The sequence below is a fragment of the Grammomys surdaster genome, unplaced genomic scaffold (assembly GCF_004785775.1).
Source record: "Grammomys surdaster isolate TR1022 unplaced genomic scaffold, NIH_TR_1.0 343, whole genome shotgun sequence".
In the NCBI taxonomy this organism is placed as follows: domain Eukaryota; kingdom Metazoa; phylum Chordata; class Mammalia; order Rodentia; family Muridae; genus Grammomys; species Grammomys surdaster.
This window is the reverse complement of record NW_021604762.1, coordinates 2,312,956-2,381,632: the sequence shown is the minus strand read 5'-3', so window position 1 is coordinate 2,381,632 and position 68,677 is coordinate 2,312,956. Positions and strand designations below refer to the sequence as shown.

The following is a 68,677-nucleotide window of genomic DNA, read 5'->3' as shown; positions in this document are numbered from 1 at the left end:
CACAGGTGACAATCCCCCACCCCATCACAGGTGACAAAACCCCCACCCATCACAGGTGACAAACCCCACCCATCACAGGTGACAAAACCCCCACCCATCACAGGTGACAAACCCCACCCATTACAGGTGACAAAACCCCCACCCATCACAGGTGACAAAACCCCCACCCATCACAGGTGACAAACCCCACCCATCACAGGTGACAAAACCCCCACCCATCACAGGTGACAAAACCCCACCCCATCACAGGTTACAAAACCCCCACCCATCACAGGTGACAAAACCCCCACCCATCACAGGTGACAAAACCCCCACCCCATCACAGGTGACAATTCATGAAGGCTGCACAACTTTCAGGCATCTCTACAGGTCTGGGAATCTGCTCTTCACAATTCCACAGCCCAGCTGGTCAGCACCCCCTTTCCCAGCAGTCAACAGCTCCTTCTATAAGGCTGGGGAGGAGCTCAAATCTTGCATGTTTTATTTGCCTCCTGAGTCTTATGGGTCCCTCTCTCTCCTGACCTCAGTTCTAGAGATCACCTGCTATACATCAGGTGCATGCCTAGGAAGGTACTGCTCCATCCGGAGCTTCCTCTGGTTTGGTAGATGGACTCTACAATCTTGATTAGAAGTGGACCAGACAATCAGAGAAAGAAATAAGGCGGCAGCTACCAGTTCCTCATCACCCCAGGTCCTCTGAGCTCTCCCAGGCTTCTCTAGCCATGCTTCCTGTGCAACACCCCCTCCCCTTGTATTTCCTCCAGGTTACTGTGCAGTTGTTTATTTGCTTGTATTTCCTTGGGTCGTACAGTCCTTGGATAGGGGTATATTCTCCTTGCCTTTGTACACAGCTATAGCTCTGCACAGGACCACAGTACCACCAGTTTCTAGGCAGGGAGGGAGGGATTCTTTTGCATCGTGAATCATTTCAGAAACTTGAGGGAGTTTTGATTCTCCTTTCAGAATAATGCTTTAAATATCATAAGATGCAGGAAGTTGCAAAGAACATCAATTCTGCTAAGACGCAGCTCTTGAAAGATATTTTAAAAAAACGCATAGATTCATGAAAAAGTCCTAAGTCTCCTTCTTTCTTAAAGCACTGCACAGAGCGATCCAGCAGCAGGTGTGTTTTGAGGTTGCCATGACGACAAGTGTTATTTCACGATATCTGCAACAAGTGTGGTGTGAAAACAACGAAAACACTCGTGACTTCTGCTGATGAAAAGTGGGTCCAGCTGACATCACTCCGGCTTGTCCCCTACACCCTGGTGGCAGAAAATGCTAAACTTCACTTGTGTAGGACAACATACATGTCATTTTGTTCTTTCTCCCAAACTCCTGAGTTGTGTGGATGCCTGTCCGAGAAACGTCCAGAAACTAATGAAAAGTAGGAAAAGGCACCTTGCAAACTCACAGTGTCCCCTTGAGTGCTGTTAGTCACTGAGGGATCTGGTGGTTTCTAAGACAGGCAAGAGAGGTTGAAATCAAGGCTGAAACCGGATCAATCACGAGCCATGGTGCTCTGAGAACAGACCGAAGTGAAAACTAACTCTTTGTTTTCTGAGCTGAGAGCACAGTCTTCTAGGTAAGCTGTTTACTAACACAGTGAGCCTTGGGGTTAAAATGTGAGCAGTCATTAACTAAGGAGTGGGCTTCTCACTGTTCCCAGAGTACCCTCTGGAGGGGCGATCCTTTGAGAAAAAACTGCTAGGCTCTGCTTGCCCACAGAGAATAAAGATGCATCACAACCATAAGGTCTTAAAATGAGTGATTTTTAAAATATTATTCCTTTTTTTTCCCCTTGGTTTTTTGAGACAGGGTTTCTCTGTGTAGCCCTGGCTGTCCTGGAACTCACTCTGTAGACCACGCTGGCCTCGAACTCAGAAATCTGCCTGTCTCTGCCTCCCAAGTGCTGGGATTAAAGGCGTGTGCCACCACTGCCTGGCTTAAAATATTATTCTTATTTTGTGTGTGTGTGTATGCATCTCTCTCTCTCTCTCTCTCTCTCTCTCTCTCTCTCTCTCTCTCTCTCTCTGCGTGTGTGTGTGTGTGTGTGTGTGTGTGTGTGTGTGTGTAAGCCATAGGTTGCTACTGAGTGGTTGTTTCTTCAGTTGCCTTTCCTCTGTAGTTTTTGCATCAGTCTCTCACTGAGCCTGGAGGTCATCAGTTCACCTAGACTAGCTGGCCAGGGAGCCTCAGGAAACCTCCTGTCTCCACCTCCCTGGCACTGGGAATCCAAACTCAAGTCCTCCTTTTGAGACAAACACTTTACCATCTGAACCATTTGCTCAGTCCACAGCATGAGTCATAAAAAAATATCATCCTTTGCAACGGAACAGGGGAGCAGAGAGTCTAGACTTGGAAGATCCCATTCGTGGCCCCTGGTCCTGATGACCTTGGCCAGGAAAACTGACCTTTAATTGTAAAACTGGAAACTGTGGTCCCACATGGTGTCAACTGCATGATCCCAACCCCAGCCCTTGACATTAAAGCCCCTTACATAGCATGCTCTTCCTTGCTCCTGCACAGCAGCGCTGAGACCCTGGGGTTATTTTTATCTTGTGGTGCTGTTGTCTGGTAAAGGTTGTGGTGGGCTCCAGAGGCAGCTAGCTTGCAACAAGTTTCCGGTGTAGCTTTCTCCTTCCTCATGCATGCTGTCTCTCTTCTCCAGGCTCTGGTGGCACTTGCTTCCTGTAGCTTACCCTTGGCCTTGGAGGAGAACCGGGGCACAGAGGTCTTCAGAGCCTTTCACCTGTACCCTGCCTTGGGTGCCCCAGATCCATTTCCTGTGTAGAGAGAGTTCTCAAGGTACTTATCCTCAGTTCCCCTCCCACTCCTGACTCTGTTATGTAAAAAGTACAACTTTTTAGAAAGCCAAATTCACCAGGTTGGTCTTAAACATTTGACTGTGAGACACAACAAGAAAAATATTTTGTTTGTGACTCAGCACAGATATCTACCCATATCTATGGAGAAAACAAACATTACACCAAAAACAAAATATAGTTGTTGTTCCTTCTCCTGTTGCCCTCTGACCCCTTTTCTTCTAGACATTTTTTTCTTTCTTGAAAAAAAATTTGGTTGCAACCCACAAACAAGCAAGTTGATTTTACAACTATTTTGAGTCATAATTCAGTTTTAAAATGCTATACCAGATACTTGCTTTGCAGTAGTTTTTCTTTCTGACCTGGGGATGACTCTCGCTTTTGAGATAGACTCACTCCTCAGAAAAGGAATCGAGTTCTGTGTTCTTATGACTTAGAAGGTGAATATTTGAGATTCCACAGATGTGCTCAGTGGAATCAAATTCGGTCCCACACCAGTCTTATGAAGTTGGCCACAGAGAAAACATTTACACTATGGTAATGGGGGCATTAAACCAGAGTGGCTGCTTTTCTTACTTGATTTTTCTCTCAGCTAGCTGGCTGTTAACATATTTACTAGTATATAATTGATTCTAGTATGACTTGTTTTTTTGGTTGCAAACACAGTGTATTATGAAGCTCTCTGGCGTCAGCTTCCTCGTTGATTGAAAATGCCCTCTTTATGGGAGAAAAATAACAAAATGCCAGTAATCTATTTGCTGCCCAATGGGATTTGAAAGATGAAGTCCACTGCTGTTTATAATCTCCACCATAGCTAGTTATGTGAAACAAGATTATGTCTTATATGAAAAGCCACAATTTTCAGAAGTGTGGTCAGAGACAGGAGGAATGGAGGGAGGCCAGAGCTCTGTAAATGGGAGCCAGACAGAGAGAAGCGTAAGTTTGTTTTGTTTAGTTGGTTTTTCTTTGGCAGCAAATGGCAAGGAAACATTGCAAATCAATGGCTGTTCAATGTAAGCCTTCCATGCAGGTACCAAGAGAGAAGGAGAGTCAATTGAATGAGTGTTGTGAGGCACTGATCGGAAGTGTCTAGTGCAAAGGCTTTATGGTCTCCACAGCAATCCAATCCTAGGTCCTGATGGCCTATCCACAGGACAGATGTCTCTGCTTAGAGACAGAGACATTGAGCCTGTCAAAGTTGGGGCGTCCGTCCATTTGTTGCTGTCGGAGATCACAGACACGGTCCCTAACATTGTTACCCCACTCTGAGGATGAATGGGGATGTGTTACTTTACAGTTGCGACTGTGACAGGGTTATAGCATCAGTACCTTAAACAAGATAAACTTACTCTCCTCTTACAGTTCTAGAGGTCAAAGGATCTGCCTGCATCTGCCTCTCAGTCACTGGAATAACGAATGTACAAGTATACCCACCTTAAAATATAGATTTCATTACTTTGAGAATTTCATACATGCATATAAACCATTTTGATTGTATTTACTTCCAATTATCCCCTAACTCCTCCAGATCTACTCATTTCTACCCACTATCTTCCAACTTCATCTTCATCTCCTTCTCATCTTCCTCCTCTTTTTTCTTCTTTCTTCTTTTCCTCCAGAAATCATCAACTGTCAATAGCTTCTAAGCTAAGGGTTGGGGTTCACGATCCACTCCCTGGCCAGTGCTAGAGTACTGGCCAGCTGGAGCTCATGCAGACAGCCACAGCCATTGTGAGTTCACTAGTACAGAAGTCATGTCTAGAAGATACAGGTTGGCTCAGGTCCTTCTCTACATCTGTCTCTTACAGTGTTTCTGCCCCTTTTTCTGAAGTGGTCCCTGAGCCTTGTGGGAGGGGTATGATCAATTTTTATTCCCAGCTTTTTCGTAAATGGATCCTAGAGATCAAAGTCGAGCCCTTGTGCATAGAAAGCAAGCACTTCACTGATTGAGCCATCTTCCCAGCCCTCCTCTCTCTCTTTCAGTGCAAGGACCCTTATACTTAAGAGTGGACTTACTTAGATAAACCAGGATCATCAGATGTAGGTCAGCTGATTAACAACCTTTCTTCCATCTACAACCTTAACCCACCCCCCCCCCCCGCCATATAATATAACATATTCACAAGCCCTGAGATCAGGACGTAGGTATGTGTGGAGTTTGGAACATTGTTTGATAGCTAACATCTCTTGAGCATTTATTTAGGGTCTGCTGCAGTGCTAAGCAAGCTACTCTTAGTAACACGTTTAAGCTCCTCACAGCCATCATCCACAATGGTTTAGAAATGGAGAAAATGAAGCAAAGAGAAGCAATGGGAATTAGATTAAGGTCACAGAGCTTGAAAGAGGAAAGGGCTGAGCTAAAAATCCAGCAGTCTTAGCATAGAGCTTCCTTTCTTGCCGTAGTCAGAGTTACTTAGGGATGGATGAACAACTGGATTCCATTTGGTTGCATTCTGCTTGGAAGATCTTTTAGGATGGGAAGTTTCTCGGGTCTACCCATATTGCCAGCATATGTAACTGGTCTGGACAGTTTTGGATGGGCAGACCTGTAGATGTCTACAGTTGCCTGTTGCTGCTGTTCCTTTCCATGAGCACTGTTCACAGAGGGTCATACAACTCTAAATGAACCGGTCCATAGCCTCTAGGACCCACAGGTACTACATGTGGTGTTTGACCTGAGCCACTTGTCTTCTTCTTCTGCCATGTCTCTGTACTTACAGACATGTCTCAAAAATGCCAAGGCAAACTACTACAGGGCCTTTCTACTTGCTATATCCCTCCCCTCCATTTTTCTCTTCTGATCAGACCAGATTCAGCCAACAGTAGTTGCATAGCCTAAGGCTGACCTTGAATGTCTGATTCTCTTGATTCTGTAACTACAGGCATGCACTGCCTTGAGTTGTTCATGCAATGTGACATCTGCCAAGATACTGGATAATAAAGCATGACATTTCCCTGCTTCTCTTTACTTTTTCCAATCTCAGGATGATGAAAGAAAGGTGCCAGAGTGGGAGCTGCCCTTGAAGGGAGAGGAACATTGTGCTGTGAGGTTACTTTTAAACCCTGTGCACAAAGGAGCCAGAGTAATAAAGCAGGGCCCAGAAGACAGGAGCTACTCATTAGCCTCAGGATCTTTAAAAAGAGGATAGAGAAACTCCCGACTGTGGAGGCCAGCTAAGTATTTTAGTCTTCACACTCCCATGCAAGAGCTGCCTGTCTTATCTCCGGTCCTCAGACAAGAATACTGAGGAGTCTAGACAGTAAGAAATTGGCCCGAAGTACAAATGAAGGAGCCAAATTATATCAGCCCGTGTAACACAGCCAAGCTCACCAGTCACCACTCCATGCGCCTCCATTAGGAGGTTTGAAAAGTCGGACAGTGTTGATAGGCCAGCCACGGGAAAAGATGAAGGAGCTATTTGCAAACAAAGAATCCTTCTGTCAGAAGGTCACATGAGGTGGAAGAGAAGAGTTGGGGTTCTGTGACTAGAAGCTAGTGGCCTTTGGAAGGCCACTGGCAGCATAGTTGCTGAGGAGACTATTATGCTCCACTGAGTCACCTTAGAACTTTTGTGAAAAAAAAAATCAATTGGCCTATGTCTGGTTATTTCTGGACTCCGTTCTGTCTTATTAATCCATCTGTTTATCTCAATGCAAACACTGCTGTTTTGGTGGCTGTTGCTCTGTGGTAAGTTTTGAAACGAAGAACTACAAGTTCTAGTTTCTCTTCCAATATTGCTTTGGCCCTTCTGGGTCTTTTGCAATGTTGTAGAAATTTTAGCATCGGATAATCAGTTGTTCCTAAAACAGTTTTCTTGAGGTTTTTGATTGCTTTGAATCTATAAACGAATCAAGAAAGCACAGACTTAATGACATCAAGTCTTCAAGTCCATGAACATGGTATAGCTCTCATTTTTGTATGTCTTCTCTAGTTTCTCTGGTTTGTAGACTTTGTTGCCCATGTTTTTATATACCTAACATTTATCTCTAAGTGATATATTTTATATGCTAGTATGTTATGTTATTTACGTTTCAATTTCCAGTTGCTTATTACTTCATGAAAATCCAGTACGTTTGTATATGTTGGGTTTAGGTGCTGCAGCCATGCAAAAATCACATCAATTCTCTCTCATTTTTTGTACTTTCACATATATTTTCCATATAAATGTCCTATACAAGTAAAGAGAAAGTTTTCAGAGTTTGTGTTCAGGAAGTCCGCATTATACGAACTCTTCAAAATATTGGGGAGAAATAGAAGGACAGACTACCACGGAGACAGATGAATTTCTCAAGTTACTCTCAGGCTAACAGATGCATGGGTCTGGTAACTTCATTATGGCTAACACTTGTATGGATTGATACTCCAATGGATGTTGGACATCAGCACAGGTCACGTGATTATCTCTACTTGCCATTGTTTGGAGTCTAAATGAGGGCTTAGTGAAGCCTAGGGGTGGAAAACACTCAAAGATTCCTTCTCCAGAGCACTACCTTCTTTCCCTCTGACATCCACAAAGCCTTTGCTGGTCTCTGAGAGTCTTACCTTGCCTCCTCCCTCTGAGTCAAAATGTATGTCAAAATGTGGCTCCTCCACTAGGAATGAAATCCAAACTTCCCCATCCCTGAGTACTCCTTGGCACATTATTTATTTCCATCTATCCTGGTCAAATTCTTTCCAAGCCTCTCTGTGCAGCTTTCTTCCACACATTAAGTCTTTCCTCTCTTGGGTACTCATATGCCAACCAACTCCTCATCAGGTCTCCTGAGGCCCTTCCTAATGTTCCCACTGAACTGATAATCAATCAGTCTCAGAGCACCCCGCCCCTTCCTCACCTTGAATTTGGGCTTATCACTTGACACTAACATGGTGACTATTGTAAGAACCTGGGTCACTGCTTCCCCTTCTGTCTCACAAGCAGTGGGCACTCATGGATGGCTGGGACCACAGAGTTCTGATATACATCAGGAATTGAGAACCACTAACACTGAAGAAAGGCTGTTTCCATTCAACCATTTGTTAGACAGACTCTCGTGGAATAAGAAAGCCAAGTTCTGGAATGGTATCTGCTAAGTGTAGCGCCACCCACACCTTCACCAGAGCAGTTGTGGTCACACACAGAGACCCTCAAGGTCAGGCTTTTTGATGTTCCTCACAGAGGGAGAGACCAAGGAGGGCCATTATACCCTTACCAGCCACTCTCCCACTCCTGTGGATCCTTCCCAGTTTTCTGTAATTCTATCCCAGCTGTGTGTGGTCTCTGGAGGTATTAGAGTATACACAGGGTGGAAAGCTAAACAAGGAGGGCACTAAATTTATTCAACTGTGGGGAAGTTGTCATTCAGGCTAAGGTGAGGCTTTTCAGTGATATGTCTACTTTAGAGTTACCATGTTTCTATTTTTAAAAACAATAAATTCATCAGTTCACCATGTTGGACTTGGATGAATGGGTTTTTCTTCATGTCTCCCCATGAACAGTTAGTGTAAGGGGCCAGCAACAGAGACGTGTGGGATACCTCTCCTGCCTGAGTCCGCTTATTTGTGAGCTGAATCCATCCCATCCATCCAACGTAATTCGGGGGAAAAAAAGGAACTCAAACCAAAATGGAAAGCATTTTCAAACTTTATTTACAACTGTCACAGTGACAAAAAGTAGTTTGGAAAAAAAAATGCTAGTTTCTCCCTGAGCCTCAATACAGAACAGACAGAAGTCACAGGAGGTTCATCTCACGACAGGCATGTCACTGAAATACTAGGATTTTTTTTTCAATACGATCAGTTAGAAATACACACAAATTACTTAAAGAAAGAGGTGGAAGAGGAGAAGAAGGAGAGGAGGCCAGGCAGGAGCTCAGCCACTTGTCCAAGAGCAGCTGTGTTCCCCCAACAGCCTCAACCGCTGAGGGTCCTGACGTTAGCTGTCAGCCCCTGACCTGCTCAGACAGCACACGGTTGTACAACGTGGTCTAGTGACCAGCAAAAGGAAGAAGCCACCCCATAGACACACATATACACAAAGCTGATTTGATACTGGATTTACAAGCACATCCCATCACACGGCAAGACCAAGACAGATAACTGGGGCAGGGGTGAGAAGACACCAAAACACAGGAATTTAAAAGCCCAGACACCTGTCCATAAAGGGAGGCGAGGGATGAGAAATGCTGCGGGAGGGGGGGAGTGGAGGGGGGGATGAACAGATCTCTGTAGCCAAAACAGAGCAGAGTGGAAGCAAGAGAGAGAAACTCCCCCATTGTGGGGTTGGCCGCAGCCCTCTCCCACTTCTGCAAGGAGCCAGAAAAAAGTTATTGCCATCGGTGTGTATCACAGGCAGACGACAGAGGGAAGAGGCAGGGGGAGGAGGGTGACCATCGGCATCCCAGAACCAAACCTTGCTGAATGCCGTGTCAACAGCACACCCCCACGCTCTTGCCCCAACGTGCCCCAGAGCCACACTGACTTTGAGGTATTAAATAGAGCCAGACACACTAGTCCAAAGATGGGGGTCAACCTGGACTAACAGAGACGTGAGGGGACATTGTGAGTGCCTCAGCGGGCTACGCGAAGTCCAAGGAAGGCTTTAAGTCCACCTCTTGACCAAACAGCGCTGCTCTAAAAATTCTGTCCGCTAACCCGCTATTCCAGAAGGTTCTGAGCTACGATCAGAGGCTAAGTCCAGATGTTAATTTCCTCATGCAACTGCTGCCCTTTCCAGAGACAGGGGAAGTGGTAAAGGAATAAAGGCTGCTATTCTACAGGATACCCCAGTGCACCCCATTTCTTCTCCCAACCTGTGCTCAGGAGCACCATGAGGAGAAGCAGTGATCTCACAGCTACTGTCTCAAACTGGATCCCACAGCTGCTCCACTGGAGGCCTGGTACCCACACGGGAGCCTCAGCAGATCAATGCAGCACCACCCAGGGTCCTACATGGTAGCCCACTAGCCAACTTCCCAACCAGGAAGCACCTTCTGCTTTTAGTGTCCGTGGAACCCAGACTGGGAACCCCATTGGAATGGTCCTGCTGCGGGTCAGATGGATGATGTCGGGCCACAGCAGAGCTAGGGACCGTCCACCTGACTGCTGTGGCCAAAAAAGAAGGAAGGGCAGGCCTGGGAGATCTGACTCTTCCACCCTTCTGCTCCTTGGAGACTACATAAGAATTCTTGGGAGACCCACAGTGGGAGGAGGCGCTCCCTGTTCAGCCTGCAGCCTTGGAATGCCCCACAAGGGCAGGAAGTGCTCTGGCTGTTCCCCCTATATACCAGGAGGCAAAAAGGGGTAAATAGGGGGGAAAACTCAAAAGCACTATGCCTTAAAGCCTTCCGGGCCCCTGGGGGCGCTGAGAACCTGAAGCAACTGCGGCAAAATCTGCAGAAGGACAGGTGGGATCTTCCTTTCCTGTGCATCCCTCTAGCTGATGGCTTTCTAGGCCGGGTCTCCTGGCCCTGTATCTCTGTGGGTGACCAAACACACTTGAAATGAAAGCAAAGGCTGATGGCTGTGAGCAACAGAGCAGGAGATGAAAGACTTGGTTGTCAGAAGCCTGTTAGCCAGAGCAAATGCTGGCGAGCAGCACTTCCTGGCTATAGTTCTCTTTAAAAGTGTGGGGTTTGTTTTGTTTTGTTGTTGTTGTTTTAATCTAAAATATTTCTTGCTCATTTGCTCACCCCTTCAGCCAGAACCGCCCCGCCTCCCATACACACATGCGCACTGCCTCTGGCAGGAGAGTTCAGATAAGGGATCTTAGAAGCAGCACCCCTTCCCTCCCCACCCCCACCCGTTCTCAGCAGCTTCCTTTCTCAGCCTTGCAAGTTGTCAGAGGGCTCCATTGCTCAACGAATTAAAAAAAAAAAAGAAAGAAAGAAAGAAAAGAAAACCGACTCGGTGATTTTCAGGTGCAAAACGGAAGCCTCATTTGACATTTTCAGAATGACTGTGGCTCACTCTCTTCTTCCATCACCATGGGAAAAACAGTTCAGATATGCTGGCTAGCATGACCCAGGCGAGCCTGCAGGGACTCTACTGGTCCTTCTTTTCTTTTGTTGTCTCTTCACAGTTGTCTTGCTCATCCTCCTGGACCAGGAATTCCTCAGGGGGCCACCGGAGCTCCCCGCTCTCCACCTCCCCTTCTGTGGGTTCCACCACTATGGAGGGCAGGCGGTCCTTCAGTTTGCAGCAACGGTCAAAATCTGATGGGTCGGGAAAGATCTGAAATTTTAAAGAGCAAAGCAGACATCTGGTCATATGTATATCTGAAAGAGAAACTTGTGTTTCCTTACACACATACACACACACACACACACACACACAGAGAGAGAGAGAGAGAGAGAGAGAGAGAGAGAGAGAGAGAGAGAGAGAGAGAGAGAGGGAGAGAGAGAGAGAGAGAGAGAGAGAGTACTGGCTGTCTTCCAAGGATTATGTTCTGCCTTCTCGACACTGTGGGTGTAAGACAGAATCCAGGGGAGTACATTCTAGGGAAAACTATCTCTCAGCCAGATTTTTTTTTTAATCTTGAAGCTAAAAATTTGTGAACCATACCACTGAACAAAAGGGTGGGTGTAACTCTGCTTCTAGTGTCTTACTTCTAGGTAAAAGAATAATAATAAAAACAAGTATGCCAGTCTTTGCTTTGGAATAAGCAAGCACTCAATGCCTGTGATCCACATCATCCAGAAGACACTAAAACATGACGTTCCTGCCAGAGTAATTATTGGTGTCTAGAAGAAATAAACAACCAGATCGTTCACCATTTTAAACCAACACAATCAAAAACAAGTATTGCTCGTGTTATGTTAAAAGTCCCAGGCTTGGGCGAAGTCGCTGTCTAGGCCCATTAGCCTGAACAGAGCGACTAAGGCTCACACTCAGGTGCGCTGGCTCCCATGCTCCCATGTCACCTACCCTTTTGGATCTCACTACAACTGCCAAGTCTAAGCCAAATCCAGATCAAGGCAAGGCCTCCAGTCACAAGCTAGCTGGGAAAAGCATCCACAGTGCCTTCCCTTTTCACCTGTGAGAAACCTCCGGCTTCCTGCCATCCGTACACCTGGAAGACTTGAATCTCCTCCCAGAGGCCCATGGAAGAGTCTCCAGTCTACTTAGGTGCGTTCTTCCCGGTGCTGACCACAACACCGTGCCAGGCTATAAAACTAGGGGCCAAGTCTGGCTTCCCTTTGCACATACTGCCCTGGGACTACAGCTGACCCAATTCTTTGCCCAGTAGCTAAGCACTTAATCCACTGAGCTGCTGGTCCCTTGCCATTCATAGCTTTCAGTGACACACCCAAGAGGGGAGAGGAGCTTTGGTCTGGGAAATCTGGGGCTCACCAGATCACTGACACTTGGCACCTTCAAGGCCATCTCTTCCCACTTCTCTATCTGACAGACAGGCAACCCAGGCCCCAGAGGGGAAAGGAGACTTCACTGAAGGTCACACAGTCTGTTCAAATTCAAGTGGATGGAAACAGGCATTGGGAGAAATCCTGGGAAGATGCCTGTTTTGCTGTACTCAGAGGGTGAAGAAATGCTTATCCCACCCAGCGAGGTACTCCTAGGGTGTCTGATCTCCTGTATACACTCAGAATCCCACATGGGGCTTCTGAGAATCATGGACCTCACAAATCGTCCCAATCCCTCCAGACCAGTGATTATTAACCATTTATCCAATAAAGGCCTATTGCTTGGGATTAAGCTTTAAGCCAGCTGCAGGAGTACGCATCATTAAAGACTTAAAAGGGCTCATAAAAAGTATCATAATAGCTGCCAGAAGGAAAACAAACCAGGGAGGGGCTGGACCCAGGCGGGTCAGGGAGGCCCGGAGAAACTGGCCACCATGTCCTGTCATGCCACGAGCTCAGATGTTTGCCCTTGGACTTGGTGGCTGGTTCACATTAACAAGAGTGAGCAGGAAGTGATCAGCTAGGTTTGGGGGCCTTTACTCACTTCTATTGGAGCTGAATCCCTTCCTGAAGGTGAGGTCATGAGGCATCTTCCTCCAAGCATGAGCTCTGAGGTATGATGCAGGTGCTCCCCAAAGAGGAGAAAGCACCTTTCAGTTTACAAAGCTCTATCAGATATGACTTCACTGAGACATCACTACCACCCCAGGGTTAGCAAGCGTCTGGGACTCTGAAGGTCAAAAGGCAGAGCTAGTCTGAACTAGGTAGGATACACCTAGAGTACACATGATCTCTCAAGCCACAGAATATCACAAAGGATTCAGGCAGCCCAGGCCAGCAGAAGCAGAACAACTGACTTTACCATGAGCTAGAAAAGCGATTCTGATGATGTATCGAAGACAATGCTGATGATGAATGAGGCCGCAACTGAGCAGGGCTGCTGTCTCCATGATAACAGTATAAAGTAGGTAGTGGTACATTCCTAAGAGCAAAACAATGAAGGCTACATTCCTAGAAATCAGCTGCTCCTGGACCCACATGTCTAAAAGACCCAGGTGTCCATTCATGTGAGGACACAGGGCTGTGGCACCGAATCTGGATTCTTATTATCCCCTTGACATCTATTGTGTGATCCCTGTCAAGGCCTCTCAAGCTCCACCGCACCCCACCCCACCCCCAGTTTCTCTTCTAGAGAAATGAAGTGGCCTTCTTATCACACAAGATGGGTCCAAGTTCTTGGCCAACACAGAAGTGATACAATGCTTTGAGGACTGAAGCAAAATTCAAATAGCAATGTCTTCTTTGCAGTGACCCCCCCCACCTCCACTTAGGCATAGAGTTAGTTTCCACTCTCCAAGGGTGAAGCCATCCTTCTAACACAGTCATGAAAACAATATCCGTCAATGGCTTTCATACCAAGAGCTCCACACAGTCAAATCTTTTAAGTCCACAGGCGCAATCTGAGCATTAGACGTCTGATACTGTGGTAGTTGCCAGAGACCTTTCGCACTATGACCTACTCAAAGAAGGAACCATTAAAGAGAAAATGTTATTTTATGAGTTATGGTATTTGTAAAAATAACTATAATAATTGCTATACTCCTTCCATCGGAGAGTTTCTTTTATTATCAGATCACACAGATTTGTGCCACTGAGAACTGTAGCTCTCTCCAAAAATAAACAACAACAGAACACACCCTGCACCAAAACAGCCTCCTTTGTTTCTCCGGGAAAAGACAGAAAGCCTTGCAAAAGTGTTTCTGAGTCTTTTCCAGCGCAATCTTATCTCCGGCAGCTGCTTAAGAGGCTGACCCAGAGGAGGTCAGCATTTTTCCACTAAGTCATGGTTTTTAATCATCTAGGCAGCAGAAAAATGAGAGGCTGCAACTACAATTTGATGGGGTGGGGAAGGCAGTGGAAAAAAAAAAAGAAAGAAAGAATGAAAAAGAACTCTCTTGCTCGACTTGCCAAGCACATGACAGGTACGGCTGGGGTGGCAGGCAGACAGTGCTGCACGCTGGGCTGCCCAGCAGAACCTGGCAAAGAACAAAGAAATGCCCTGTTCAGAAACACTGCTTCTGGTTAAACCTTCAAGTTCAATGAGCCCCATCTTCTCTCAGAGCTGCAAACAAACAAACAAACAAACAAACGAACAAACAGGAAAATCCCTCTACAGTAAAGGCTCTTCAGGAGGTAGCCTACTACCTTGGGTATCTCCTACCCTCATCCTAAGCAGGGCAAGTTCAGAAACATCCAGCAGCCAACTGTGTTTTCTTCAGCCCTATCCCTTCCCTGTCTCTGCCATCACTACCTTCCACAACAAGCTGTCACACGGGGGACGCCCAGGATGATGACATGGACAGAACTAATGAACACCAAGTCCCCACCTCCACAAATGGAATAGAATCTTGTCAATCACACATGCCCAAGAACATCTTGGATTCTACATGAGCAGCATGTGTCCAGCCTTTGTGACTGAATTTCACAGGAGGACACCTTGGTAGTGGTGCCCGTTGCCAAGTAGGCTCTCATCACCATGGATCCTGACAATTTGGGAACTTGAGATGATTCCATGGAAAGGTAGAGGGAGCTTCAGAATGGTCTAGGTCTGTATAGTGTGATTTAGATGCCAACATACTGGAGTTTCTGGGTGTGAGGGCTAGCTCTGCTGTAATGAAAATGTTTCCTGTGCTGTCCGGTACCGTGGCCACTTGTCATGGTAGCTAACCGAGCCCTTGAAAGATGGTCAAATTTTACATGTGATTTAAATAAACATAAATTTAATAAAAACTGAAACAGCTACTGTACTCAAGCTACATAATTAATTATGAGAACAATGAAAACAGGATTTTCAGGGAGACTGAAGCTATTGGACTGGCTGACCAATATGAGCAACCTCAGAACAGAGAGTTATGGGCCGGAGGCCAGGTTTCTAGAGACCATAAACTCATCAGCAGCCTTTGTGCTCAGGCTAGGGAGTTGCTAGTGAGCCAGCTCCCATATCATGAACAGATAGGAACCAAAAGACAAAACTAGGCCTCCAAAGGCCTGAAATTTGGAGGCTTAGCTATCAGCTGTCTGCCTTTGAGCCAGGTGATCTGAACCTAGCTGCCTCTGGGGTGGGGATAAGAAAGAGTCACCTGGCATCCACTACGGAAAATGTGAGCAAGTCAAGTCTTTGTGGCCCTTCCCTGTCTGTGCACTGCCCAGCCATCATCTCTGACAAACAAGATGATCTGGCCGCAGAGAGGGTGGAGGGCTCAGCAAGGAGCTGGGAGATGCTAATGGGGAAAGCAGACACCAGCAGGTGGGGCAGATGAAAGGTGCTTAGCTGGACACAAAGGGCTAATTACCAGCTGTGCAAGCTGAGACTCCGGCAGGCCTGGATACCCTGCTCCTCTTTGCTGGGGAGGAGCAGAGGGCAGGAGAAGCTGGGGTGGGAAGGGGGACAGAAGGCCTGGGAGAAAGAGTCAGGCTAGCTCCCTAAGGCGCTGTGCACACAAAACTACACAGTAAGCTTTTACCCTCTCCAGTTGCAGAGAGCAACAAAGAACCAACTCCAAGCTAGCTATGGAAAAATAGCACACTGTGCCTACAGGTGGACCAGGCCTTTACCTGGCCACTAACTCTTGCTGTCTCTGTGGCCTTGGTTGGATCACTTCAGTTTTTCTGGGCCCTTTGAGTGAAAGGAGGAAGTGGTTTGGACACTGCAGGGTTGCTGGGGAGGGAGGTGGGGTTCTGATGCTGAGCCAGCCCTCCCCTCCCTCCCCCTCTATAAATTTGGATTTATACTAATGCTGATCTTACAGGGCTTGGGAGAGAGTCAGATTCAGGTGTGTGTGGACATGCTCTGGAAACTCTTAAATTGCTAATGTTGGACCTTATTAAGTAAAGCAAGGGCCCCGGAGGAGTATTCACAGTGAGCCTGGGAAGTCAACAACTGTATCTTAAGACTGTAGCAAATGAACTGGGTTTGTACTCACAAATCCCAGACCAAGTTCTTTGGAGAAAAGCCTGTGGTGTCACTGCCTTCTTCCCAGAGCCCCCGGTGGGGGGGCGGGCGCCCCCAGGACATGGATTAGGCCAGCTGGAATGGATCAGACTCTGGTCTCACCATGGAAGGCCTGACTCTCCTCCCTGGGTCTACTCCAGGGGCTTTTACCCAGAGAAGTCGATTCCCTCCTGAAGCCTAGCTTCCCAAAGCCTGGAATTCTTAGATTTCCTTAAGAACAAGAATGGATTTGCCTTGTGTGTTTATTCCTTCCTAGGAGGGGCTGGTCCGTAACCATGAGCAGATCTCTCCCAGCATCCTGCTCTGAGGAGGGTGGAATGAATGAGCAGCTGCCAATCCAGCTAATACCCTGCACTTTGGTCCTTAACTCTACACGATGGCAAGAACCACAGTCTTTGAAATCTGACCTCCGGCTATCTAATCTCATCATGTTAGTGCTATTAGCATCTTACTGAGTTTTCAATGTGGCAAGTGGCTGGGAAAAGCACAAGGATTCTTAAGGGCAGAGAGTTCTAGAGGGGATTCAGAGAAGCCTACTGCTATCCATTTTGTACTGTCTCAGGTCCCAACTTTTCTCTGAACAGAAGCTATGGGACATCCAATGCACCCCTGTCCTGCCCTTCCGACGCTTCTAATCTTTCAGGGCACTTGAGCAGAGATTTGAGCTTTAGATCAACTCTGAACCTCCTTCCTTTGGATCAAAGATACTTTAAGTGCCTAAGCCTTGAAACTGGACGGAAAAGGAAATCCTCGGGATAAACACCATCTTTCATAAACATTTCTCAAACACACACCCATCCTGCAAGTCAGGGGTTCCAAATTCCAATCAATTAGTTAGTACTAATGGCTCCTGATAATGCTGGACCCAGAAATAGATGAACCTTCTGGGATATTAGAGGATTTCCCTAAAGTTCTCTGGGGGCATAAATGATTTCAAATACCCATATCTTGTCAAACATGTGTATCATCATTACTTCTTTGAAAGGAGACAACCTCCTGCCCAATCTTCCCAATTCCTCTCTCCATCTTCCTTCATCAGCACTACCCACCTATCCCATGACTACATATTCTCTGTCAGAAAACTCAGCCTGACCCAGCTGCCATATCAACCATCTCTTTCGTCTTCATTTTAGAGACAAAAAGTCTTGAGTCTTTAGCCCTGGCATCCTGTCTAGATCCTGCTTCTAAAGTCTACCCTATAACTTCAAAATCCACCACCACTGGGTCTCCCCCTCACCCCACCCCACCCATTTTCAAATTTCCCAGGAAAACTCTGCTGTTCTGTCTCAAGGCCTTTGCCAGGGTTCACTCACCACTACTTTTGCCTCATATTACCAGGTCAACATGTCTTGCTCCCAGAGTTAAGTCATTTGCTAATGATCCATCTTTAACTGTATCCCCCAACAAAACCCACCTAACAGTAACACATATCTCACTAGCTGATAGCCCCACTGCTGTCCTCAGCCACATTCTGTTCAGTCTAGAGAAGCCACTTTCAAGATCCTTTCAGGGAGAAAGCACAGATGGAAATGAAAATATTTTTGGCAATATTCAGTTTCCACTTGCTTTTTATACCGCGTTGACACTTACACTGTGGTATAAAAAGCCACAGTCAGTGAAACCACTGGCACGTCACAGTAGCCTGGAATGTGTACCTGTCATCACTTATCATTTCTCACCTCACATGATTAAAGAAAGACAAACAACAACCCAGTAACAACCCTCCACATACTTAATATTTGTCAAATACTGACTCTTAAATAATACTCTCATATTTGGAATGGTGAAATGCCAAGTTAAAGTAAAGCATTCCTGCTGCTTACCAAGGTACCAGGCTATCCCCAATAAAAGCACTCACATGGTTGAGTTGCCAGCTAAACTATCCACCTTTTCAATGGACCATCACTGTACCTGAAAAATTACTAAAAAAACAAACTATGGCCGGGCGGTGGTGGCACACATCTTTAATCCCAGCACTTGGGAGGCAGAGGCAGGCGGATTTCTGAGTTCGAGGCCAGCCTGGTCTACAGAGTGAGTTCCAGGACAGCCAGGGCTACACAGAGAAACAACAACAAAAAAATATGGTTATTCCAACGTGGCTAATTTTTCAAAAATGACAAAGTATATTGTCATTTTAAAGGGAACGGCTGATGTTATCTGTAACCAATGATAAAAAATAGAGCTCTCAAGAGAAAATTAGAATTTTGGGAAATTTGTATCAGCTATCACGAGCTTGATAACTTACTAATTCTTGCTAGCTTTCTGATGAGACCAACAGTAATATTAACAAATATTCCTTTTGTTTACATTGCATAATGAAATGTATCACCATTTGAAAGATCTTATTTCTCAAATGATCAGTATAGTACATTATAAAACTGAACTTGGAGAAAAGATCCCAAAAAAAAGTATAAGCCAGACTAATACATTTTAATGTAAAAATACAAAAAGTTCATGCATAAGGTTTTGTCTGAAAGCGCATGACATTTAAGAAACTACCACTTGCTGAATGTGTAATACTAACCCTCAGGAGTCGGGGGCAAGGAGAATTTGAAATTCAAGGTTATCTTCTGCTATATAACAAGTTGGAGGGCAGCCTAGGCCACATGAGGTCTTGTCTCAAAAGAATGTCAGGGGAGAAGGGAGGAGGGAATGTGACGATGGAAGAGAGGAGGGAGGAGGGGATGGGGAAAGGAAAGAAAAAGAAACAGAAGAAAAGAAAAGACCCATCTACTACATGTTACATTTTGGTGATGTACCAAAACAATCTGGAAAAGATGTGAAACTATTTCTCCTATTCCTAAGTGCATAACCTGTATAAGCCAGATTTTATTCATTTAGTTCAACTAACATAATGTAACAAACTTACTCATGAGAAGCACATCTGAGAATCTCACCATTTTCCATTAGACCAGACATAAAATTTAAAAATGTAAAAACAATGCTTTTCCTCTTGCTAGGATTTTCCATTTTGGAAAATATAGTTATTTTATGAAAAACTATTATTTATATCAACATAGAATTGCTTCATTGTTATTCTAAATAAGCTAATAAGTGAAAATTGAAAAAATCTGTTTTAATTCCTAAAACAATAAATTTTAAGACATAGCACACACAAACAAAAGCTCATAAATTTTTTTTAAGTATAAACTGAAACTTTTTTTTTTAAGTATAAACTGAAACCCAAAATTTAGAACCACTAGCCTGAGAGAAAAAGCATATCCTCAGAAAGATGGCTGGGAAAGTCAATGCTGAAGACAACATACATTTTAACATTGCAAAAGAGTCGAGTAGAACATCAAAGGTGCCTTCAGATGTGTCAAAGGCTCATATGTGAAGACCTAGTAACAGGAGGATTTCATGTCATCATTAATCTGTCCAACAAAATTAATAGAGATTAATTCTTACTATGGACGAGGAAATCGAGGCCCACAGTGGTGATGAACCACCTTGGTGTTCTTAGTGGTGCCCAGAGGATCCCTGGGTAATTCGAAACCATGCTACTTTAGAGGAGGACTCATGTCAAGATGACTGGTCCAATCTCAAACTTGCCTCCTACTCAGACCCTGATTCTAGGAGGGTGGGGTCAGAGGGCCTGTGGGTTTCTATGCATCTTTGCTGACATCACCACTAGAAAAATTTTGCACAACTATGACTCCTTTTGAATGTCCAAACACTTCTGTTATCTCACAATGTTAACACCTTAAACAAGGATGTCTATACTGCTCTTTTAACTATACCCAGTGTTAGGCTCAGCACAGTCACGTGTACTTACAAATCCAGCACTCAGGAAGCTGAGGCAGGGAGGATCACTGAGAGATCAAGGCCAGTCTGAGTTACATACTGAGTTACAGGCCAGTCTACGCTACACAGCAAGACCTTGCCAAAAAGGAAAGAAGGAAGGAAGGAAAGAAGGGAGGGAGGGAGGAAAGAAAAACAATAAAAAGCTCCAATACACTAACAACAAACTACTGTGAGAATTACAGCAATTATACCCACCATTTTCTACTAAAACACTCATAAATATTCTCCTAAGTCAACTTCATAGTATCCCTTTCTCTATTTTAAGCCATACTTCTACTCTATTTCTAAATGATATTTATATTTACTTTGTTTTAAAATTTAGATAGTGTTCCACTATGTAACCCAGGCTAGCCCAGAACTCACCAAGTATCTTAGGCTTGCTTCTCAAACTCAAGATCTTTCTACCACAGTCTTGTGAGAGCTGAGATGACAGACATGTACCACCACACCTGACTGGATATTTTCTTAATATGTTTTTATATTTTAAGGTTTTAGCCATTGGTTTTGCATACTTTCCTACAACAAAAGATCTATTATGTATATAAATTGACATTTTTAAAAGTCCAGTGACCTTAAGGTTTTACAAATTCAAATTTTCTGTATTGGCTCAATGTGGCTATTAGTACTAAACGATCAATAAATATCACAATTAATTAAGTACAGAGGTTAATTTTTATTGGATAAGCGTCTCACTGTGAAGGGAGGGGGGTTGCCTGGACATGTGCTTTGAATAGTCCATTTCTCTGATGGCCCTGAAGTTTCTACTCCATGGCCAACTGATCTCCTTTGTAAAGAGACAGAAAGACAACCTGGACAGAAAGTGGAGAAAGAGCGTTAGTGAGGTATTCTTCAGAATGATAATTTATACAGAGCCACAGAAGGAACCTGAGGGTGAGAGCATGGATTTCCTTAGAACCTTCCCTGTTTTTATGTCCCCTGGAGAGTTTCTGCGACCTCTGGGGCAGCTGCCTTCCCACCTTAACACTGCAATATGTGAAGTAGTATCTACACAGGGTATCACTGAGAAGCAATTTGGCATGAACCTTTAATACTAAAGTGCTGAGGAAAACAACCAGGAAGCATCTGGAGACGGTGAATATGTTTTGGTGGGTAAATTACAAAGAAATCATAATGGAATACTAACTCCATTTTGTTTCTACCAAAGAGGCTACTCAACTTTTGAAGAAAACAAATCCCTTCCTGGCCAGTCCCCGTGTTAGCCACCTAAAGAACCATGCTGCAAAATGTCCCACTCATGGGGACAGGTGTCTGCCAGCCTTACAATGCCACCTTCATTTCCTGTCATTTCTACTTTGGTGTCAGGCTCCTTCTTTTCTTGCTTGGTTAAAGCGTACTTGCTTAAATATCAAACTCTATCACCACAGAAATAGAAAACTAGCCTGTGCCATGGGAAGCACTGGCATTTTCATCAGCCAATAGGAGGGCTGGACCCCAGCCTATGCTACTTACATGCACTGGGAGCCTTGCCAACTCATTGGGTAGATGGCCAGATGGCCATTAAATTTAGATCTACTTCTAAGTATCCAGTCTATTCTGACATCCAGAGAAGCAAACCCAAGGACCCCAAAATGGTTCCTAACACTAAACCGCTATTGGCCAAATAGGACAATGACTGGCTTATATACTTTTGTAATCTAGAGAGTGTGTCTTTATTAGCTATGGGTCAAGGATATGATTACTAGCTATTTTTTCAGTGCTGGCTAAATGTTGCTTAAGCACCATTAGTTTGTTATCATCATACACATAATAAACAACAGGAGGATGCACAACATCTGACATACTAAAATAACAAAATGCCTTTCTGATCCTGTCCACAGCTTCCATCATTACCCATCTCTATAGATGCTGGCAGATTACATTTTAATAAACTCATGCATTCCATTTTTAAAGTACTATATAACCAAGAGGCTTAACATTGTTCGATCTCTTTGAATCGGTCGTTCTATTTCCAGGAATTTATTTCAAAGAAACAAGCCAGGGCTGTGCAAAGATTTATGTAAAATGATGTTCCGAGCACTGTGTGTCTCACGAACAAAAGAGGCCACAACCTAGACATCCAGCAATCAGAAATGGTACACACAGAGTAAAATACCGCTTTCCAAAGAAAACCAAATGACAAGAACATAGTCACAGTGTTATATTAAATAATAAAAGAAAGATTTGCTACACATTGAAAAATATGCACAAAAAACAGTCAAAAGGAAACACACCAAAATACTCCAGTGATAAGAATGTGAATAGCTTGTTCCTCTTTGTTCCGGTCTGCTTTGCTACATTCTACGAAGAATAAATATTACCTTTATACTGATAACACATATACATCCAGCCACACTTTTGCCCTTTGACTCAAAAATCCTACTTGTAAAACTATTCTCAAGATATAATATAAATTATTCACTAAGGTTTATATTAAGATTTTAATGTAAACTATCACAGTATAAGGGAAAAAATAACATTTCCAACAATAAGACAACGGTGATGCAAATTATTATCTGACCTCCTGATATATGGTGAGCTTTTCCAGGTTATAGTGGTGGATGTCTTTAGGGAGGTTGAGACAGGAGGACTGTTGAGAGTTCAAGACCAGCCTGGGCTACAAGGCCAACCTAGGCAGCTTAGAAAGAACCTATCTCAAAATCCAAAGTAAGGAAGAATATGCATCTCAGTGGTAAAGCTATGGACCAGCATGCACAAAACCTTAGACTCCATCCCTAGGACCAGAAGGACAAAGAAAGATAGCTTTAGAATATTCTAAAAATAATATTGTAGTGACACCATGATGTTGGTGACCAGGGTTATTTAAAACTTCAGACTAGAACGAGGTATAAATTATACCTGCATGCAATGCACTAGAAGAGAAGGTTAAAAAACAATGGGTTATGCCCCATAAGTGTATGAAAATTAGAAAAAAATCGATAAGAAAATGAACATTTTCTAGTAGTCACCCAGTTTTGAAAAGCACAAAAATAACAAAACGCATACTTTCTCAATGAAAACAGGAAATGACTGACAAGAAGGGAAGGAAGAACTTTCCTACAACTACAACACTCTAACTGGAAAAATAAACCCTGCTGAACTAACATTCTGCTCCTAGGCTGTCGGGCAGAGCGAGAGTGGGAGCACGGGCGACTCGGCATTTACACCTGCTCTGTTCACGGGCATGGTCATGGGGACGGAGTTTATGGTCTCCAAAGTAAAGGCAGAAGATGAATTCAAAGCATGGGGACCAAGCTCCCCTACAATGGAGTTTGTGTTGTTCTTTCTCTTGGCTTGGTCCATGCTACTTCACACAAAAGATCTAGGACCATTTTTCCCTTTTGGCTACCATAAAATCCCTGGCCAAGAAACCAGCAGTCAACACAGCTTTAGTTATATGGCTGGAAACATTTACTATAAGGCCTAACCTAGAAGAGGAGGAGGAGGAAAAGTAGGAGGAGGAGAACAAAGAGGAGGAGGAGGAGGAAGAGAGAGAGAGAGAGAGAGAGAGAGAGAGAGAGAGAGAGAGAGAGAAAAGAAAAAGAAAGAAAAGAAATTGCCCAAATGCAAGATAATGAAGACCAGTGGGAAGAGGTGGAAGCTGCTCTGACCATCCCCTGAGGTCACAATGCCACCCCAATAACACTTTGGAAGAACACTGGGTAGAGACAAGCATTGTCTCTTAGGTGGGTTTGTGCAGTTCAGAGGCTAGCCTCAAGCCAACGATAAACTGCAGGACACAGGATTTGGCTGATTGACACAGATCCTTGCTTCCCCAGGCTGGAAAGGAAGGAAGCCCCGGCACACTGCAGCCCTGTGTGAATGAGGTCCTGTCTTCCTATCCTGTGAGGATTATTTCAGACTCAGGCCTGAAAGATCATCTCAGGACATTCGCCAGACACCCAGGAATAGCTCTTGGCTTCAGTCACAAGATTCACCACCCAAATGCATTCCTTTTCCTCACCGTACAGTACAACCCTCCTCTTCTAGCCAACGTAAGAGAGACTGGGTTGACTGGGAGAAAATGCTGATCTTGTTAAAAGCAGTCACCATGGGATTGCCAAGGTACAGAGACAGTCTCAGGCCAGGAAAGGGAAGGAGGAAGGGCCCAGTCTATCATTCAGGACTCATTAAGCATCTATTTGTAGGACACTGGGAACAAAGAGCAGTGTAAGACATAGCCCCCAGCTCTGCAGCATGACGAACACACGGCTGCTGGAGGAGGGAGGGGGAGACCCAACACAGGCCTTTTGAGAGGAGCTGTATGAATCCAGTGTGCAGCAGGCTGGCTGGCCGTGAAAAAATGTCCCGCTCTCTCCATGGCCAGGCACAAACACACTGTTGTGCCCATGGGGATAGGGAGGAAGAAGAAGTCTCCCAGGGGAACGATTCCAGCCATCTGTAGGCCCCAATCCAGGGACTTTCCACAACACTGAACGTGACCTTTGTGTCTAGGCTTCTAACATAGAAGGTGCTGGATTCTCCTACAAAGAAAACTTTCAATGCAAGGGTGTGTGATGGCTTAGAACAAACCAGTGTCACTCAAAGGGACAGCACACACTTTCTAAGTCCAATGGACCCGGCTGCTGTCCATCTCATCACTGTGAGAGAAACAGAAGAAGGGCCAGGAGAAAGAAAACTTGTCACAATCCCAGTAATGTGTCGTGTCTATGGCTGACCATCTTCTGCTACAGGTTTTTGGGATTTTAGCTTTATGTCTCTCTGGGAACAACTGAAGCTTTTAAAAAGCTTCAGTTTAAAACTTCAGAGTTTAAAACTCTGATATTTGTGCAAGATGATTTCCTGGTGACCATGGAGCCTCCAGGTTACTGTCTTACACACGCTCTTTGAGTCCTTCAGTCCTAGCTCCAGGGCAGAGCAACCATAAGGCTCTGGGCCTGCAAGAAGCAGACACTGTGGGAAGACAAGAAAGGCCAACCCACCACTGTCCCTCTTGTTATCCTGGGAGGTGAAGAGTAGATGCAGGGTGCTTATAGCTCTCTAAGTCAAAAGGAAGGCACAGGGAGGATGGGGGCAGTCAGGTGTGTGAAGAAACTGCTCCTTCTGGTTTTCAGGATGGCCTTCTGGGTGCCTCTCTGACTGAGATATGATGTCAAAGGCAGGCATGCGTGACCAAAAGAGCAGGTAGAATAGTAATGTACCAATGGCACACAAAGAAGAGCCTCGGGGGCCTTGGGCAGGGCTGTGGCTGTAGCTTGGTTGGCAGAGTGCTTGTCTAGAATGGATAAGGCTTTGGCTTCACCCTTCACCACAAAAGTAGACACAGTGACACAGCTTGGTACTCCAGCACTTGGGGTAAGAAGCTTAAGGTCACCCTCAGCCACTTGGAGAGTTCCAGGCCAACGTGAGTAGAGGCCTTGTATCTAATTAAATAATACAATAATTGTGGGAGAGTACAATATAAAAAAACTATGTGTAGACCTAAGTATGGTAATTAAAAATAGGATGGTCTACATACACTGTGCCAGGAGAAGTTAGGGGCAAAGTCAAAATGGCAGGGCCCCTTAGGGTTCATAAGGAGATAACTAGAACCCTTCCTTATCTAGAGCTCTGGTCAATATGAGAGGAACCCTCGGAGAAAGACATATCCCCATACATCACATTCTTACAGTAGTGGGTCCATAGAACGAGCTGGCTACACCAGGCATCCAGTGACCGGTCTGCACTGGATGGCCCACATTCCTGTCCCTTAGGCTGGTGACTGACTGGGAAACCCATAGACACAGCATAGGCAGGGAGCTACAGCCCTGATGGACATAAATATCCTCACAGAGACAGCCCCTCCCACGGGGTTCTGAGAGCTTGCTGCCACCCACAGCCTGATCTAAACATACTAGGCTTTCTAGTAACCATTTCCTCACCCACTCCATGGGGCGTGATAATTCCTGCCAAATAAATGTGCCACGTGGGTTTCACTTATTTGAATGACTCTCCAGATGGATAAGAAGACAAAACAAGCCACTGGCACCAGATTTTTACACATGCTCACAAAACGGCATGAACTCAGGGCTGAGGACATAGCTCTCAGTTGGTACAGTGCTTGCCTGGCATGCATGAGGTCCTGGGTTTGATCCCAAGTACTATATAAACTGGGCATGGTAATCTGTGTCTATAATCCCAGCACCTGAGAGGTGTAGACAGGAGGATTAAGAGTTTAAAATTACCCTTTGCTATAGAATACATGAGACTCTGCCTCAAAACAAAATAAAGTAAAATAAAACTAAACAAAAAATTATTGGTGTGAACTTCTAGAGAATAATAGAAGAGCTCACCTGAGCCCTTCAGAGGATAAGAAAGATATACATTCAGAACCTGGATAGGTATGGACTTGACCTATACCTTCAGCAGGACCTCCAGAGGCCACCACAGAGGTAAAGGTGGCTAAGTTCCAAATCAGGATACCCTTCCCCTTAAGAGCTTCTCTGTAAACATATAGGTACATGAATAGGGAAAGGATTATGGGTAAAGGGTACAGAATTGATAGCACAACCCTGGCATTGGAGACCGGGCAATGGGAATTCCGGTAATGCAGGACCCGTGTCCTGAAAACCCATCACAGCATCCTTAGAAAGTATAAGGTTCCACAGATACGGAAAGGATGGCCACAGACAACATAGAGAACTGAGCAAAGCTTGACTCTGGGTGGCTCTGAAAGGTACAGGAATGACCTGAACATCCAATGGGTCACTTATGTGATGACCTTGTTTCAAGGTCAAATCACAAGCCTGAGATTGTATTTCATCTGCCAAGCCGGGGTTGCTGTCTCCAGCCCTTACTCAGTTCCTTGGAAAAGCAGGTCTTAGTAAAAGCCACATACTATTATTATCCTGAGGAATAAAGCCAAGAAGAGAGCACTGAGTTCCCACCCTTAGCTCCAAGCAGAGTCCAAGCATGCAGGGCAACAGGCTTTAGCCAAGAGCCAGGGCCAGCCAATCCCCAGGGCATTGGTGGGAATGCTTTTAATTTGATGGCACCAGATTTGTAGGGTCCCATAGAGTACCCATCATTTGACAGTTGCCAGACCAGCTCACGGCAGAGGCCCACACTTTGTATAAACATGCAGCCAAAGGGTATCTGAAGCTGCAGTAAAATTACATGTGAAAGATGGGGTTGCCCACCCCTTCCCCTAAGGCTCCCATTCTCCATCAAAGCCCACCCTTCGCTCATTCCCTGGCTCATGACATCTCAGATTCTGTAGGATCACATCATCAGTGTCCACACATTTTCGGTAGACTGCATATGCTCCAGAAGTCCATGTATTTGCTGCTTCCCATACGCCCCAGGCTCTGAGAACAACAACCAGTTTATCAGGCTAATTGTAGGAAGCACCTAGTAAATACCGTTTGGCTAAACACTACAACTTTCCCTTTTCCCTTCAACAGACAGCCAAGAGCCTTTTCTGAAACCATCTATGACTAGAGGACTCTACAGTTCCAAGTAAAGTATTTGGACATGGGGCAGTGGTCCCCACCCAGCGGACTATTCAGCCCTCTTCATCCAGCATGGTAGGCCCCTGCCTCCTCCATGGCCATCAGAATGTGCTCTGAGGGTTACAGGGCTGAGAAGACTGCCTGATTCTTTTGCCTGGGATATATTTAAAGCACACACAGAAACATACTGACAGGTAAAGCTGGGAAAGGTTCTGTGGTGGAAATCTACAACCTGGAACTGAAATACGCCCTCACCATACGCCCTCACCTATAAACCAGACATTCAGTCTGACTCAGAGGCTTGGAAACTGGTAACCAAAACTACACGGGAAGGTGGGCCAGGAAACTTCTGTACCCCCCACCTGGCCATGGGGCCCTCAACTGCCTTTCTCAGTCCCTCTCCAGGAAAAGAAGGTTAGAACAGCCTTGAAAGACTATTTTCCCTTAGGCCCCCAAGTCACCTCCTGCAGGCCAACAAGTGAGATCTGAGGGGTTAACACAAGAGAATGGGAGGGACTCCTGAGCATGGCCAAGAGTGAGAAAGGAGGCCTTCCATTCTGTTTTTGCTGTCCTCTGTGTTTATCGTCACTAGACAGGACGATCCCTACGCCGCATTTTCCATCAGCATCCCTAAGAGACTGTCCTCTTCAGCTCTGTGCAGTTTAAACTTGAACTCTGACTCAGCCGGTCACTTACCACCCTGAGAGGACAGGTAGCCATTCTCCTATCAGACCGGCTCTCTCCTCAAGGCTGGCTGCAGTTTTACTGGGTAAGGCCAGGCTAGGGAGAGCGGTCTGCTGTTACTGGGGAGGATCAGGAAGGCTAGCTAGTGGTGTCAGTCAATGTTTGCTGAACCCCCAGGTGTCCCCACACTGTCAATATCTTAAATTCAATCTCCCATCACCAAGACTTTTCACCATAATCCTCCAGGATGCAGACCATTGTTGCTTCCTCTGACAAATGAAGAAACTGAAGCTCACTGGCAGTCAAGGACTTTCTCAAGGTGACACAGCTGTTACAGGTGATACTGGGATCCTCAAACTCTTACAGGTGATACTGGGAGCCCCAAACCAAGCCTGCTACGTCCAGTCTCCGCAGAAGTCACACAGCTCTCAGAAGTTTGCACTCACCTGATAGGAAAGGCCATCCTTTCGGGGACTGAGACCAATCTCTTCCATGGATGGAGCGTTCATCATCACCTCAGTCATTTCAGCCGATCTCAGATAGTCAGAGCTGCATGGAAATCCATAGTAGAAGTCAGTACATGCTCACATGGGCCCCGAGATAGGGGGATTGGCTGAAGATAGGATGAGAGAGAGATGCTCAAACAGTTCACAGCAAAACAAGCTCAGGGAGCAAACAACCTGCAGGCCTACAGCCCTCTGGTTCACTCACCTCAAGAGACAAAGCCTGCCTTCTGCAACTTCTCTTACACTCCCCACCCCAACCCTACACAAAGCAAATTGGATTTTCTTTTAAACAGACTAGAAACACAACGGCAGGAGGTTGGGGCGTGGGGTGGGGTGTTGTGTCTGTGTGTCTATGTGAAAATAATGCAGCCTGGTTTCCCTTCACCCATCCACTAAAAATAAGAGTATCTTGCCCATGAATTTCCCAAGGGGACTGCACAGTAGGATTACATAATAACAATAACAGTCCCGCCTCCGGGAGACAGAGTCTAATCATCGAATCACGATGGCTTCTTAACTGTCTCTGTCTGTCTGGTGCTCCTTTAGGCAAAATGTCCCACCCCAAGGGGTCAGCTTTTCTGCAAGCTTCACATCTGCCATTCTACCCCTTCTGGAGTGCTAGCAGCTGCTGCTAACTCCCAGCATGAAAAACATCCCTGGATTAAAAGCTTTAAGGGTACAGATTCTGAGTGCAAAGGAAATTTCCAGAGGGGCCAAGTTGGCCCCTCAAAGGCTGACATGTGAAAGTCCTTTGTACAAACAGTAAAATTATCCTTGCACAGGCCGTGGGCATACACAGAGTCCAGTAAGCGTAGTACCAAATACTCATACCAAATCTAGGTACCTGTGACACAACACCCAGGATTTTCACCATCACATCTGTGCACAAAGTTTTAAAAGGGTAAAAGGCAAGGCAGGAGAAGGCTTTAGAGAAACTACATCTAAGAAAACAGGAAGTCAAGATTTTTTTCTTTTCTTTTTTCTTTTTTTTCTTTTTCTTTTTTTATAACAAACAGAGTAGAAATGGTATTTGGCACTGGCAATAGAAGCAATCAGTTCTGGAAGGGAGAGGAGAAACTAAGAAAGGTGGTCTGGCTGGGGGCAAGTTTAGGTTTAGAAGGTAGACTTTCACAATCTCCTCCTGGGGCTGGAAAAGCTACCCTCACCACTTAAGAGCTGTGTGATCTTTAACAGATCATAGAACCTCTCTGAGCGGCGGGAGCCTTGTTTATGACCAAGATGCCAATGACTGCTAATAAGGCCTATCTCCTGGTTATGTCTGGAGGGGAGAATGTAGCAGACATTGTCGGAAGTGCTAATTAACAAAATAAACACAAATCTTAATAGGTGAGGGTGGGAGGGGGCGGCTAATGTCCCCAAGGTAAAATCTCCAAGGGCTTCTAACATCTCTACCTTACTACATTTTGAGGGGTAGGTGGGGGGTGGTGGTGGAGCACAAGGCCTCCACCACTCTTCAAAGCTTCACCCACATGGCAACTGACTTGTCTGCACACGAGGGGGTACGCAAGCTTCAGGTATAGGGGATTTTTACTTTGTTTTGACAGTCTAATCATAGTTAAACTGGGAGAGAGAGGAGACACTAGAAAGGGTGACCTGGCTTGGGGGCAAGTTTAGGTTTAAAAGCTAGACTTTCACAATCTCCTCCCGGGTCTGGAAAAACTGCCTCCAACTCCCCAAAGAAGGGAGTTAGTAGCACCACAAGGTGGTGACCAGGGTCTTCGCCTCCTGTAACAGTTCCTTCTTGGAACTGTGGCGCGGGCACAAAAAGTTAAACTGAGAAACGCCAACTTTCAGAGTTCCTAGGCTAAGCAGAACAGCGCCGCTTTCTCGGGGTTCAGAGCTTGCATTGAACCGGGGACTGGCTCTCCAAGGCTGGCACCTGCGAGCGCGCTCCAGGACCACGGGCGCTCGCCTCCCTATAGCGCCCCTCCTCTTCACCACAGCAGGAAGAAGCAGCTGGCGCGCACGTCCCAGCAGCTAGGGGCCTGTCCCCGGATCCTTCTCTGCTCTGATCCTCCACAACCCGATCCTCCCCGGCTGGAGGCAAACCTCTGCAGCTCCCGACTCAGCAGTGACCGGCTTCTTCCAATTTGGCACTGGGAGAGCCCGCTCCTTCCCAGCCCACAAAGCTCCACAAAGGCACGTTGGATTTTAGGGACTACGGAGAGGGCAGGGATTGTAAGGGTGTAGCGTGCACCCTGATGCTTGTGGCTTGCTTGTGCGGAGAGCGTCTCCCCAGCACCCTCCCTCCCCCAGAAGCTCTGCAAAACCAGCGGTTGCACCGGCTCAGCCCCGCTGCAGCCATCCTCGACGCCGAGACTTGCGTGCAAACAAAAAGGAAAAGGGGAGGGGCCCGGGAAGCCGGAGCCCCCTGCACCAAGCAGGACTCCTCTCCTGCAGCCCTTTGGTTTCCTTAGGGGCCTTCAGGTGGGACCCCAGGTTCTCCCCACCTAACGCCACCATCTCCACACCCTCTGGCCGCCACTTAAGTGAAGGTTCCGAGTTCACTTCCTTTGTCTGGATGCTCTCAGCACCGCCTCCCCCAACCCCCAGCTTTGCAACCTTGACGTCGACTCCTGCAGGAGCTGAGCGTCTGGGTGTCCGTGCCACTCTCTGGCCTCGCACCCGGAGCCGGCACTAGGCGGCTGCTGGGCTGCCAGCCACCCGGGTTAAACTGGCGTCCGCCACAGGCGAAGGATACTCACCAGTGAATGGGGAAATATACAGACATGAAGTCCTAGGGGAGGCTGACCCACGCCCTTGTGATTAAGAAAACAAAACAAAACAAAAACCGGTTACTGCGTCCTGAATGAGATTGGGAGGGGCGCAGAAGAGAGCAGCGGGCAGCCAAGAGCGGGCACTGGGCTATCGCCGGTCCGCCTTCCGGAGACAGCCTCGCTGCCAGCGGCGTCGGCAGTGCAGACCAAGCTCTCCGCTCTCCACCGAGCTCCGGGTCCCACAAAGAGCCCGGGAAGCAGCATTTATAAGGGAGGGGCGGGGCTTGTCCGAGAGCAGCCCCGCCTCCCCTCGCCCACTCTTAGAATAACGTCACCAAAATCATGAATGGCTTCAGCGCTTGCTGCTCCCGCGGGCGGCGACGGGGACCAGCCGGGCTCTGCACCCCGCCTGAGTTGGTTCCCAGCAGCTACGAGCCCGGCCCCTTCCCCACCGTTGACACACACGCGCGTTCCCGAGCTGGAGTTCAATGTCAACGCCGCTTCCTGCCCACAAATCCGCAGCGTCTGCAGCCCCCTCCCTGCGCACAGCCAAGGGACTCTAAAGGCTACGGGGATGGGTGGGCGTGAGGAAGGAGTGGGGGCCCACGCGGGACGTGACAGCTCGCCGGGGGAGGGCGCCATTCCTCCACTCGAGAGCGTGCTGCCGCGTTCTCTGTGACTCCACTTCTCAGGACCCTCCGCTGGTCACCCATGCAAAGTAGGCCTCTCCTGAGCATCATCGCCCGTGGCACCCTGATCGTGACGCCCAGGGTGAGACCAGGAAAAAGGAAAAGGTGGGAAAGGAGGCTGCAGAAGTGCGGAGCTGGAGGCACCCATATCTGAGAGGACATTGTTGGCTTTCTAAAAGTCTGCAGTTCTGGAGTCCATGCAGGGTTCTGTTTGTGGGAGAAAGGATGTGGTGTCTTACTAGGGTTTTTCCATTGCGCGAGCGCGCTTGCGTGTACACACACACACACACACACACACACACACACACACGGAGTCACACACACGGTTTGCGTTCGTTCGGAGTAGGGGGTGAGGAGGATGGGCGGAATGCAAGTACACCTCGCTAGCCTTCGCTCCCAGAGCTGTTCCGATATTTCTAACACACAAAGAGCTAAGGGAGACTGACTCCTTCATAGCCCAGGAATTGCGGTTCCGGTGTCTATCTTGGAGACTAAGCTGCTCTGCAGCCTCTAGAGCCAGGAAGACAGGAGTCCGTCTCAGAACCCAGCGCTGCCCCTCTGTGGCCTCTGTTTCAATTGCTCTTGTAAAACAGCTTCCTAACCTTGACCTATGTGCATAAAGGGACTGGGGAAAGGGGGAGCGGTGCTTGAAAACTAAACACAAATGTGATTTAAAATACGTCTGCACCCTGAAAGAAAAGTGTACTGGTCATTTCCAGTAAAAAGCTGCTGGGATCAAGAGAGGAGTTTTCAGTAGCAGGGCCATGAGGATGTTGGGAAAGAGGACCTCAGAATTTCCAGCATCTACTCTTTCTCTTGAATTAACCCAAAAATAAAATAAACCTATAAGACCAATTTTGCAATAACTGCTTTACCAGCTATGTGTACTTATATACAATCTGAGTAAAAACTGAAGCTTCCTGAAAGAGTCGCATTTTATAATCAGGGGTCTGGTGGAGGGCCAGGCTTTATGAACAGGTGCCAAGGGAAGATGTATTATTAACAGAGGGGTAGCCTGCTCCTTTTAATAGGATGGGACAGTATCTCAGCGCCATTGGCTGGCATGTGGCATATTGTCCCCTGGGGAGCCAAAGAGAAGCAAAAGTTTGGAGATCTAGATTCTAGGCTGAGCTTTCCTGGAAACCTGAGGGTGGTCCCTGAAGCAGGTCCTGGGATGAGAAGAAGGATGCCTTCTCCCATGTTTGCCCACAGCAATCCCTCACATGGCCTGAGCTGAAAGGCTACTGTACCACTGTGACCTATCACAGTCTCACCTTACGTATTTGTGATTATTACCTTGTGAAGCTATCCAATGTTAGAAAGCTATCTTAACCCTCCCACTACCACCACACACCACGGAAGTCCATCAGCCCTTTTAGGGAAGAGGATGTGAAGTAAGGTCTCCCTCTAGAGTAATAACCTGGCCTCTGGAAAATGCCCTACATTGGAGGACACCGAGTTAGTGCCAGGTGACTACTCTTTGGGAAAGTGTATAAATGAACATTTTAGCTCAATTTCACCTCTCAGAAAATCAGAGCAGAAAACCAGCCTTGGATAGTGACTCCCAAATCTATAATATGCCAATTCTCTTTCAAAACATTGTCACTGTGTTGACTTCCAACCGAATGGGATGGAATTAGATGACATAGCTTAACAGTTTACAGCGCCCAGTTTACAAATGTACAAACCATGGCTGAAGTAAATTAGGGAACTTTCCGTAGCTAGACAAGGCTGGGCTGGGGCTGGAACCCGAGTTCAGGTACATTTAGCTTCCTCTTCTATCACGTCACTCCCCATCTCTGCATTTCCTCGTTCCTTTAAGATACAGGAGATTGGGCAGGCAGTGCATGCCTTTAATCCCAGCACTCAGGAGGCAGAGAGAGGCAGGCAGATTTCTGTGAGTTCAAGGCCATCCTGATCTACACAGAGAATTCCAGAACAACAAGGGGCTACACTGAGAAACCCTGTCTCAAAATACCAAAACCAACCAAACAAAAGATACAGGAGACTTTAAGGCAAACACTTAACGTTTTTTTTCTCTCTGCTCTATGAGACGGGTTTCTACCCTTACTGCCTTTGAATAAATGAAGAAACAGAAACACCAACAAATGAAGGGACTTCATGCCCCAGAACCTTAGAGCTGAAAGAGACCTTCCAAATCGTGGATTCCAGGTTCCTCGTTTTACAGGTGAGAAGACACTTAACAGATTAAATGGCACGATCAAGGTCGCCAGGCTGTTAGTGATGTGGATGGAAACCACACTGTCAGACCACTGGGCAAGTGTTCTTTCCGTGATCACGCTGCAGTATGCGCCCCGTTTGCCAAGAAGCCCACAGTAGAGATAAGATGAGAGACCTGGGTTCGCTAAACCACCTCAGGCCATCAGCCAACATCCATTGTGCACCCCCTAGTGTGTGCAGATCCACTGAGCCCTCTGCACCTGCATCGGCTCCTCCATCCACGTTTGTCCTGAGGGATCCAAGAGTTGCATTGCGATTCAGCTTGAGTAAAAATTCTAGGTATAGTTAGAATTATTTTGCTTTCCAATCTTGAACCGGTCTAATTTCTTAGCTCCTTTTCTCCTTTGCATAAAATCAGTTAAAAAAAAAGACATTCTTAAAGGGCAAAGAACTTAAAATATGCATGTATAATGATACATGTACAAATATACACATACATATAGTGTGGATATATTGTTTTGTTTTTTAAAAAGAGGGTATCACTCCGTAGCTCAGCCCAGCCTGGAACTTGCAGCAATCCTGCTTCGGCCTCTCAGTTGCTGGGAATTTCGGGTGTGTGTCACCATGGCCAGCTGAACTTAAAATCTTGTGAGAGTTACCTATCTCAGCTGTAACTGTGTGTACAGGAGGCATATAGTTAGCTATTCATCTTATTAAAGAGTCCCCATATAAATTCATCTATTGATGTGTCTCGCATCAGGTCTCCTTGTGTTTTGCCAAGGACAGTATTGCACTTAAGTTGTTTGGTAGTGGTGACACTGGTACTCTGGTTAGTTCTCTGGAACGTTAGCGAGTATATTCGATCTGTTTGAGGACAGCTGGGGGAGGCAAGGAGCAACAAATGGAGAGGTGTTCTCATGTTTATGCGTCAGAACACCTTAGTCACAGGCTCTGTGACTACACTTAATGGATGAATGAAGACAACTAGTCTCCAGGGATTAAATACCCTGGCCACGGCCACAAGGCCTTCTAGTGGCTAAGCCAAAATATAATTCTGGGGCTTGCCAATTCCAAAGCCTGTGTCCCCTACAATATCACACTTAACATGACCTCTGTGCCTTTGTTTGTTTTAACAGCTAAATTGTAAACTGAACTGTAAGCAATAGGAAAGTCAGGACTCTTGATATCTCTCCAGCAGGGCAAGGCAGGCGAATAAACATGTTACCCACCCCGGTAACCCAGGAACTTCTTAAAGATGTCAGTCAAAGTTTTCGGTTTTGTTTTGTTTTGTTTTGCTTTGTTTTGTTTTTTGTTTTGTGTGTGTGAGCAGATTGGGAATTTGGGGCCAATTTTTCAGTGAAACTCATTTGTGTACGTAAGAAATCTAAATGGCAAGAGTGTGTGTGTGTGTGTGTGTGTGTGTGTGTGTGTGTATGTGTGTGTGTGCTGACAGGTGACAGGGGGTTGTGAAACACTTTTGGTACCTTGGAAAACACTGAGCAGATTCAGAGCTTGCTTGTAAGGTGTTTGGGGAAGAAGACCAGTTTAGCAGAGTCCACTACATCTGCTACAAAGTCTGCTACATTTTAGACAGAGCTGGTGATCCCCCACCCAACCCCTCACCGGGCGCCCTGCCTATTCCTCTGTGGCTATGTCCAGCAGTTAGGGGATAGACCTCAGTAGCAATGCTCTGTCCAGTGTCCACATCTCCCTATACCACCAGGACCTCCCAAGACATCCAAGCTTTGATGAATACAGAGGCCTGGGAATGTGAATCTACCTTCTCCCTTTGGTCATTAGGGAATGAGCAATCAACAATACAAAAACCCCAAACCCACAAGACAAAAATCTTTCAACCCTTGATTTCCTTTACTGTGTATCCTCTAGTAAGATGCCAATCCCAGCACTCAGAAGGAAGAGGCAGGCAGACCCGCAGGCAGCCTTGTCCACATAGTGAGTTCCAGATAGCCAGAGACAGCTAGCTACACACACACACACACACACACACACACACACACACACACTAACTTGACCTCTCTGCCTTAGGCTCCTAAAGCAATCAAAGAATCTACTAGATATCTATCTTCTTTGCAGATCTCAGAGAGATGATGACATTGAGAGAAACTTGAGTCTAGAAATTATTGGGAGCAAAGCACTTTTGCATCGGTGTTGAGGTTTGGTCTGTTGCTACACATTGTAATGCTAAATCCCAGGGTCCAATTGCCTGCAGACAAGGGGATTCCCACACAGACCCGGATTCTGTTATATAAACCTTGCCCCACCCCCAGAGGTAGGAGCTTCGGTTCCTGGGCTTGGAGTCTGAGGCAGAGACCACAGTGAGAGGAAGAAAACATACATAGGGTGGGTGTGGTAGGGGAGAGGGTTCCATGGGATGGGTAGATCGTGAGTACATAGCCATGAGGCCTGCCAGTTGGAGCAGGAGCAGCCCAGGTGGAGCCTGGCAAGTGATATCTGGGGTTACTGACAGGGAAGTAGACACACTAGCAGAGAGGTTTCATATCTTCCCAGCACTAGTGCTTTAACATTTATTATAAATATAAAGGTTTTGTGTCTCCTCTTTGGGAACTAAATGATCTAAGGTGGAGTAGAAACTCCGAAATAATATTTACCTCAAAATATCAGGACTCTGCAGCCCCATGGAAAGCCTGTGGTTCTCCTGCCCTGCACTATCTCAGAAAATACCTCCTTCTTTCCACCCAGAATCCCCTCTCTCTAAAAGAGGCCTGGGAACTGGCTCCCCATAAACTCTTGCCTTCCCAAATATCAAAGAGACTCAGGCCTGGCTTTTCTTTATTTCTACCAAGGGGCCTTTGAATCAAAGAGATTCTTTTTTTCTTTCTGAGAATGAAAACACTACAGAATCTTGAGGGACCAGGCCCTAAAAGAAAACAGTCCAACTGGAATTGGTTCAAGGCCCTCGTGTCCAATTAAGGAAACACTCACATTCCTGTGCTAGCTCAGCCTCTATCTTTCTTTCTCTCCCTCTATATCCACACAGGAATGCATTTCTGCAGCCAGAAGGAGAGGCTACTATCACTGAGACACTGCCGACACAGTAGAGGCCTCTGGTGGGCTGGGCCTGTCAAGGCTTTAGACAAACAGCAGGGACTACAAAATAATGCAGACACCTTCATGCCAACCCAATCCTGCTCCTAACCAGCCCAGAGATCCCAGAGAGACTCCACCGTACCTATGGCATTATGAAAAAGGGAAGAAAGCACTCCGGGAGCTTCCCTTGTAGAAACGCACCTCCAGTTTTCAAATAGATGGGATGTCAGCTAGCTTCCTCGAGGGCAACTCGTCATGGGAGATCTCATACCCAGCTCCTCCTTGGAGGAGCACGCAGCCTGTGATGCCCCCAGAGAATGGTGTGTGAGCACTTCACTGCCTCTGAGAGGGTAACCTGAGCCATCTCTAGCCTGCTGGAGTCCCTGGTGTACTTCACACCCACAAGGCACGCCTTGGAATCAGATAGCTGGGTCCATCTTACACCCTTCTGCCTGTTCAGCAGTTCCAGCAGGCATTAGCACCTACTGTGTATCAGGAGGGCTGGCCATGTTTGCAAGGCGCCACGCTAGGAGAACTTTAGACCCCTCCCATCTTCATCCTTGCCCTCACCCAGACAAAGCCATTCCTCAAGAGTGCCCTCATTGTGTTTACTGGCAGAAGCGTTGTGCCCAGCAAGTGAACACAGCTAGAAGAATCCCCTAACCAGCATCAATGACTCCCAGTGAACCATAAAGCTCCAGAGCAGTGGCTCTCAACCTTCTTGATGCTGTGACCCCTGAATACAGTTCCTCATGCTGTGGTGACCACCAACCATACAATTATTGCATTGATATGTCATAGCCATAGCTTTAATACTGTTATAAATAGCAATTTAAATATCTTGTGTACAGGATATCTGATATGCAACCCCCAAGGGGGTCGAGACCCATAGGTCTAGAGTAATGGCTCACACACTGTGTAAGTGCCGAGTGTGATGAGACTCATGACCTCTCCCATTTCTATTCAAGTTTCTGTTACAAAGAAATGAGGTGATGTCTCCGACTCTGAGCATCACACCAGGCACTGGGGAGGCAGGACTGAGATACCAGCTCCCTCTAATAATGTGTGATAAGTGTCACAACAGAGTCATGTGACCATGAGAGGGATATGATAGGCACTGTCATGAGCTGCATGCCGTGCAGAGTGGTGTTGAATCTAAGCTCTACCAGAACAAGGATTGTTGTGTCTAGTTGTGTACAAATGTCCCTTTGGCATCTGGCACACAGTAGGTACTCTACAAATATCTGTTAGATGACAGTTTCTGGGAAACAGGGCTCATATTAATATAGTTGATCTCAAATGGTGAAGAGAAGTCAGAAAAAGGCAATCTTGACAACAGGAACAGCGCTAGAAAAACCTCAGGGGTAGGAAAGTACCAAGAGAATGCTGGGAACTAGAAGTGACCTACTGTCATCTACAAAGTTCAAGCAAAATCAAACCAAACAGACAAATAAACAAAACACAACCACCACCACCACCAAAGCACAACAACAAAAACATGTAATCGAGTTACAAGTAAAGGAAATCTCAATGTTTTAAGTGAGTTTACTATTTTGCACTGGGATATATTTATGGCTAGCCTCCACTGCATGCAGTCCACAGGCTGTCGGTTGGGCATAGAGAGGGAGCTGACAGATCATGGGAGGAGATGCTGAAGCCTCCTATGATACCAAACAGAAGCAATACCTATGTCTAGAAAGGGCTTTGTATCCTACAGATGGACTGCACAGAACCTTTTGCAGAAAAATAGGCTCTCCCTTCTGTCAGCCAAACCAATCCTCCACAGGCTCTGTGACCTGGGCTAATGACCTGCTGGGAGGAACAAGTGGATCAGATTGAGCTTCTGTGACATAAGTCTTTGGAAACTTCCCCTTCTGTCCGCTATGGGTTTACACCTCTCTGCATCTGTGTGCAGCCCCCTGCCCTCAGAACCTAGTGCTTCCTGACTGTTTCCTATATTCCCAAGCCTTCCTTTTCTTTTTCCCACAAAGGTCTATCCTGTGGCTCCCTAAGCCTCAAAGGATGCCCAGCCAAGAACTTAATCTGACACATAAATTCTCACTGCTACAGGGATGACATGTGGCACCTGTCAACTCTGCTTTATTAAGGCAGCATTTCAGCCAGGTGAGGTCAGGAGACACTGCAGGGCCATGGTGAGGCAGGAGGGAGAAAGTTGGCAGGAAGTCTGGGGCAGACACTGGCAGGAGGCACCCTTAGGGAATGCTCTCCCCGTCCCCGTCCCCGTCCCCGTCCCCGTCCCCGTCCCCGTCCCCGTCCCCGTCTCCGTCCCCATCCCCGTCCCCATCCCCGTCCCCGTCCCCATCCCTGTCCCCATCCCCATCTGTCACACCTTTCTAGAGGACATCTGACTGGAATCCCTGGCCCTTGCTCTAATGTGAACCAGTGATTAATGAGAGAATGAAAGGTCCAAGAAGATAATTTTCTTCCTTCTAAGAAGACACAGAGACTCAGACCTGAAGGAACTAGCTGGACCCAGGGATCTTGATGGTCCTGCACAGATGTGCACCAGCAGAGGTGCCCGTGGTCTCGGTGAGGAAGCCCTGGACTGCCAGTCTGGGTGGTGTCAGATGCCAGGCACCTTCTCAAATGCTCCAGGAAGTTCCCGAGGATCCGTGCAGGATGTGGAGCTCCAGAGCAGGTATTTGGGGTTCATCTGACTATACTGGCCCCAGTGCTGAGGGTGATTTGGGGCAGCTATCCATACCATTCACAATCCCGACTCAGGGCCACTTTGGAAACTTGTCTTGCACTCCCAGAGTCCACTCAGAGCTGCTGCTTCTCCTCTAGGAGAGGAAAGGCTTCTCCAGAGATAACACCAGAGACTTTAGAGCCAGCGGTTCTATACCTTCCTAATGCTGCAACCCAGTTCCTCACGGCATGACCCCTCAACCATAAAGTTATTTTTGTTGCTACCTGATAACTGTAATGTTGCTACTGTTATGAATCCTAATGAAAATACCTGATATACAGGATATATGATATGTGACCCCAAGGGGTCATAACCCACAGGTTGAGAGCCTCTGCTTTAGGGCAAGAGACAAAGAAAACAGCCATGGGCATCTCAACTCACTGCCATTCCATAAGGAAGAACTTACAGCAGCGTGGAGTGGTGTATGCTTGTTATCCCAGCACTCTGCAGGCTGAGGCGGGATGCTTTCCAGGTAGGACTAACCTGGACTACTCAGTGGTACCTGGTCTGGAAGGAGGATGAGGAAGAGATGGTATTACCTGGCTTTTTTTTTTCCTTAGCAGAGAGGTGCAGTGGTCCCTGTTTGAAGACTGACAGTGGGAAAGGAAAGAGAGAAGGAGGGAGGGAGAGATGGAGGGAAGAAGAGATGGAGGGAGGGAGAGATGGAGGGACATAGTGAGACAGTTTTATCATTCATTCTACAGTTGCTTATTAGTAGACAAACAGCAAAAGCACCGAGTGAAAGACTTTCTGGGTTTCCCAGCACAGCCAGCTCTAGAAGAGAACAATGCCAACAACTGTGGTCCATGCCCCATCCATCCTTCCTTCTTTCAACGTTCCTTTTGGGGTGCATTCACACGGGATCTCACACTTACTACCAGTATCATGTCCATGAGCACAAACAGGACGGAGAGCTGAGGTGTCTGAGTGGCAGGATACAAATGGTCCACTAGTCCTCGGTAACAGGTTTACAGGCTCCGCCCTCATAACCCGGCCCGCTACACCCAGGTCCGCAGTCACTTCCATCAACATCTTATACAGGAGCATTAAGAAAAGCCACAATACTGAGTGCCAGCAAGTTGCTCGGCTCTTTTGTTCTTGGAACTTCTGCATGTCCACACAAGCACACGTGTTCCAGGCCAAGGGCATCTCAGACTTGAACAAGTGCTTTGCGTTCTGGGTCAGTGCTGAGGAAAGAACACCCACCCCCTGTCAAAATAGAAGCATGTCCAATTCCCATTGTCTCAACATCCTTTGTTCTTGTGTTTGGGTATTTCTCATAAGTAGCAACCAACACCTGCCAGTGACTTCAGGGAAACAGGTGTGAGGGACAGGCTCGGTTCCAGCAGGGTTCGCTCTTCGTTCTGGAAGGTAGTGATTCATACAGGAGGCGACAGGAACATCATAGCACAGATCCAGCCACCAGGTTAGAGAAAGAGGAGTGGTCAACAGGTTGTTACAAAGGCAACAAGGAAGTGGGTTTTGATGGGAGGAGGGAGAGATGGCCAAAATTGATGGCCAGACAGATCCTCAAGACTTCAGCACTGTGGGGCTGGAGGATTGGAAAGGAGGGAAATGGAGCAGGCTTGACCTCTTGAGCTTCACTAGCTAGAGAAGCCGAGTTAAGAGGAGCTGGTTGAGGAGGAAATGTCAGGTCTATTTCAACACATGGCGCGTCCACACAGTCACCTGACATTGGTGGAGTAGCAGCCGTGTTATTGTCCCACTACCAATGAGTGTTCTGTCTCAAGCTCTGGGGTCTGTGACACTGTGGCTTTTCCTGTATAAAGATCTTGAGCTTCCAAGTGTGTGCCATGAGTATGCGTACAGACTGGGTTCTGAGGAAGCAGATGGAGACAGGGCTTGGGATCCACGCCTGTAGAAAGGAAGAGATTCCCAATAGAAGAGAGAGTGGGGTCTGGTGAAGAAGGAATGGGAAATCTTGGTAACTCTGCAAGGAACTTTGGGGCAAATACTATCTATCAAAATATCTTCCTATGACAAAATGTCTGAACCTTTATTGCCTTGGCTTACTCAGTCCATAGTATGGGCTGTCTTGAAAGGGTATGAGCATCGCGGAGGCACACCTGGAAGACAGTAACAGCTGGAGGCAGTCTGCTGACCCACCCTCACAGCCAGGCCAGACTCTTCCCTAGAAGGAGATCTGGGTGGCTCATCTGATGTCTTCCACAGACCCCAAGGCTTACAGCCCTGTCTCATGGCTTCTCTTCAGCTGGCTGTGTACTGCACAGCATTGTAGCTTATTGACTGACTCCTCAGGGAAGACCTGATATCTGCTTATCAGATTCTCCCACATTGCAGAGAGCAGAATAAAAGCCCAGAAAATTCTATCCTTCAGTAGTCAGGGCACAGTGAGCCTAGGACTGCCACCATGTGGTCCTGCCTCCCCTCAATTTCTTCTCGACTCCTAGGTGGAGACAGTCTGATGCTCTGAGAATCATAAAGGAAAGACCACAGCTCCTGCATGTGGAATGGCAGATGCTGTGCTCCTACTTCCACGTGTATAGCCCTTCAGGAAGCTCCAGCAGCTTCCTTCCCAAAGTGAGGTGAGCTCAAGACCAGGAGACCAACAGAATCCAGGTTTCTGGGAGTCCCCAAACAGGTTCTTTCTTCTGGCTTTTATCCTGGGGTTAAGTCAGGTCAGCAGAAGTCATTCTGGAGTCTTCCATAATTGCTCTTGCTGGAGGAGGCATTAGCCTAGCCATCTATCTTCATGGAAGGTTTTATGGGAAGCATCCCAGGAAACTCCCTCTGGGTTTTACTGTAGGGTTGTGGTTGAAACCTCTTCAAGACAGTCAGGTTGAATGTTCTTAGTCCCCGTTAGAGGCCCCATAGGGAGCCTGCACATAGGAAATTATCGTACTTACCTGAGGCAGCTCTGCTTTGAATTTAGATTAGGAGGCTCAAAGTTTGCTTTGTAAGTCAGGAATTCTGACCTATATTGAAAACACCCCAGTACAAGTGCCTGGGAATTCATAGCACGCACCAAGGTAGCAATTACTCTAGGCTTGACCTGCTCCTGCCTTCTGTTTCTCTCTCCAAAGGCTCTCACTTTCTAAAAGCCTGAGCTCTACTCTCTATGGCTCTTGTAAGTGTGAATACTTTCTAGAACGATGTAAAATATAACAAAACCAAGTAATGTCTTTTGGGGTGGCTGTTTGTTTGGGGGTTTATCTCTCCTTTTCTTTGTGGAACCACTTTGTAGGGATGGTGCACTAGACTTTTAGGGGGCTCGGAGTATGCCCTCCACCATCGCAGTACAAATTATGGTAGTACTTGAGAGAGGTTAGTGTGCGAATGGAATCACAGAGCAGCCAGACGTGCTGAGTGCATCACAAAAATCAGGTCTTCCAAGGGTCTGGGAGACAGGGTCTCACAGCCCTCAGTTATCCAGAGGGTGGAAACCTGGCTGTCTCACCCATTTTGGTGCAGACGTGATGAGGCTTCTCCCTGGGGACAGGTGAGTTTATTTTGCACACCACAGATCTTCTAGGTGTTTACATCTCTCCAAACTGCTCCATCTGGCCACCACTGCCTTTCTGGCAGGATTTCCTCAAGCTGGACATTTCTAGCCTTGCGTTTCTCCAGCAGTCCTCAATGGCCTGCCTGAGGCGTTCTTTCCAAATGCCACATCAACACGACTTCTCCAACTCCATATCCTTAGGCGGAACGTATCAGCACTGGGGATTTGAAAGCCAGATGAGTCTACTTTTCTGCCTGTTTGGAAGCCAAAGCTTCCGAGGCCAGACACTGATACCAGCCAGGATCTCTAAAGTCCTCTGCTTTGCCCAGGATTCTATACCAAAGGGATGACTTCATCTCTAGGTGTCGAGAGGTCCAGTCATCACAAGCAGACAACGCCTGTAGGCCACCGGGTGTCTATTACCCTTTATCTCTGGGTTATTTCAGACCACTGGGAAAGGAGCGATGGCAGCAATGAGATGGATCTCTTGGAAACGGCATGTAGAAAACATGAATTAACCTTTCTCAGCTTCAAGCCTTTTGCCTACCAAGTGGGGGTGGGGGTAAGAATACCCACCTTGCAGAGGTGAAGAGTTAAAATGGTAGGAAACACCTGGCGTGCACCAGTGCTCTGTCTCTTCCAATGGTAAACCAGTTTCTGCAAACACAGTCATCTGTAGCCTCAACACTTTTACTATTCCAGAGAGGCCTGAAGGTCAGCCTCTTCTGCACCTTACACTGATGTCCATTTCTGGCCCTCTCCACCCACTGAGTCAGAACCTGCATTTTAATGGGATTCCCTAGGTGGCCGTGCGCACATCACAGTTTGAGGTCAGGAGCCTCACCTTTGAACCTCCTGTGTTTAATGGCACGTCGCCTGGCAACGGACAGTCAGTTGAATAAGTCTGCCCATCAAATTAAGACAATATTGACCTAACACAGGTGATCCCAGGTCAGGCTGGTTCTGCAGTAGCTCTGGCCAGACCAAGGTTCCCTCTGCTCACCTGCACCGTTCACCTGCCCTCTGCTATCACCTGCTCAGTAGCCAAGGCCCTGGGGACTGCCGGCTCCTGTTTACTGGGTAGGCACAGATAAGGTTTCTCACCACTCCACCTGGGCCCCTCTGCCAAGGTAAACTTGCTCTCCTGAACTGCTCCCTGACTGGAAAATGTGTCCGACTATTTATTTCTCACTCCCACTGGAAAAAAAGGTGGGGGAGACAGGTTGATGATGATGTCATTCTTTCCACGGAACTTCTCGAAGGCATCACATGTCACTGTCACTTCCAGGCACTGCTTGGGTTTCTCTGCATGGTGCCTATGGAACAGAACTAGCCAAGGGTGCAAGTTTCCCTTCCTTCTTCTTCTGCTCCGCCTGTCCGTCACCCCCAGCTGGGGCTTTGACTCTCTGGGGACTCGAGAGCAGCCTAGAAAAGGAAACTTAGTCTAGGAGGTGAGGCACTGTTTCCTTGATATTTCTCTCAAAAGTGAACTACAAGTGGACAAATAGTTTGGTATTCAGTGGGACTGAGAACCAGTTGTTGGCAGACACATAAGAGAAGAGAAAACAAAGGGTATAGATATTTTCCCAAAGCCACACAGAGTTCACAACAATTGCATTCATTCCAAACCATGCTTAAATTATTAGCATGCTCACCTATTCACTTCACATTCTTTTCTTTTAAAGTAACTATTAGAAGTCGTGCCTGGTAACACACACCGGAGACCCCAACACTCAGGAGGCTGACGTTTGTTGCATGTTTGAGACCAGCCTGAGCTCAACAGGCTGGAGCAGGGCTAAGCTTTCAAACTAGGCTTCTGGACCCCACAATGACTGCCGGATGGACTCAGATGTGTTGCAGCAACAATAGCCCCTACCCCAATCTCTGGCCAAACACAACAAAGGTTCCTCTCTCACATATTCTTATGTTCTGAATGTGCCATGTGTCTCAGAGGCCAGGGAGGATAAAGGCTTTGTATCTGGGATGCCATATTGGCCAAAGTTCTTTTGCTCACTGGCTTGTGAGGTCATAAATATGAGCCACATTTCTATTTTATTTAGTGGGGGAAGTATCCAGGCCACGTCTAACTTCAAAGCAGATAGGAACTACAATCATCTACCTGAGAAACAGAAAGCTAGAAAATACTTAGTGGACAGCATTTATGACAGCTACACGAGCATTAGCAAATATTAACACATTATCCTTTTTGCTTAGTGTCTTTTACTTCAAAGAAAGTAAATAGTAGAAGCCTTGCGTGGTAGTGCACACCTGTTATCCCAACATTCAGAGATGGAGGCAGAAGACTGCTTGCTGCAAGTTCAAGACCAGCCTGAGCTACAGGACATGTACCAGGCCAGCCAAGGATACACAGGGATACACAGAAAGATTCGATCTCCAAAACAAACAAACAAACAAACAATTCTAAAATACACAAAAAAGTAGTAAATCAGAGAGAGATACAGCTAAGTTCCTCTCTGAAGACTTTATTCCAGTCTCTTTGCTCAGTTGCCCGAACTTGTTTTGAATTCTATCCTAATCATTCCGCCCCACACACTTTTTTTTATTGCATTCGTGTGTATTCACAAACATTGTAAAGCATTAGTTACTGATAAAGTATTATAACCCTTTATATTACACATGCCATAAACATATGGAGAGAGAATTATAATCTGCATGGTGCTTCTGCCTTGGCATCGTACTCCTGGGATCGTAATCTCTGATGACACATGCCGTTGTATTCCACTGTATAACTACAATACGATTTGCTTATCCGTCCCCTTGTTGATGGAGACTTCTGTTGTTTCCAGTGTGGCAGCAAACATTTTCAAACATGTCTTCCTGGCTGTCTGCTAAGAGTGGAATTTCTAGACATGATCACTTTCATCTTCATGAGTTGTTGCCAGATCCAGATTGCTGTCCTCCAGAGCATGCTTGAATCAGCTGACAGCCCCACCAGCGGTGCGTGAGACTCGGAGCTTTAACTGTTCTTTCCTAATACTTGGCACGAGCTGCACATTTGTACTGCTCCGGTGGGTGGGATGGAAACTCTCTTTTGTTTTGCACTGTGGTTCTCTAACAGTGAAAGTGTGCACCTTTTTGTATCTATTGACCTTCCAGGGATTTTCTACTATTTTTCTGTATTCTTTGTCCATTCCTCTTCCATATCTTGACTACTCATTAATTTGAGAAATTTACATATTATATTAATTACAAATATCTTCTCTCAGACAATATGGTTTGGTTTTCTATTTGTTATAATAGCCTCTGTTGAATAGATGTTAATGCAGCTAAATTTATGAACTTTTTTTGCCTCTAATTTTCTGTTTGTGTGTTTCATTTAGTGAAATTGTTCTTTATCTTAAGACCACGGCTTATAACAATATTTTTATTTCATCCTTTCAAGTTTTGCTCCTTTTCTTCATTCTTTAATCTTACTGAAATTTATCTAACATAGGAATCTACTTTTTCCTTTTCCATACAGATGGAAGCTGCTCCAAGTACTCGTTAGTCAACAGAACACCTTCCCACCCTGGTTCACAGCATCGCCTGTGCCCGGTATTGTCTCTGAAATGAAGAGCCACGGCTGGTTTTTCTGCCCGCCTCCATTAGTCAATCCTGTGCCCAAACCGCATTGTCTTCTTATAAATATTTTGAGACTAAATGTTGACACCTGGTATGGCAAGTTCTTCTCGCTTGTTCCTCTTCAAAATCTCCTTTTAGTTATTCTTGGCCATTTGCTTTTCAAGAGGAATTTTGTGATGTTATCTAGTTCCAAACAAAACAAAGCACAACCCTTAACCCCAAACCATTAAATTTAACTGACATTCTATAGATTAATTTAGAAAGAAATGCCATTTATTTTTGAATCTCCTTTTTAATTATTTGTATGAGGTGCACACTTACAGTTTCCCCAGCTTATGTAAGACTCTTAATGGCCATCTTCTTTCCTCTTTCCAGTCCTTCTTTGGCTCAAGTGTTATGTTCAATTTCTTCTTTTTTAATTTATGTTTTATTTTTTTTAAATTTTATTTATTTTTTATTTTTTTCAATTTCTTCTTATTGCTTTGTAATCCTTCCTGTGGTACCATCCATCCCATCTCAAGTTTCCACATCCATCTAACTCTTCTGGATTCGCAAGAGATAAAACCCAGACGCTTGTGGTAATGATGGGGCTGACGGAGAATGAGCTCTCTGGCCATTGCCAATGAAGAGATAGGAGAGCACGACTACATATAAGGGGCGCACAATCTTGCTTTCTGAGCTTTACAATACAGTGAGCATTATATTTCACACACCCAGGATGTAATCTGGTGGCTCTGAAGTCCAGCTCTATCATTTACCGAATCATATCTTGGGGAAAACATATAACCCCTTTGTGTCTCCGTTTTCCCCCTGTAATGTAGTATTGAAAATATTAATTATCTTGTGCTCATAACAGCAGGGAATAAGAGTTAGCATGAGTCAGGCACTTAGAACAGTGCCAGGCTCATTACAGGTACCACTGATGTGTTGTCTGTCACTGCCATTACTGAGTGAGTCTTACTCAAAATTTTTGTTTGTTTGGTTGGTTTTGGTTTTTGGAGACAGGGTTTCTCTGTGTAGCCCTGGCTGTCCTGGTTCTTGGTTTTTTAGACCAGGCTGGTCTCAAACTCACAGAGATCCACCTGCCTCCGCCTTCTGACAGCAAGCAAAGAGTGCAGGTCAGCACTGTATCTTCTCAATGGGCAGAAGGCCTCCATCCCTACAATTGATATAACCATTAGAGGACCTGATGGTTTGGTTTTGATCATGCTTTTGAATTTCTGAATCATTTTGCTCAGGGTTGAATGTCTCACTTAAGATAATCTAATCCACTTTCCTGCCTCTTAGCCCTTGGGATAAATGTCTGAAGGTGGGGGTGGGGGAAATGTCTGAAGGTGGGGGTGAGGGGAAATGTCTGAAGGTGGGGGTGAGGGGATCAGTTATGAGAAAAAAAACCAAAAAGGTTGGAATCTTGAAAGCTCATCATACTTACTTAAACAAACGAACTGAAGAGATGAAATACCGGGATCAGTAAGAGTTAGTAGGTCGATGAAAAAAACCTGAAATAAAGGTCATATTCCTCATGAGCTGGTGGCCGGGGTCCTGGAGGAAACAGACCTAGCAGGGAAAGGTCTGGGCCTTTATTACTCCTAAGTGGGCTATTGGAGAAATTTGCAATATGTACCTCTCCCTTGCTCCCCGTCAAGCAGAGAATCTGACAGTTTCTACCACTGTGAATACATACACACTCATGTGCACACATGTGTGTATACACACACACACATACACACATATACACATGCACACAGAGACAGACAGATAGATAGATAGATAGATAGATAGATAGATAGATAGATAGATAGACAGACAGGCAGACAGGCAGATAGATGGGAGAGAGGCCATATCAGCCATGACAACCTTAGTTTGAATTCCTCCATGTAGGCCTAGAGAATTGTATTATGTTGATGTCGGATAACAAATTCTGCTGGGCAGAGGGAAAGGGAAAATGCAAGGTGTTGGGCATTTTAGCATCAGGGAAGGCCAGGGGAGATCCAGTGAAATTGGTAGAGGCTAATGGGGAAATCATGGATGATTTCCATGTAGTCATGTATAGGAAAGAAGAAGCAAACTGTGGATGCATTGCTGTCACTGAGTTACTTCTCCATTGGTCTTAAGTCCCTAGAAAGACTCCAGCAATCCCAATTGCTGCAGACCCGTGGGAAGTCTATCCCACCAGAGAAAGCAGGATGAAAGCAAGGGCTCCACATTACATTTGGACATTGGGCCCTCAGACTCCAGGGTAGAGGTTACTGTGTGTGCATGTGAATCCATGCTGTGGTGAGAGTAATGCCATGCTTTGTGTGTTCAGAGCACAGGAAGATCTCCTCTGTTTCTTCTTATCCCTGAGAGCTATGTGGGGCAGTATGATTTTTGTCTCCAATTATAGAAAAGAAAACAAGGTTCAAGAAGAAGCCAAGAAGTCAAGTCAGACAGTCAGGATGGAACATGAAACGAGTAGGAGCTAGTAGAGGTCATTGTGTCAGGGCTGGGCTGGGCTGGGCTGGACTGGACTGAGCTGGTTGACTCAGGAGTTCCTTCCCACAAGGAGGAGCCTGCTGAAGGGGCTGCTACCCTGACAGAGGTCATGCCCTGGGTGTGGGCACATGCTGCAGTCATGACTCAGCAGCTCCCACTGTGCTCAGCAGCTCCCACTGTGTGCTGATGCTCTATCCCTCCACCCCTGTATTTTCTTGGTTCATTCATTAATCCATTCACTCAGACATTAGACAAGGCTCCACTGTGCACACAGAGATCACGTAGGACTCATTTCTGCTCTTTACAGTTTATTGGAGGGCAGCAAGACCTCCACAGACAAATGCAAGAAGGATTGCTCTTTTCAGAGGGAGCAGTGGTTAGGAGCACAGGCTTTGGAGCCAGAAAGAGCACGCAGATAACAAAGGAAGACTACTACTTTTGAAGGCATAGTGACTAAGCACTACTTAGAAATAAAATAGGAAACATCAGATTGAATGGATTCTTAGTGTTAACAAAAGAGACAGAAAAGAAACCTAGGTCTCTATCGTGAAATTTAAGAACATAAATGACAAAGAGAAGTCTCAAAACACTAATAGACAATAGGGAAACTTTAGATGGAAAACACCAGGACATCAAACACTTGATGGTGAAATTGAATATGGCAATTAAGTAATATTTAAGGTGTTTGTGGAAAGGAATTTCATACCTACAACTTCATACCCCGACAAACTGTCACTTAAATAAAAGTAAAATTAGTATCAAGTATTTAAGATTTTAGATAACTTTATTCTAAATCTCTTCTGGAAAACTTCTTGTAGCTAAATGTTCAATAGCATATTCTGACAAACAAAAATAACAACAAAAATCCAGAATAAATCTAAAGAAAACGTATTGCATAAGCCAGGTATGGTAGCTCATAGCTGTAATTCCAGCTCTCGAGAAGCTAAAGCAGGAAGATCACCAAGAGTTCAAAGGCAATCTGAGCTCCACAGTGAGTTTCAGAGTAGTTGTTGCTACAGTAAAACCTGTTCCAACACACGCATACAAACACACATACACACGCACACACACGAGCACACAAACACACACATACACCCACACATACATGCACGAACTCATGCACACACACATGCACACACACATACAAACACACACACGCACACACATGCACACGCACAAACACACACATACTCTGAGAAGTCAAGTGTTACAGGACTGGTAAGATGATTCCATTGGTAAAAACACTTACCATGCAGGCCTGATGACCTGGATATAATTCCCAGGACACACATAAAGGTGTAAGGAGAGAACCAGTTCACAAAGGTGTCCTCTGACCTCTACACACAAGTATATGAGCCAATACATACACATTGGAATTATACCTGCATACATATAATAATAAACTCTAGAATACATATATATGTACATGGATGCAAGCTAAGATTGCTGAAGGGATTAAAAAGAGAAGTTAAAGTCATATGCTAAGTACTAGAAGTGTCTACAGATCTAACAAAAGTTTTAGGCTCATGATATTATAAAGATTATACTTTGGAAGCTTATTAATATTGATAAAGATTTCTTTTTGGTAAAACTATAAAATTCCAAAGTTGCAATTAAATAACAAGCCAACTTTTTTCAAGCACTCAGTAAAGAACTGCACTCTGATCAGAGACCCTCCCCTTCCTGAAAAGCTCTAGACGTAGGCCACAGGTGAGTTCTGTTCTTGTTACAGGAAGAGATAATCCCCAGACAAACACAAGCTGTTCCAGAAAAGAGAAGTGAGCTACTTGTGAAACTAACCTTTAGTACCAAGTCAGATAAGGATGGTAATACTTTATGTTTCCAAATTCTAAATAAAATATTAGCTAACCGTATGTGTATGTAAGATAGAAGTCAAATCGAGATAAGACATGAAAAGTATCAGGGAACAGTGGGCAAACAGGAAGTGTGACAAGGTGACTGAAGATGGTCAAAGTGTATCATGTGCATGTCATAGGGAAACCCATTATTTCCTACAGTTAATAAGTGCTAGCAAGCCAGGCCAAGCATCAGGATGTATCCTTTGATAGCAGCACTCAAGAGGCAGAGGCGCGCAGAGCTCTGTGAGTTCTAGGCCGGCCTGGTCTACATAGCAAGTTCCAGGCCTGTCTCAACATAAACAAACAAACTAATAAATACTAATAAAAATGAAACAAAATAAAAAAAAGTTACAACTGGGGCTAGAGAGATGGCTCACTGGTTTAGAGCATTTGCTGCTCCTGCTGAGGACCCAGGTTGGCTGCTCAGCGCCCATACAGGCCCTTTCAACATCCAATAGCTCCAGTTCCAGGAGATCTGATGCCCTCTCTGGCCTCTGGGGGCACTGAATATGCATGGTGCATGGATATATGTAGGCAAAACCCTCATACACATAAAATAAAAACAAACCACCTAAAAGCTTATTTTTAAAGTAGGAAAGTTAATTTGAGAAAAAAACCCCACAATTTTCACCATTAATGGACTGAAGTGTTCATGAATCAAAGTTCATAATTATATCTCAGTAAAGTTTTCTTTTTCCCCAAACTTAACAAGTCTAAGAAACTTGGATTTTAAAGAAATACCAAACATTTCTATGTTCTATTTTCTCAATTGGATGAGGCTATTCACTGATTGTTTATGCCCAATAGAGGACACAAAGAAACTTTAGGCTTATGCCTGCAGTCAAAGGGCCTGTTATCCTTGCCACAGTTCAAGAGAGTATTATAGGTCTAACCAAGGCAATAAAGCCAAACAGACAAATAAAAGCTACAGGGAGGAAGTAAAGGCGATGGCACACAATCAAGAAACTCGGTCAACAAATTATTAGATCTAATCAAAATTCAGCAGGCTGGGCTGGAAAGATGGCTCAGCAGTTAAGAGTACTGACTGCTCTTCTCAAGGTTCTGAGTTCCATTTGCAGCAGTTACACGGTAGCTCACAACCATCTGTAACCGGATCCGATGCCCTCTTCTGGTGTGTCTGAAGACAGAGGCAGTGTACCCATATACATAAAATGAATAAAGCTTTAAAAAAAAAAAGTTCAGCAAGTTTTCTTGATACCAATTATTTTACAAAGATGAATGTCATGCCTCAATACCAGCAATAAAAGAAAGGTATATTAAAATGTAAAACATATGAGAATATACAAGATTTTCAGAATAGTAAAATGCAAAATAAAAAAACAAACTCTGGGACATTTGGAATTATTCTTTCAAGAAGTGTTGCCCCTTTTAAGGAGAAAAACATTAAACTGGCCTGAAAGAAGAGCTAAGGGGAAATAAGACTGATGGGATAGTTTAACCATTTTCACAATATGTTTATAATCTTTATTTATGTGTTTGTATGTGCATGTGCATATATGTGCCATCTGTGTGGGTGCCTGAGGAGGCCAGAGAGGATGCTGGATCCTCGGATGTGGTGTTACAGGCAGTTGTGAGCCATCTGGTATGGCTGCTGGGAAGCCACTGTAGGACCTCTGGAAGAGCAGCAAGTGCTCTTAACCACTGAGTCACCTCTCCAGCACCAGCGACTTTAACATTTTTGATGTAGCCATTTCCTCCAAGTTAATTTATAAATTCAATCTCGTTGCAAACTAAAATTCCATCAGATTGTTTTAGGAACTAAAGAAGCATATTTTATAATGGACATGAAAAGGCCATAGGAGTATAAGGTGCATGTGATGTTGGGACAAGAATGGGCATGTATTACAAAACAACACAAAGATGTCAAAGCCAGCCTCCTTATTATATATAGAAACCTGACAATTGTGATAGAGGCAGACCTAAAACAGTAAGGAAAGGATGAGTTTGGAGATCAGCAGTGGGATCTAGCTCGCTCGTCCTATGTTGAAAAGCAAAGTACACTCTGACCTCAGGTGACATGTAAACTCAATATAAAAAAAATGGGATTTGTCACTTTGGAGTGGGACGGTATAAGCACATGGTAGGGACCTGATGGAGTTGATTATATCCAAAGTGAATATTTATTTTACTGTGATGCACGTATAACCGAATGATAGTTTGGAAGAGTGTTTGCACCCAGAAGGGGTTGTACACCTAGATTATATTTGCATCTCTTATAAACCAATAGAAAAGAGGGGAAGTGTCAGATAACTTTTGGTAAACTGAATAATCAGGAGGAGACCCAGATGGTTGTCAAATGTATAAGATACCCAACGACATTAACGATAAAAATTAAAAGGATAGAATACCTTTGTATACCCACTCAGCCAGCAAACCAGAAAAGTGGAGAAGCTAAAACATTAGCCCTTCTGTGTAGAGATGGAAGTCTAAGGAGCCCACTGGTAGAGTAAGGACTGGTGTGGCTGTGCTGGGGCACACTCTGGCTATATATGATGGAACAACTGTATGAACCCCAGACCCAGTTCCTACCGTTCCTACACCTGGGTATGGGCCATAAAGAAACTTTGCAGTTAACTGTAAAGGAACACAGGCATGAATGTTCCTTGCTGAAAGACACCTAGAGCTGCCTCCCTAAGGGAATGGGTCACCAAAAAGAGACGGAGATGAACAGAGACCCACAGTGACATGCAAGGAAGTGGCCAGAAGTAGCAATATCAATGTGATTAAATCTTAGAAATGAATTAGAGGTTCCATTAAAAAAAAAAACAACCAATGGTCAGAAAAGTATTTGTTTTTATTTACTTATTTATTTTTATTTATTTATTTTGTGTTTGTCAGATCCTATTACAGATGATTATAAGCCACCATGTGGTTGCTGGGATTCAACTCAAGACCTCTAGTAGAAGAGTCAGAGCTCTTAACCACGGAGGCATCTCTCCAGCCCCTCCCCCACCAGAAAAGTACATTATTAGTATATACTAATAATGAGCAATCTGGAAAGGAAATTAAATATCAATTCCATTTACCACAGTGTCAAAAAGAATTAGATATTCTTAAGGTAATTGACTGTGATGGTAAAGATTACATTCATAAAACTTAAAAAAAAAACTAAAAATAAACCCGAAAGCCACCATGTGACCATGTGTTCATGTTGAAAGTTCAAATGTTAAGATGCCCACACTGCCTGATAGGATCTACATTGTCAATGTAACTCCTAAAAAATTCCAGCAGTATTTTTTGTAGAAACAGTTTTCTATTCATGGGAAAATTAATATGGAATTTCGAGGGGCCCAGAAAACAACCTGCTAAGACGAGCAAGCATCGAGGACAAACACTTCCTGGATTAGAAACATTATAAACCTACAGCAATCAAAACATTGTGGCACTAGCATAAAGACCTGCAAATGGGGAAGGGCTGGTCTTTTATTATTATTATTCATTAATTATTTTATTTACTTACACCCCAAATATTGCCCTCCCTCTTGGTCTCCCCTCAAAGAGTTCTTCCTCCATCCCTTCTCCCCTTTACCTCTGAGAGGGTGTCCTCCCCACACACCCCTTTCCTGCATCATCCTCTCCCACTGAGGGCAGACAAAGCAGTCCTCTGCTACATATGTGCCAGGGGCCTTGGACCAAAGGGCTGGTCTTAAACAAACTGTGTTGGGGCAGATGGTGATGAGCCACATGCAAAAAAAATAACGCATGAATGAAAGGCTGATAAAAAACAAAACAGCCAAATTATAACATCCCTAAAACTCAATATTGAATTTGGCAACTATTTCTTGGATGTGATACCAGAAGTACAGATAACAAAAACATACAACTGACAGATCACCAATCTGAAAGTCGGTTGTGTATCAAAGCATACAATCCAAGGAGTGAAAGGGTGACAGAGGATGAGAGGTGATAGCTACGAATTATATTTGTATCAGAATGTCTGATGACTGCTTATCTAGAATAAGTAAACAACTACAACTCAATAACAAAAGATCCAATAACCTGACACAAAAGTAAGTTTGTAACTCGGAGATGATATGTATCTTTTTAGCTAAAAAGAATAAAATTTTGCCATTTTCTGGAAAATAGATCTACAGATGGTTTTGTTAAGCAAAATGAGCGAGACTTGGAAAGACAAATACCATGTGGTCTCTCATTTAGATTTTTAAAAGAGACAGAGAAGTCAAAGGATTGCTTGGAACAAGGAATGAGGGTCCACAGGAGGAGGAAAGGGGAAAAGAGAGGGCAACGGGAGTAAATATGGTCAAAGTATATCATATACATATATAGAAAGTCAGAATAAAACCCACTATTTTCCACAATAAATATGCACTAGTAAAAAGATGACATAGAGATGTAGGTATAAAGTGTTTGCTGAGCAAGCATGAGGACCTGAGTTCGATCCTCACAACCCTTGCAAATAGCCAGGCATGGTGCTGTGCTTGAAATCGCAATGCTGGGCCAGAGGCAAGAGAGTCCCTGGGGCTTGCTGGGCAGCCAGCCTAGTAGAATCAGCAAGCTCCAGCCCATGAAGAAATCCTACTTCAAAAACAGACTGTATGGCACTTGAGGGACAGCATCCAAAGCTGACTTCTGGCTTCCACACTTACACTGGTACTTGAGTGCAAATACACACACATACACATAAACACACAAGCACACACACGAGCACCCACACACATACAAAAATGATACACAACTGACTAATGAGCACATGAAAAGGTGTTCAACATCAATAATTTTCAGAGAAGTGCAAATCACAACAACCATGTCCTTTATTTCTATGTCAGAAGTTTAGGAGAGAGAGTGGATTGAAAAGAGGTGGAGGCCTGTGTTGGTACATGGTCCAGTGCAAACTAATGATGCTTTAGTGCCCAAGACTGGAGTCAGAGTTTTGCCCGTTGGATAACTGGTATGAATCTGTTAAGCTTTTTGATTTTATTAAAACAGAACTCAAGCAGATCTCTCTCTACCTGCTTCCCAGGCCTCTAGCTTGGTTACAACAGTAAGCTGTGTCCTCGGGCCACCTTGGAAAACCCTGGACACTGAGATGAGTTTTGGTTGGGAGTGACATTTCAAGGGCTCTGGGGTTTCTGGCTCCTCAGGCTCAGCATCACAGCAGCATTTGTAGTTCTAAGCTGTGTTAGCTGCAGCAGGCTCTGCAGAGGGCTGAGGAAGCTAAAGGTGTATCCAAACTCCGGGTCCCTCCAGCTGCTGACCCCAAGATTCAACATAGGACCCCAGGGGAAAGGCAGCCGACCTGAAACAGACTAAACTAGGATGTTGTGCTGATGTCCACGTGACCCATCCAGATGGAAGCAGCGACATTTCCTTTTCCCTATTCCCTGTACCTCTATGGCATCCCTGTGCCTCACCCTCACGAGCTCATGAGATGCTGCATGCTGAATGCCTGTGAACTCACTTCCACTAACCTGTACGCACGTAATGTCTGCAAAGGGCCTTTATTCTAAGTGTTCCCATACTCTCACAGGCAGAAGAGAATGCTCTCCTCCTGGATGCAGAAGCAAGTGTAGAGGGAAAACGATTCCAGGTTAGAAAACGGCAGGTGGCATAGTTTCTGTTACAATTCCAGGAGTGTTCTAGTATCCTGCATGGCCTCCACCTCCTCCCACCAAGGGATCTTGTAGTCCACTTTGGCTCCTTCTGCTTTGAGGGGAAGGAAAGGAACAGTTCCCCCACCCCTACCCCCACCTCCTGCACGTGAGGTCTTTAAAGGATGTAAACCTCTTGAGTGGCAGGCTTCTGCCCCCTGCTGGTATGCCTGGGCATTGCTCAGACAACATTCCAACCCTTTGAAGATCACAGCTTCTTGAAGATTAGTAATCTGAGCACCCTTGCGGCGGTGCTCCTCTGTATCTGAGCAGAATACAGATCATGCTTTGAGCTTCAGACTAAACGTCAGGAAACCCCGTTTCCAACTCCACGTCTTTTGTGTTGTATTGGGCTAAGCTCTCAGCTTCTATGAGCCTGTTTTCAAAATTCTAAAATGGGTATAATAATATTTACCTTTTGGAGTGGATGTGAAGATTAAAAAGGAGGCTTATTTGGAGTGTTACAAAGCACCTTGGTCTCCGTTAACATTCATTGATATTCAGGATTTTATGAGGCTGTAGCAGCTCTCTGCCCCACTTGCCTAAGGTCGGAATTCTGCCCAAATGTTTCAAACAACCTCAGAATTGGAAAGTAGTTAAAGGCAAGGGAGAAGAGGTAGGTATCCGCTGCTCCAACATTCCTGTCCTGCCTCCCCCCGCCCCCCCCCACCCCCATTCTCAGGAAGCCACAAGCAAGCTCTCTCCCTTGTAGCAGGGCACACAACACCTGCAGAGGCCCAAGTATGAGGTCACGGGGCAGGCTTTCATGCATGCTCTGTTTTCGTTCCCAGTCCATTTACTTCAGTGAGTGAATTTAGGTTAGGAACTGCCTGATTTGTGCATTTATTAGGATATTTTCTCCGGAGGCATTGGAGGATAGGAAAGAATGTGATAAAATATAGTGTGAAATCTCAAACAATAACGTGTGTGTGTGTGTGTGTATGTGTGTGTGTGTGTGTGTTATTCCCTTACCCTGATATCTCTTTAGAAATAGCAGACTCCCATTTTCCAATCAAGTGTTTGCCAGCTGTTCTCAGTTGTTCCTACTTGGCATGACAACCAGCCCTGCCAACAGATACATGCAGCACCGAGTCTCAAAACTGGGGGAGAGATCTATGGTGGCTAATGTCAGCCTGGTAGTATCTAGAATTGTCTAAAAGACACACTTCTGGACATCTATGTGTGCGGGAGGGGCTTGAAGTGAACTGCGCCGTTCTCTGGGCTGGCATTCCAGGCTACGTGGAAAGGAGAAAGTGCACTGAGCGCCAGCAGCCTTCTTCCTCCACTTCTGGACTGTGGGTGCAGTGTGACCAGCTCCCTCAAACTTCTGTCACTGTGCCTCGAATTGGAGCCTCACAAACTCTTCCTTCCATAAGCTGCTTTGTCTGGCATTTTGTCAAAGCAACAAGAAACAGAAGTAGTACACGGTTCTTGGGAGCAGCTAAACCTGCGCGGGCTAGAACTTCAAATTATGAAAAGGCACTGAGAGCACTGTGGGGAAAAAATTACCCAGCGCTGGAGGCTGGAGAAGTCTCTGAAAGTAGGGTTGGGAGAGCGGCTGATGAGGCTGGCTGGAACCCACAGTTTTTATTTAAGGACTCTTCTGCCATTGGTAGGGCAGATATAGCACTCCCGTATCTAGAAATCACCCAGGTTAGCATGTCTATTGGAGTCATCTTTGTTCCGATTGTGTTTAGGCAGCCATGTTTGTTGGGGTTGGTCTGGTGCTGCTATGTATTCAGTTGCTAAATTCTGTACCCCAAGATCTGGTTGCCCCAAGATGAGCTAATTCTCACACCAGCTTTTGTTGTGCAAACCTTGCTCTCCAAGTTAATTGGTCAATAAAAGGCTAAAGCCTGTGATTGGGCAGTAGAAAGGCGGGACTTTAGGATCCAGTGAGGGGTCTTAGGAGAGACCAGAGAAAGAGAAGAAAGGAAATGAAGATCGGAGAAGGCAGCCACGAGAGGAAATGGAACAGCAAGTAACAAGGGACCTGTGCCTGGGGATGTAAGTCAGAACAGCTCAAAACCTGTCCGATCTAGGCTTACAGTTTGTAAATAAATACCAGGATTGTGTATCTTTTATATGAGCTAGCGAGACTACATGATCCGTGAGACTTCGTGGGCGTGGCTTCTCTGACATTTCTAGGAGATGCAATCTCACACCAAACTTCCTGTCCCTCTGGCTCTTACAATTGGTTCTGCAACATTCCCCGAGCCTTTGGTGCAGGGATGTTTTGTAGCTGTATCCACTGGGACTGGGCTCCACAGCTCTGCCTGATCAGCTGCCATTTCCTATACTGGTCTCTTGTCTGTTGCAGAGAGAAGCTTCCTTGCAGAGGGTGAGAACTACACTTCTCTGTGGGTGCAAGAACAAACATTTAGAGTGTGGTCGGGGATTAGATTGGTTTAGTGAAGAGGTGGTTGCAGGTTCTTTTTTAACATGATGTCACTAGCCCCAGGTGGTTGTAGGTGGTTGTAGGTTCTTCTCAGCATGAAGTCACTAGCCCCAGGTTGTTGGCTAGGTTTCCAGTACCAGGCTTGATTTCCCATGGGTTGAGCAGGTCTTAATAGACATTTTCTAGACCAAGAACTACAGGCAACTAAGAAATGCTAACAACTGGAGAAATGGAGACATGGTCTTCCCCAGGGAAGAGCACTCTGGGTTATCCAATACCAAATGGTTAGCCTTGAAAACATACATACAAGTAACATTATATAGACTGAGTAAATATATATATATATTATGATATATGATAGATAGATAGATAGATAGATAGATAGATATGTGTGTTTGCACATATGCACACACATGCCACAAACATATTCATGAATTTGGAAAGAAAGCAAGAAGATTCATGGGAGGGACTAGAGGGACGAAAGAGAGGAAATGATGTAATTATGCTGTTCATCCAAGAGTTCAGAAAGAGCTCATCACTTGAAGGCCTTGTTATCCCATGTCTTCTTTGGAGTGAATATGTATCAGAAAGTCTCTTTAAATGGAACAGGAGAGACACAAACCTACCTGTGAGTTTTAATTACATTACAGCATCTGCTCCTTACTGGGCTAGCACCTTACTTGTAAACACCTAGCTGTGTGTGGCCCTTGAGCTGGGGCTCATGGGCCCACACATGGGAGTCTGAGTCCCATGATTACAAGATGCCTGTATGAGAGAAACTGGGAAAACAGGGTGGGAAAATGTAAGAGCTGGAGGGTGGGAAGAAATCCTGGGGAAAGCTGTCCTCAAGGCATGACATGGCTAACGCAATTACAAACACACAGACACTATGGCTGTCTGTACAAGACCTGAACAAAACAAGACAAGAAAACCAGAGGGAGAGGAGTTGGGAAAGGGGCATGGAGAGTGGGGGTGGGGCAGGGATAGTAAGGTGAAGTGTTCACAAGTACTGCACACACGTGCAATGGTGCCAAAAATTAAATAAAAATGATCTACAATATAAACAACAGAACATGAAATGTATTTAATAATAATGGTTTTTCTAGGCTCCCATGTCTGTGTGCATGTTTGTATATGTGTATGGTGTATGTGTGTATGTGTGTGTATGATGTGTGTATGTGTGTGTTTGTGTGTATATGTGTGTGTGTAGACTCTTAAAAATTATACTGGGTGATTTACAAACACCCTAATGGCTAAGAAACATGACCTTAGAAACTCCCCAACCCAGCCACTGTGTGATCACATGATTGTCACAGGCTCTCGGTAGTAAGTGCCTTCTTTCTTGATCCAGTAGCTAGTCTGTAACTCTTCCAACATTTTCAAAGCCTTCCTGTTACTTCTCGGCATTTTTCTCTTTATAGGGAAAAATGAAAAAGAAAAAAAGAGAAAGAAAGAAAAAGGAAACAAATAGCTGTCAGTACTGATTTGAGGCCCCGAGGGAGAGAGAAAGTCAACATCTGTGGTTCTGCAAATAGAAATGAAATGTTTCCCAGGCAGGCTGGGAAGTGGCTCTGGTTGGCGTGGCTAGTTCTCCCGTGGTCCCATTAAGATGGCTGTGCTCCGTCCACAGCCTTTAAAGGAAACACTGGATGGAGGTGAATCGGCAGGTATACTCAATCAGCTCCCCAGAGGAAACTAAAGGTGGGTCTGAAAATGCCTGAGGATCAGCAAGGTGAGCTGAGGGGGACCCTCCCCTTCACTGGAGAATTTCTGGCAAGACAGGATGAGCTGGCGCCCAGATGTTCTGTCAGGCCTGAGCCAGGCAAAGGCTGTCATCGCCTTACCCTTCCTCTAGCTGAGGACCTGGTTTATCGAGGTTCCAGGAAACGCTCTAAGAGTGTCGAACCTTCTTGCTCAGTGTTCCCAGCAGGTTATTTCTCAGAGACAAATCATTCTGTGGTAGAAATCAGGCAGCCAGCATGGCATGGCAGATCCGGCATGGCAAGCCTGGTTAGGGAGACAGTGGATTCACTCCAGACACCAATGTCGCCCTGAAATCCTGGAGCTAGAGCTGGCTATAGAGGTCCTCCCAGAGGCTGAGAATGACACTCGTCCCTTTGCAAGCTCCCTGACAGGATCCTGCAAGGTGGGCAGTGGGGTCTGGATTTATAGAAAGAGCCAAGACTCTGCGAGATGAGTAGCAAGACTAAGTTCTAGGAATTCTTTAGAAGCAACACTTGAAGGGAGTCCAAGGTTAGTGATCTATAGGATGAATCTGCCTCAGTTCCCAGGGATTGAAAAGCCCTCAACTTCAGTCCCAGCTTTAATTAATTAGCCCTGTAACCATAAGCAAAATCTTTTGTCTCCCATGGTTTGTTGGTTTTGAAAAACAGAAAATATTAATAAGACTCCTGGTTTTATAAGGTGCCTGCACATAGCAAATATCCCAGTGGATCCTAACTTTATCCTTTTTTGAGACCTTTATACAAAGGTGGACATTATGGAGGTTTAGGTTTGTGCCATTTATTGGCATTAGAAGAGACTGACCTCCCTCAGGTGAGGACTGAGATCTGGGGCTAAAGGGGTCTCCAACAGAGCTCCTGAGTCTGTTGCTCACCTCAGAGGTTTGTTGTCCACCAAGTTCAAGAAGTCCCTCACCACCACACTTGACCTGAGTTCCTCATACCTTATCCGATTAGCCCAAGGACGGCATCGAGACAGACTCACCTTGGCCCAGCTGTAGTTTATTCTCCCCTGCTCTGAATTCCAGCCAAGAGTAAAAATCAGATGTACTGGCCTTGGGAACATCGGTTCCTCAGTGTCTGGCAGGTCTCCCAGCTGGAGGGAAAACAAGCCCCTGTGAGAAGGTGCTGGGAAGCCAGGTGGAGAACAGTCGGCTCCTGAGCCAGGCATGAAGTCTTCTCATTAGCCCTACGGTTTAAAGAACACTGCTGAAGATCCAAGAGGGCTCTTTGCAATTCAGCGATGAGCTGTGAGCTGCGGACCATGGATGGAATGCAAGGCCCAGACTCACACCTTCATGTCTTCAGAGTTGCACATGCCTCCCAGTAACCGCTCGCTTTTGACGTCATCCCAGCCAAACAGAATCACTGTCCTTTCACGCTTGAATGTCAAGTGTATAAATAAACACTGTCTTTCTACAGCCATTCTTCCTAGATGGTTGGATTATGGTTTTTATATGCCATAAAATGCTAAATATTCACTGTGCTTAACCCAGTCTATACTCCTGATGTTCTATTCAGGGATATGAGGAGAGATATATAGGTCCTCAAGCCATTGCTTCTTGTGATAGCAGAAAAGCTGGAACAGCATAGTGTTTACCAACGAAGAGCAGTTCAGAAATGACATGCATCTATGATGATAAGCATACCCACTAGAAGTTCTGCTTGTGATCATTGCTAATCACCAGGAGTAAATAAGAATTATGTGAAGAGCATATGGAATATTTATATATGCATATAACCACACCTATAACATATAATAGAAAATGTTCTAAAAGAAAAACCTATAAATGTGAACTGCACCTCTTGTAGATTATTTAAATGTGATTTTCATTTATTTTTATTTAATCTATTTTTTATTCACCATGATTTCCTCTCAGAATAAAAATTGTATTTGTTAAAAGAGGAAAATCGATTTGTCTAAAATGATACTCCTTAAACCCTTTCCATCATGAAGGGTCAGAGGTGATTTCATCGGTTTGCAGAAAGAGCTTTAAGGTAGGCGGTATAGCTCAGTAGTTAGTTGAGTGTTTGCCCTAGCACGTGGAGGGCCCTGAGATTTTTTTTTTAATTGACAGAAGGAGCCCCTGGAAAGAAGTTAGAAGCCAAGACAGTAGGCAGATTTAAAAATACACTTTTAAGTCAGGCAAAGTAGTCTATGGCCTTAATCTCACCCCTTGGGAGACAGGCAAGCAGACCTCTATGAGTTCAAGGCCAGCATGGTCTACAAAGAAAGTACTAGGACAGCCAAGGCTACGTATGGAGACCCTATCTCAAAAACAAAACAAACAAACAAAAAAAACAAAAACAGAAATAGAGCTTTAGCAGCAAGGGAAATGCGCCTGCCATGACATCATGGGGACCTGAGTTTGGATCCCCAGCACCCACATAAAAAACTGAGATTAATAGGAACACTTCTATGACCCAGCATAGGGCCGGGGCCATAGTGGGAAAGGGACAGGCAGATCTCTGACACACATGGGCCAGGCACTCTAGCCAAATCCATGAACTGCAGGTTCAGTGAGAGACTCTGTCTCAAGAAGAAGGTAGAGGGCAAGTGAGAAAAGAAAACTGACATCCATCCCAGCATCGACCTCTGGCTTCTGCATGCACACATGTGTGCATATGTGCACACACACACACACACACCAAAAGAAAACAGATAGAAATAAAGCTTTAGTGAGGTGTGGTGGTGCATGCCTGCAATCCTAGCATGTAGAGTAAGACAAGAGAATTTCTAGTTCATGGCCAGCCTGAGCTACGCAGCAGGACCCTGATTCAAAAAGACCCAAAATAACTAGTGTTTACCTTCTCCTTCAGCATCTATTTTTGCTTCATAACAAATCACCCCCAAATCAAATAACTAAACCAAACAATTCTCTCAGTTCATAATTCTGAGCCTGCCTGAACTGTGTTTGGCTGCTCTCTCCTGGCTGTACACACACACACACACACACACACAGAGGGGGTGGTAGCACAGCATAGAATAGAGTCAGAGGACAACTCTGAGAGCTGATATTCTGTGAGTTCCAGGAATCAAACTCCGTCATCAGGCCTTACCTGCTTGAGTGATCTCCCAGCCCTGAATTAGATATTATTGTTGTTGGGTGAAACTACTGTTTCTATTAGAGTAGCCATGGGTGCTTTTTATCAAATATGATTTGAGGGGAGCTTGAAAATTATTTGGGATAACCTATATTAATAGTTTTGGCTTTGAGACCACTTTTCTTTCCCTTTTGATCCTTCGGGGCCTGGTAAGTCAGCACTAGCATGTTTATTTCATGAGTTTAAGGGATGATATTGGTAAAAGATTAATAGTGCCGGGCACACATCAAACACCATCCAAATGCCCATTATTACTGTTGTTTTGGGGTTTTTTTTGAGGGGTTGATTTTATTTTCATGTATGAGTGTTTTGCCTGCATATATGTCTGTGTACCCCATGCCCATGGAGATCAGAAGAGGACATAGGATCCCAAGGAACTGGAATCAGAAATAAGACACCATATGGATTCTGGGACTCGAACCAGGGTCCTCTGCAAGAACAAATGCTCCTAACTGCAGAGCTACCTCTCTAGTCCCCATATTATTGGTGTCTTCACATACTCTATGGTGAACAGAAATCCTAAACCATGTTGGGGAAGTGGGATGAGGGGACATTTCTGCTGCCTGTGAGAAAGATACCCCAAGATTCTTGTTCCCAAGATGGGTTTGAAGAAGGCTCTGTCAATATACTTCCTTGGCTCCATTCTCTTCTCACAGGGACACAGGCCAGGTTCCTACTGGGAAGAGAAGCTTGTTCTCAAAGTGACTTATATCTCCACTAAGACAGCCCTGGCACACCTGATGGCATACATTTGTACCACAAATTGCCAGCCCTCAGGACAAAGGAAGCATGAATTTGATTGAAGAGCCCTTGAAGACCCCAGCTGCACACCTGTGAGCTTCTCCAGCACCTGCAGTTTGCTCTCCACAGTTTCGTTTATCCATGGTTAACCGTGACTCAGACATGTCAGATGGAAAGTTCCAGAAATAAATCATTCATATGTTTTAAATCACACACCATTCTGACTTGCATGAGGGGATCTTGTGCTATCCAGCTCTATCGTGCTGCAAGTGTGCATGTCCTTGTCTAATGTATCCACTTCACATGCCACCTGCCCACAAGTGGCTTGGAACCAGCTCAGTTTCAGTATTGGTGTCCAAATAACCCGTAGTTTCTAAATAATGACCCAGAAAGTCATTAATCATGAATAAATCATGTGGTGATTCTATAAATCCAGATATGTCAAAGAGAAGTTATAATACATATCCTTAATGCAAAATGTGGAAAGTTATTGACTTGAAAAAACATTCTGAAGTTGCTAAGATTTATGGTAAGGATGGATCTCACCATGAGATTTTTAAGAAAGATAAAAGAAATCCATGATAGTTTTACTCTCACACTTCAAAGCTGCAAACATCACAACCACACTGCGTGATAAATACTAAAAGACACCATGCTATAGTGTTTACTACTATTTGAAGTTTGGGGCATCTTAAGATTGGGGTTATTAGAACAGATTCCCTATGATAAGTAAGGGTGCTATCCATTAGCTTGGCCACAGTTCTATGAAAGTCATCCTCAAAATAGAAGGTTAAGGCTGGGGATGAGGTCCAGTGTATAGAGCTGGCCTACTCGTGTTCAGTCCATAACTGTGTGTTTGTGTGTGTGGGTGCGTGTGTGCATGTGTGTGCATGTGAGTATGTATGTGTGTGTGTGTTGGGGTATAAGAAGGTTTAGTGACTGCTTATTATGTTAATCTCACTTAGCCAAAAACCAAAGGAATTTCCCCCTATATGGTCTATGTTTGGGCTGGCCACAAGAGGGACTTGAAACATCTAGCATTTTTAAGCCCTGAAGATTGGTTACCATAGGCCCAGTTGTGCAGCGGCTGCTGCTCTTCTGTTTTGCCTGAGTCTGACTCTTAGTAACTTCTTATTCTTGGCCAGGTTTACTGGAGTTCTATGAGTACCAACTAAACCTGCAGGTCACCAAAGGACCGTGAGACAAAAACAAATTCAAATCAGTCTTTGGGCTGCTAGTCTGTCTTCCTGGAGTCTGGTTCTTGCTCTATCTACTTTGCATCCATCTTTCCTTCTCATCTTCTGCCCCCAAAGACTTAGGCACCAGGCATGGAAACTACCACCCTATGCAGAGTATTTAACAAAATCCCATACCTGTGTGAAGTCCAATTTCCCTAAATGTCTGTAGTCTATATCATTCAAAGAAATTCTTTCCTTCTCATCTAATCTCAAGGGCAAAGTGAGAGTGACAGGGGACTCCAAGAGCTAGGATTTCACTCTAAGACACTCTGCATAGCCCAGCTGTCCTCCACGACAGCACCCCAAACTCCCACCCTTTCCTTGGACACTCAGAGTCATCTGTTCTGTAGGATAAGTGGGCCAGTTTCTTTCCGATAAGGATGGAGAAAGAAGGGATGTGTATTTCTAGATTATAAACAGAACAACTGAATGCAGTGTTTGGACCGTGTTAGAATCTGACGTGAATAAATCATCTCTAAAAAGGTAGTGTGAGATAATTGGGAGACTCATGTGAAACAACACAGTGCCTGAGACTGAGTTGTCCCAGCCTCTTTGGCTGTTATTATAAGTTCCAGACTGAATGACCGATAAATAGCAAATAAATCCTCCTAACAATTCTGGCGGCTGGCAAGTCCAAAGTCAAGTAGCCAGAAGAGTCAGAACCACTTCCTGGTTCACAGACATACCTTCTGGCTTTATTATCATAGGTGCCTTTGGAGTTGATGACTCCCCTTGTGACAGCAAGGAGCCCTCAAGACCACCTCCTCAAAGCTTCATCTTCTGATGCCATCACACCAACGACTAGGGTTTAATACACGAGAGTTCTGAGGAGCACAAACCTCTAGGTTCCATGATATAGAACAAAGGGGACTTCTTGTGTGTAATGGATTATGATGTTTCTCTTACGACTTGATCCAACTTTTCATATATGTGAACTGGCCGTTCTCACAGCACTGGCTCTGATGCATGGGAGGGCTTTGGCATCTAACTGTGAGCATTTTCAGCTGATTCTCTGCCCGAGAACAGAGTAAAAAAAAAAAAAAAAGTTAAACCCTGATGCTCAGGATGGCTCTTCCTCAGCACCCATTGCTTTGTGTGGACTCACACCTACAGTCTATACCTGGTGTCTACACTAGGTGTTTACATTTAGTGTCTATACCAAGTGTCTACACCTAGTGTCTCAGTAACTTTCCTGTTGTTAAAGGGAGAAAATAATTTAAGGGAGAAGAGTTTATCTTGGCTTACTGTACTAGGAATTCATCCCATCATGGTGGGGAAGACACGGCAGCAGCTGGGGAGGCAGGGAACAAAGGCAGGAATCTGGTCAGTCACATTGCATCTGCAGCCAAGAAGCAGAACAAAATGAACGCTGGTGTCCAGCTAGCTTTCTTCTTTTCAGGTAAACTAGGAACCAAGCCTAGGGAATGGTGTTGCCCACTTTTAGGGTGAATCGTCCCACTTCAGTTAACCTGATTAAAGAGAGCTTGTCACAGGCAAGGCCAGAAGCTTATCTCCTAGGTGGTTCTAGACTCTTTGACATTGACACCTGGGAAGAAAGGACTGGAAAGACTCCAACATTCAGCCAGACCTTTCCATCTCCCATTTGGAGAAGTGGTAACTAAGGCCCAAAAAGGCAAAGAGCACAGGATCAAGAGCCAGACTAGATTGGTGACACAGATTACATTGAGTGTCATAGGCAATGAAAGGAAGAGATTCTGATAAGGGCCAGCGGAAGGGGGTATGGGAAAGAAGACCTATGTTGGTCCCTGAAGATGACTAGAAGGAACAAACAGTGAGGTACAATCATGGTGACACAAGAAGAATGAAACAAAATTAAGAGGCCTTGATGTCCCTGAAAGAGATGAAGAGAACCTGTGTGTGTGGGGGGGAGATTGTTATGCAATTTGCAAGACCCAGGTAAAATAGAAATACAGGCCCCTGTTGGCTCAGGGAAGTTCCCCTTTGCAGGCTTGCTAGGTACTACACCAACCCAGAAATGCCACGAGAGCCCCAGAGGCTGACAACCTTTATACCAGACAGCTTCAGCATCCATATGGAGATGGTCATAAGGTTTTAGGCAAGTCACCCATACCAGCTGACATGTATCCTAACCCAATGGCCTTTCCCATACCCAGGGTCTACTCTTAACAACAAAACCCTGCTCAGAGGATATCTGGGCACAGATGGAGAGGGGAAGGCCAGCCAGGGCCTGCAGCACCATGAGGTGGAAAAGAGAGCGTCAGAGAAGTGGAATGGGAGCAGTTAGGAACCAGATGTGGTTCTCCTGCGCCAACAGACTGCCTTCAGAAAGCACAAATTCTGTGGTACAATTATCAAGAATTTCACATGGTAAATATG

At 45.4% G+C, this 68,677-nt stretch overlaps 1 protein-coding gene across 1 annotated transcript; it reads right to left on the bottom strand.

Annotated features, from left to right (window-relative positions):
- Positions 1 to 8,428: 8,428 nt before the first annotated feature.
- On the bottom strand, positions 8,429 to 31,645 carry Lbh (LBH regulator of WNT signaling pathway). Its single transcript, XM_028778985.1, has 3 exons — positions 31,405 to 31,645; positions 28,619 to 28,721; positions 8,429 to 11,034 (listed from the first exon to the last, which is right to left on the bottom strand). Exons 1-3 carry the CDS (start codon positions 31,428 to 31,430, stop codon positions 10,846 to 10,848), a joined length of 318 nt encoding a protein of 105 aa, XP_028634818.1. The 5' UTR covers positions 31,431 to 31,645; the 3' UTR covers positions 8,429 to 10,845.
- Positions 31,646 to 68,677: the final 37,032 nt, after the last annotated feature.

Excerpts from the sequence above, each read along its gene's own strand:
- Lbh (XM_028778985.1), bottom strand. The coding sequence starts at position 31,430 with ATGTCTGTATATTTCCCCATTCACTG. Across the intron at positions 28,722-31,404 it reads GTATATTTCCCCATTCACTG|CTCTGACTATCTGAGATCGG; the intron begins GTGAGTATCCTT and ends ATTTCCATGCAG. Across the intron at positions 11,035-28,618 it reads AGGATGGCCTTTCCTATCAG|ATCTTTCCCGACCCATCAGA; the intron begins GTGAGTGCAAAC and ends TTAAAATTTCAG.